Source organism: Octopus sinensis, linkage group LG13, assembly GCF_006345805.1.
Source record: "Octopus sinensis linkage group LG13, ASM634580v1, whole genome shotgun sequence".
Classification (NCBI taxonomy): Eukaryota; Metazoa; Mollusca; class Cephalopoda; order Octopoda; family Octopodidae; genus Octopus; species Octopus sinensis.
This window is the reverse complement of record NC_043009.1, coordinates 61,642,057-61,714,145: the sequence shown is the minus strand read 5'-3', so window position 1 is coordinate 61,714,145 and position 72,089 is coordinate 61,642,057. Positions and strand designations below refer to the sequence as shown.

The window sequence follows — 72,089 nt, the reverse complement described above, 5'->3', positions numbered from 1 at the left end:
TCTTTCAGGTAAACTCTTAGTCTAAGAGAGAAAAATATTTCTCCATGTTTTTTATTCATTAGGATTCTCTTCTTCCCACAGTATATATATATGCATGTATGTATGTATGTATCTATATATATATATATATATATATATTTATATTGGCGTTAGGAAGGGCATCCAGCTGTAGAAACTCTGCCAGATCAACATTGGAGCCTGGTGCAGCCATCTGGTTCTCCAGCCCTCAGTCAAAGTTGTCTAACCCACGCTAGCATGGAAAGTGGACGTTAAACGATGATGATGATTAAAACCAACATGGAAAATGATGATGATATATATTACTATATTGACAAGATGATCAGATGTTGTTATACACCACTGATCACAATACACTTCTCTGCATTGGCTCAGTGGTTCGAGCGTCGAACTTAAAATCATGAGGTTGTGAGCTCGAATCCTGGACTGGGCTGCATGTTGTGTTCTTGAGCAAGACACTTTATTTCATGTTGCTCCAGTTCACTCAGCTGTAGAAATGAGTTGCGACGTCACAGGTGCCAAGCTGTATCGACCCCTTTGCCTTTCCCTTGGATAACACTGATGGTGTGGAGAGGGGAGGTTGGTATGCATGGGCAACTGCTGGTCTTCCATAAACAACCTTGCCCGAACTTGTACCTGGGAGGGTAACTTTCTAGGTGCAATCCCATGGTCAGTCATGACCTAAGGGGGTCTCAGTGTGTGTGTGTGTGTATATATATATGTATATTATCCATTGTGTATGTATATATATGTGTTTATATATGTGTATATATATATATATGTGTGTGTGTGTGTGTGTGTGTGTGTATGTTTATGTATATATATATAGAGAGAGAGAGAGAGAGAGAGATTACTAGTGCTGGTGTCACATAAAAAGCACCCAGTCCACTCTGTAAAGTGGCTGGCATTAGGAAGGACATCCAACCATACAAAAACCAAGCCAAAACAGACAACTGGAGCCATTGGGTGGGGGGGCTAGTTTTACCAGCATGGAAAACAGACATTAAATGATGGTGGTGTGTGTGTGTGTGTGTTATATAAGTTTCTTATTGATGGTAGAGATTGAACTTGTAACCTTCATTTCAGTCTTAAATTACTTTTAGCAAAGCCATTTACTTTGTTATTGTCCATTGATCCTGTGACAAAAAGTAATAATGTTTAATTTTCATTGTAGAGTGTTACTTGTGAGTCAAACAAAAGTTCCTTTAGCCATTTTTTCCGTAATTCCCTACCACAGATCTACACAACACGGCTCCAAGTAAGTTGTTACATAAATAATTTTTACAAATATTCTTTGATTCCTTTTTTACAAATTGTTGTTGTTTTTTCCAGCCTATTTTCATGTATTTATTTAACTATGCTGAAGACTTGCCCCTGTAGATGTCTCTAGATAGGCCCTGTCTTCTTATCTGACTAGATAACTGCATTGTCTACTGTATAAACTTTGTGTCTACCTACATGATATCCAAGGCTGAATTAAGACGCATAGAGGCCCTAAGCACTTAAAAGATTTTGGTGCCCCCATATATATAATCCAAAATATAAGCAATAATAAACCATAAAATAGATATTTTACTTTTCAAAATGAAACTAAACTAACATTAAGATGAAAAATTGATGTTTATTTTTGTATACTTCCACTTTATATTTGAAAAATTTTCTCCTACTAATAATAATAATAATAATAATAATAATAAATTATTGTATACAGTGCTCAGGTGCACCACAACTTGTCAGACAGTGCATATAAAGCACATGCAGTAATGTACAAATGTCTGGAAAGCGAACAATGCATGAGTCAGATACATGCTTGTGTGTGTATGGAGGGGAGAAAATCAGGTGTAGTGTTGGCGAATCTCAGAAAGCATGGAAGTTTTGAAGGATGCAGTGCTCCGACAACTAACAACTGATGCCGGCAATTTGTTACATGCTTCAGCAACTCTCAGCATGAAAAAATGTTTCCTAAAGTCATGGGAGCTGTGCTGTTTTCTGACTTTGTAAATATGTCCACGGGTGTTGTTAGATGGGTGGAGTTTGAAAAGGTGCTCAGAGTTATTGTTTGTACGATGGTTGATAATTTTATGGGTGTCTGCCAAGTCAGCTGCCAGACGTCGGAGTTTCAATGTATCCATGCCCAGGGAAGTAAGGCATTCAGAATATGGCAAATGCCTGATGGAGGGTATTCTTTTGGTTGCACGTCGTTGAACGGCTTCCAGACGATTGATATCCTGGGCAAGATAGGGGTTCCAGACCGGTGATGCAAATTCCAGGTGAGGTCTTACCATAGCTATATAAAGCTGCAGATAGATAGTCAGAGAGCGGCTCACAAAGGATTTGGTGAGTGATGCCAAGACCCCCTCAGCCTTCTTGACAATTTTAGCGATGTGTTTTGTCCAACGCAAATCACTGTCGACAATAACACCCAGGTCACGTTCACATGAAGACTTTTTTTTATTACTCTTTTTAATTGTAAAGTCTTTGATCAAATCTTTCAAATTAATCTTATATAACACATCTGCTTCCATACTTAGTAGAGATAAGGCATCCTAAATATTATTTTAGCAAGTTTAAAGTGATTTCTTTTGTGCTGTGAACCATTTACCATTTCTGTGGTGCCCCCTCCTTCCCCTGATACCATAAGCATGTGCTTATTTTGCTCAATAATTAATACAGCATTGAGGATACCTATCTATAGATGGTGTTTACATGCTTTATATGTCTATTATCTCAACACTGAACATCAACCATGCCAACATCATCTTTGTCTTCCAGTGCAGGAGAAACTACACTTGGGAAAATAGAAAAAGGTATGGGTCCTAACCCCTACTTCTTACTGGTAAATAAAACATACACTTGGAAAATTGAACTCTTATCGTAACTAAATATAATGTATTCATCATCATCATCATCATCATCTATATGTAGGTATCATCAATGCTGTATTAACTATTGGACAAAAGAAGCATGTGATTCAGTCACTGTAGAAATGGTAAATGATTTGTGGCACAAAAGAAATCACTTCAAACTTGCTTTGAATAATATTCGAGATGCCTTATCTCTATTAAGTTTAGAAGCAGATGTGTGAGATAAGATTAATTTGGAAGATCAGATCAAAGACTTTGCAATTAAAAAAAGTATATTATTATTGACGTTGTAACTGCTTATGTACTGACAAATACACACACACATATACATACACGCACATACAATCTCAAACATCCATTCATGTCTTATATGCACACACACATTGAATTCAATGCAGTTACAATGTATCTATTCACATAAAGATATGTATACATATTTAATAAATTTGCCCCCTTTTTCTCATTACTTTTGTCATTGTTTTGCAGATTAGAGATCCATCAGGAAGAGACTCGTTTACGTCAACATTCTGGTCAAAGGACATCAACTTGTACCTATGATGGGCTGGCAAACCTTGCAATTGAAGCTATTGAAAAGGTTGAAGGCCAGGTAAGCATCAACATTATTCTTGAACCAGCTGAAAGAAATAATAGACTTATGCACACACACTCATACATATAATGGACACTGTTATAGCTGTGTACAGATGTAAGCATTGCTTTGTAGTTAAGAAGTTTCCTAATTATGTCTGTTCAAATTCAATCTCATTGCACGACACCTTCAGTAAGAACTTGTACTTTAGCCCCAAACCAACTAAACCTTTGTCGGTGAATTTGGTAGATGGAAATGTCTGTCTTCCATGCTCACATGAGTTGCACAATTTGACAAAATTCAACAAATTCCAGAACTGTATCAAGCACCAAAATCAGCTATAGCAATTTTTCTACACCTTGATACCCTTCTTAGCACCAGTTACTTTACAGAGTGTATCAAGTGTTTTATTTTTGTTGTACCAACACTAGTAAAGTCAGCATACAAGTCACAAAACTAAAAAGCCTCATATGGACATATGTGCATTTGTATGTTTCTTTACATTTTCCCTTCATGACAGTCACTTTGAGAAAAACTGTTGTTGTCATCTCTCCTGTCGACAACTTGTCTACTCGTTTTGCTTCTTTGTAGACATGTGGAATAAGAAATCTCTTAATTGAAGAACAGGAAGGGTTTCACGCTACAAGACGCTGCTTCAATAATATATTTGTCATACTCGTGCAAGCAAGGAAAATGGACATGAAATGAACAAATATATATATATAAATTAGAAAAAAACCCACCTTTTATCAATTCAATTACGAAAAATTAAATTATACCAGTTAGAAAAATTACATATTATAGAAAGATTAAATATAAGATAAAACATATAAGAAAGATTAAGTAATGTGCAAAATATACATTATATATATATTACATTTGTTAAATAAATGGAGCATGTAGCCCAGATCTTATCTACTCCATTCCTTAACTCTTGTATTCTTATTCGCATACCTGGGAACGCTGGTCACCTACTGAAATATAAAAGAACTTTTTTCAGTTTATCCTACTAAGAAAAAAATCCACAACCTCCCGTCTCAATAAACCACTATTGTCCCTGAAAGTTGTTTTTTATATTTACTATAGAATGCTTGAAGCTAACTTTCTCCCTACACCTCGATTCTTGGATCTTGTATTTATTCACACATGCGCGCACACACACACACACACTAAACAAGTGTAATTATCTGCTCCTTGTATTATAGACTATATAACTTAGTATATGTTACATATACACTTGCATACATAACATAATCACATAATCCTCAGTTAGAATACAAACTACTCTACCAAGACACAGTCCTCGTTCATGCCCAAGTTCTCCTCAGGAGTTTCAAATTTGAAGTCAATTCCAACCGAAACCATTCACTTGAACCATGATATTGAACTTCTATTAGAGCAATCCCAACAAAGTGCAGTCCATTGTACAAGCTTCCTCAAGGCTTCTGTCTACGCAAGGATTCAATCGACTTAAAACGATGGTAGGGAACAATTTGTCCAAGGTGTTGTGTGGTGGGATCTAATTGCAAGACCTCAAGATTGCATCGTGATCGTCTTAACAATGCGTTCATACACACTCACCTATAAGAAACATCTTCATACACACTCACCTAGTTTCAGACTGAGAGTAAGGGGAATAACTGAGACCTCGGTCGACCTACAGGCAGACAATCAAATTCTTTTATCTTCTTTTACTTGTTTCATAGGTGACCAAATTCTGTAGGTAATTCTAACATGGTTCAACAGTTCTAAGAAATAATTTTAAAAAAACACAAATAAAACTGCATTTTTCAACATAAATTATGGATGTTTAACCCCAGGTCAATCCTGAAAGAGTAGGTCTACAATCAAATCAAATACAATTCACCTGTAACCAGCCTGTCTTTATTTCATTGACAGCATATTTAGGACTACATTATTCAATGTGACCATCCTCTCCTAAGACAATAGGATGTGATTTTGAGGGTGATTTTGTTATTATCTTTAACAGGTTGTGTGAATAAGCTGATGGTCCCTTCTTGTTATGATAAATACAGAACATTTGACCTCTGATCTTCAAATACTTTTGAATTTTAAAAAAATTTGTTATATTTACTTACTTATTGTGATGATAAAATATTGTCAAATTTTAGTATTGCTTTCAGTTTTATCCTAGCTATTTCATCCATTTCAGGCTAACCCTGGAAAAATTAACGAGAAACACTAAATAAAATAAGAAAGATAACGATTTTAATCCTCCCTCTCTCCCATGCACAGCTAATCATAGTAATTCATAATCTCATCATATTTTCTTTCATGTGTTATTGCAGCAAGATGTTTCTTACAGTCGTTTTCTGGTGCCAACATCTCAACAGTCAATTTCCTGGAAACAGATTCAGGAAACACCACCTTTGGTTCCACCTGGTGGTGCAACATCAGACACAGTTTCCGGTTAGTCAGGTTTTTTTTTTTTGCATCTTCAAAGACTTTCCAATTTCTACACATTTCACTCTGCACCATTTTCTCTTCTCTTTTGAAATATATACATTTCTTATTTTTCTTCTTCTTCTTATTCTTATTCTTATTCTCCTTGTTACTGTTTTCTAATCTTTATCTGCATGCATTAGTAGAGCTGTGGTTTGGAATTGAACTTTTCACTTTGTATTTTTCTCCACTTGCTGTATTTTATATTTAAACTAGTTTGCATGACCAAGACACTAACAAATTACTTTGGTAACTGCAAAAGTACCACCACAAGGTACCAAGATACTGCCTAAGGGCTCAATACTCTAAGTTTGGTTATCTTAATCACAGTAATTGTTGGAGGTGATTCAGTGGGTGGGGTAGGTCTCTGGAGAAGAAGGACTGGTTAAAGTGTTTACAAGTTTTGAGGGGACACATGGTAGATATAATATAATGAAGAGATATATTTGTATTGAGTTGATGAGTATTGCATAGTCTTCATGTTCAGGGGAATTGAAACCATTACTGTTGTGGAAGTGGTAAATATGTACTCTGTAAACACAGTGTCTTTATTTCTATTGTATATATAGATATATATATATATTCAGATAACATTTATGTTGTATGGTTGTGTTGTCTACATGTTTATTGTATATACATAGTGTGTAGATGTCTGAAAAGAATAAAATATGGTGACTGCTATAACCAGAGGTAGTAAAATTTACAAGCAGGTGTAACTATTTCAACTAGAGGTAAGGACATTTATATCCCCAAAAAGTGACTGCTTATAGCTAGTGCAGACTTGTTATACCCTCTGCTGACTGTTATGACCCTCAGAAATATTCCAACTGCTGAATAAAGCTATATGTCTGCGAAAACCCTGAGAACGAGCCCTTAGTTCTGTTTCCGTGGCATTGAGCAGATGTAGTGTTTTCTTCCCTGCAGTATGGAGCTGAAACATGGACAATCTATAATGCTCAAATTATATGCACATGTAATAAGAGAGCTGTGACAAGATCAGGAAGGAAGAGGTTGTATGGTGTACTGGTATTCCTCCTGTGATGGAAATCTTCACTGATAGAAATTTATGCTGGTTGGGACACTTACAGAGGATGGACAACAGACTCCCCAGACAACTCCTTTACTCACAATTATACAAGGGGAAAGAAATCATGGAAAACCTAGACTGAGATTCAAAGATTCTGCAAAAAAAGAATATGAAGTGGAAAGAAATTGATCATGATAAATGGCCAACTCAAGTGAAAACCCGGTCATTGTGGAGAAAGCTTATCAAGTCATGGCAAAGCCATGGACAGGATGCCAGTCTATTACTGTTAACATTGACATAATATCAGGTGTTTAATCCTGATATTTTGATGAACAGAGATAAGATAAATTATGCTGTTCTGTTCATAAACAACAAAATGGTTACAACAGATTTGAACTCATTACTCAAGACTGGGTAGACTGGATATATAATACCTTATCCACCCAGCTGCAATTTGAAAAAATTCTAACTTGTTCTGAAAAAGCCCTTATCATTTTTAATGTACTGTCTTATCTATGATGATAAAGTTAATTTATCATACAATTTAGCACAACCACTTGGTCATCGGATGCCTTTCACAGGATCCACTCCATTGCAAACATTCAGACCAGGTGTGTAGTGTTGGTGTAATCCATTAATCATGGTTTTATCCTCCATTTTCCTTTACTAGGGTCCTACAAAAGAAGGTCGTGGGTATTGCTCTTCTTTCTCTGACTAAACCATTGAAAAACAAATACAATTGATTATGTATCTTCAATATGGCATTACAATTAGTAATATCTCTTCAATATTTCAGTAGAGCTAAGTATTATCTCTGCAATATAACTGTATGGTTGGTGAGTAATAGCTCTACAATATGGCACTGCATCCAGTGATATCTCTACAGCATACCAGTGAGATCTCATCAAGATGGTGAAATATTTCTGCAATATAGCAGTGCAGCTAGTGATAGTTATAAATGTGACCACACATCCAGTACACTTAGTAAATCTAGTGATATCTTTCCAATATGATAGTACATCTACTGATATCTCTACAGCATGGCTGCGTGGTAAGAAGCTTGCTTCCCAACCATATGGTTCCAGGTTCAGTCCCACTGCATGCCACCTTGGGCAAGTGTCTTTTACCATAGACTCAGCATTGTGAGTGGATTTGGTAGGCAGAAACTGAAAGAAGCCCATCGTGTGTGTGCGTGTGTGTGTCTGTGTTAGTACCCCCACCATCACTTGACAACCAATGTTATGTTTACATCCCTGTAACTTGGCATTTCGGCAAAAGAGACTGATAGAATAAGTACTAGGCTTACAAAGAATAAGTCCTTGGGTTGATTTGTTCAACTAAGGGCAGTGTTCCAGCATGGCTGCAGTCAAATGGCTGAAACAAGTAAAAGAATATGACAATAGAAATAGTGCAGCTAGTAATATATTTATATGATTGTACACTTAGTAATAACTCTATAGTATGGTACTACAGCTAATGTCATCTCTGCATTATAGCCATACATACAGTAATATCCACTACAATACTACAGAACAGAAAGTGATATTTCTACAATTCTATGATTACAGCAAAACAGTAATTTTCTGTTTTAGATCTTAAAAAAAAAGATTAACCCTTTTGTTACCAACCCGGCTGAAACCGGCTCTGGCTCTGAGTTCAAATGTCTTGTTTTCATAAGTTTTGAATTAAAATCTTCCACCAAACCTTAGTCACAATTTATGTTCCTAACACTAGCTTAATGATAACAAAGTTATTTTACTAAATTCTTTGTTATATTCAAAATAATTGAAAGAAACTCAGAGCATCTCAAAATATATACAGTAACAAAAGGGTTAAAAAGTGAATAATATACAAACATTATTTCTTATATTTTGGTAGATTCTTAGATCTTCACTAATTAGTCAAACTATTAAACTCATCTCTAAACTATGAAGTGTGAATAGTTATTAATTACAACTGTTGCAGAACATACCTACAGCTTTATGATTTGGGAGGCAGCTACACAGAAGCTCTTCTTCCAACTGATGTCCACTTTTTGAAACAGCTCATCAAATATATGTTTTTCTGGTTTAGTAGCTATGCATTCCTCTAACTCAACATTTCCATTTCTTATAGATAGATACTTTTACTTGCTGAGCATTGCTGATAAATTTGCTATTTCTGTAAAGAAAAAGAAAAGGAAATTTTACATGAGCTCACTCAGTTTTCTAATGCCATCACTCAGAGAGGTTTATACAAACAACTCTCTCTAGTGGTATGAAGCCAGTTGGACCCAACTAGCTGCAACTGTCTCAGTTTGCATTATGAGGGAATACTGAAAAGTTCCTGGCTTTAAGGGTCTCGCAAAAAGCCTGGTTGGAGGCCCGACCTTCCGAGTTTTTTTGCAGGACTTTGAAAAAAACCTGAAGGACCGCTGCAATAAGTGTGTGAATCTGAGAAGGGAATATGTTGAATAAAATCACAATTAACTGATCCTCCTGTATTTTCTTTTACCCAAAGCCAGGAAGTTTTCAGCACCCCCCTCATATAACACCCCCATCACACAACTCTCTCTACCTGTCTTGCTACACTCCAAACAAACTTGCTGTGTTGACATACATCACCCAACATGTCCTCACTACTATACTACAAACAACACAACATCCACACATTCATCCTGCTCTCTCTGCATATCTCACAACATATTCAAATTACCTCACAACACAAAATTATTCGGCTACCACACTACACATCACACAGTTCTCGGCGCCAAACTACACCACACGATATGACCTCACAACTATACTAGACCCCACACAACAACGTTACCTTACTACCATGCCATACCACATCCAACACGTGTCCTCACTACCAAACTGTGCCACCAGGGTTGTCTTAACACTATTATAGGCCCCCTGGGAAAATCAATGCACCAGGCACTATAGTATATATTGATTGACAGCAAGTCACAGCATACATAGATCAGAGCTGGGCCCCTGGACTCTTGAAGCTTCGGAGCAACTGCCAGTGTGTGCATGCCTTAAGATGGCACTGTGCGCCACTCAGTATCTTCACAACACTACACCACCATACCACACAACATGACCTCACTATCACACAATATGTCTTCAATACTGTACTACTCCTCACATGTCTACGCCACCACACGATCTTACAACACTCTGTGTCCCCCCATCATACTACACCACTTTGTTTCCCACAACATAATATCACTCAGTCTACTTTATCAAATCATACTATACCAGACATTGTCATCACTACCACATTATATCATACATATCTATGCTACACCACATACTATCATACTACACCAGACGCTGCCTTCACTGACAAACTATATTTGTACATGTTTACTCTCTCACACTATTGCAATTACACTATATCGCATACATGTCTACACCATCCCACTACAGTCACACTACTGTTAAGTGACAGTGTAGTGTAGGAGGTGTTCATTTACAAAACCCAAAACCTGACATATCTTTGGATCTCACTCAAGCATTCAACCAACTACATCCAAGCAATGGATCTTCTGGACCCTCTGGAGCAGAGTTGACTGAACTGCAGCATCAACAACAAAGAAAAGAGGAAAACAAAAAAAAAAAAGGGATTGCAAAAAAAAAAAAAAGAGGGAAACGGTGCATGATTACTATGACCCGTATTTTTTCTCGATCTTTCTCTTTCTTTCTACCATGTGTTTTTCTAACCCATTTAGGTCGCGAGATATTGCGTAGTATTTCCCATGATTCCCAAAGAGTCAGCTGTGCACCGTTGTCTTTAGACACAGGTAAGATGTGATTGCTCCCCGGCAGATCACAATCTTCCTCTCACCCAAACATCTTGCAATCAGGTGGTCGCTATTCATTGCCTTGCCATACTGTTGCTGTACAGTCGTAGTTATTGTGCAGCAAGGGCTGTTGTTATACAGTTGCAGCAACTGCTGTACAGTAAGAACTGCAGCTGTACAGTTGCATGTGTTGTCATACAGCAGCAGTTGTTGCTCCACAGCTGCTGCTGTTGCCTGCTTTTCTTTCTGGTGGCGGTGGCGGTGGTGATAGAGTTTCCATGCACTATTTTTTTTTTTTTTTACTTACTAATGCATCTAATTTCACTATTTCTTGCATCCTTACCATTTTAATAATCCTTAATATTGTTGTTGTTATCGTTGTTGTTGTTGTTATTATCTAAGCATGATGCAGTGGAAGAATCGGAAGAGTAAAAGACAAGTTGGATTCACTTAGTTTGAAGACAATAGTACTCTGATGGATAAGTGTTAATTATACCTGTTTAATTAATCACGAGTTAATATATGAATAAAAAGAGAATTTTTTTTTTATTTCTCTTTCAAATAATGTTAAGTTTACATGTGAGAAATTTAAATTTATCATTATGAAATTGTTGATGGTATTAAAGAAGTCACAAAAACGAATGTCACATAATTTAAGAACACTTTAAAAAAAGAATTTAAATTTTAATATTTAATAAACATAAGGCAGTGAGCTGGCAGAACCGTTAGCACGCCAGGCAAAACACATTGTGGCTTTTCATCCGTCTTTATGTTCCAAGTTCAAATTCCACTGAGGTCAACTTCACTTTCCATCCTTTTGGGCACCTAGCTGTAAAGACCTTGCCAAAACTGATCTCACCTGTGCTTGTGCCACGTAAAAAAAAGCACTAGGTCCACTCTGCAGAGTGGTTGGTGTTCAAAAGGTCATCCAGCTGTAAAAACCTTGCGAAAACTAACCTCACCTTTGCTTGTGCCATGTAAAAAAGCACTAAGTCCTCTCTGCTAAGTGGTTGGTGTTAGGAAGGGCATCCAGCTGTGAAAAACCTGCCAAAACAGTTGCAGAAGTCTGGTGCAGGCTTTGGCCTGGCCGGCTCTTGTGAAACCGTCCCACCCATGGAAAACAGACGTTAAATGATTATGATGATGATGATGATGATCAGTGGGGTTGATGTAATTGACTTACTCCCTCCCCAAAATTGCTGGCCTTGTGCCAAAATTTGCAATTAATATTTTATAAACATTGATATTACTATTTAATCTACTATAAATAATTATTTGATTATAGAATCTTGAGATTTGTTGTGAGGGGTTAAAAACAAACAAAACGCCTCATTAAAGAGGCAGTTGAGAACTATGGAACTGGGATGGGCTTTTAAAGCCATAACTTCCGAAGTTGGACACACAGTAACTTCAGCTGCTATGGCTATTGTAACCATCTTCAATTAAAGCATGTGAAAAACAAATACTAAGAGGATGGACTGATAAAATTGCTGTTTGTCAATGAAGAACAGGAAAATGAAAGCCATTGATATTTTGTGTAACTTTCAACGGAAATACCGCTTGTCACATTCCTATCACTACCATAAAAATTTGCTAAAATCGCTTGGACTTAAAGGATGTTATCATCATCATCATCATCATCATCATCATCATCATTATTATCTGTTGTCCATGCTAGCATGAGTTGAACAGTTTGACCAGGCCTGGCAAGCTGGAAGGCTACACCAGACTCTAGCCTGATGTGGCATGGTTTTTATGGCTGGGTGCCCTTCCTTACACCAACCATTCTGAGAGTGTAATGGGTACTTTTATGTGCCACCAGCACAGGTGCCATTTGCATGAGATCAGTATCTTCCACGATGTGTTGTAGAAAAATGAAAATTTGTACATTCCTCTGAAAAATCATCATACCTGTACTTAGTTTGCTCAGCAATGTAAAAACTGGACACCATCGGACTTGTAATAAATTTTGTGGTTGGATGCACCAAAATTTCATTTGTTCCGCTCTGATGGCCAAGTATATGTCCGATGTCATACAGCCGAATGTCATCTGGAGTGCATGAGGCTGCTGACAGTTAAGACTAGTGATGACAATGTCATGATTTAGAGCTGCATCTCTAGAAAAAGGGCTGGTCCCAAACATCATCAACAGTTCTGCCTATCTAGAAATCTTGGAAATGATTATACTCCCATAAGTTCCATACGCCAAGAGTCATTTGAGCTGGTTGTGGATTTTTCAGCATGACTATAACCCAGTGAGCTAATAAAAAAACTAGAAAATCTGGATGCTGCAGTGGCCAGCACAGTCTTCAAAGGGATCAACATGAGTATTGAACCGAGGAAATCCAAGAAATGCAATGAACCGTATGATTATCATCATCATCATCATCATCGTTTAACGTCCGTTTTCCGTGCTAGCATGGGTTGGACGGTTCGACTGGGGTCTGGGAAGCCAGGGGCTGCACCAGGCTCCAGTCTGATCTGGCAGTGTTTCTACAGCTGGATGCCCTTCCTAACGCCAACCACTCCGCGAGTGTAGTGGGTGCTTTTTATACAATCTAAAATATGAAAAAATTCCAGATAATGTAATCAACAAATTGATTAATTCGTTACCTCATGGCTGTGATCCTGTTTTCCTAAATTTCAGGAATCCAACCAATTATCCGTGTCTTATGGTTTCATTCTTCTGAATCATTAATACACACATTTCTGTTTTGTTGGAAAAAAAACTTGCATACTTATACAATTCTATTAAATTGTCTTCAAAAACGGTTAAAGATATAGAATAAGCCAATCCTGAAAGTAATATACTTGAAAAGAAGACAGGATAGTCATGGCTAGATTGATAGAAGAACAATAATTTTGCAACACAGAGCATACATGTTTGCAAACTGACATTTTTGTGACCTTGTTGATACTGTCAGTAATTACATTAAGTTAAATTAAAATTATAGATGTTTAAACCGTTATCATTTTTGAAGAATAAAAAGTCATCCTTCTGCTCGTATATATACAGTTGAGATCTTAAGAGGTTAAATAAATGGAAATAATTATCATGTAATCAACTTATACTGCTCTTGCCTTTAAATTAAGTGACACCACTCTATGTATCTTTATGTACTGAGGTTGACTATGTGTTTTGTCCTTCCAGGGTTGGTAAAACAACTACCAGTCATGTACTGTCATTGATATAATTCATTCAGTCCTTGTCTTTCCAAACTTGTTAGAAATTAGTATTATTATTATTGTTATTATTATTATTATTATTATTATTATTATGGCAAGCTGACAGAGTCATTAGCACATCAGACAAAATGCTTAGCAGTATTTTATCGATCCTTATGATCTCTGTCAACTTTACCTTTCATCCTTTTAGAGTCAATGAAATTAGTACCATTTGAGCACTGGGGTTGGATATAAGTGGCTAGCCCCCTTCCCTCGACTTTGAGGCCTTGTGCCTTTAGTGTAAAGGAAAAGCTGGTGAGCTGGCAGAATCATTAGCATGTCAGGTAAAATGCTTAGTGGTATTTCATCCATCTTGATTGAACTTAGTTCAAATTCTGCCAAGGTCGGCTTTGTCATTCGTCTTTCCAAGATTGATAAAATAAGTACCAGTTGAAGACTGGGGTCAATATAATCAACTATTCCTTTTCCCCTGAAATTGCTGGCCTTCTGCCAAAATTTGAAATCATTATTATTACTGAGGCAGTGAACCAGTACGGTGTTAGAGCATCAGCGAAAATGCCTAGTGGTATTTATTTCTTCTAACTCATTACACTCTGAGTTCAAATCCTGCCATGGTCAACTTTGCCTTTCATCCCTCTGGGGTTGATGATATAATGTACCAATTAAGTGCTGGGATCAATGTAACTGACTAATACTGTCTCTCCCTAACAAAAAAAGAAAAATGCCAACCTTGTCCCCTAAATCAGAAGCCTCTACTTAAAAAGGTGGCAGCACTGGGAGAAAATTTTTTTGGGTTCTTCACATTTTGGGGTTCAAATCCCACTGAACTCAACTTTTCCTTGCATCCTTTCAGGGTCAATAAAGTACCAACCAAGTACTGCAGTCAATGTAATCAACTTCCCTCAAGATTACTGGCCTTGTGACAAAATTGCAAAGAATTACTATTATTATTTATAATTATTGATTTGACTCAGGTTTGGCCTTATCCCTGGTAGGATTTACATGGGTAGCCGGTTACTACCTGTAACATTAGGTATCCACTAGCTTTCAATTGTATTCTAAGTGCTTAGTACCCTCCTGATAATCTTTCCTGTCCCTACGAGTATCGGGAGGTTTTCTAAGCACTTAAAAGACTTTTGAAAGCTAGTGGATACCTATTATTATTATTATAATTATTATTATTATTATTATTATTATTATTGAAGGTGGTTGTGAGCTGACAGAATTGTTAGCATGCTGGGTGAAATGCTTACTGGTATTTCATCCTGTCTTCATGTTCTGAGTTTAGATTCCATCAAGGTCGACTTTGCCTTTCATCCTTTCAGGGCTGATAAATTAAGTACCAGTGAAACACTGAGGTTGATCTAGTTGACTAGTCCCTTTTCCCAAAATTTCAGGCCTTGTGGCTTTAGTAGAAAAGATTATCATTATTATTATTATTATTATTATTATTATTATTATTATTATTAGGATTGTAGATTGTCTTGTGGTATTTGTGATGGTAGTAGATGGTTGTTAGTGTAGTAATAGATGATGGCAATATGGCCATTTGATGGTAATGAATGGTAGCTACAGGAGAGGTAGATTGTGACAGTGATGCATGATGACTACAACGGAGGTAAGTCATGATGGCAGATGCTTGCTGTGTAGAGGTTGTTTAACCTTAGGTCATGCCTGAGTGAGTAAACCTATGATGAAAGACATGACAGTCATGACCATCCCATCTTATTTTCAGATATCTAAGATTGCATTATTCAATGTCTCTTTTTTTGTCTCTTAACCTTTAGCACACTTAGGCACATCATGTCCCTGTACAAGTTTTCTTCCCTTTGGCTGTAGATGCATTGTGTTGCATTGAGAGGGGAGAAAACTCATACAGTAATATGATGCATTTATAGCATGCTAAAGGTTGATATCGTGGAGTATAATTTAGGAGAGATTGGGTTGCAGTCTCAAGCAGCTTGAATGGCCATGTAGAGGGCCCCCTTCAAAGACTCATAATAAAGATAGACGAAATAGTGTAGAAGTAGGTGGTTGTAGTGGATGATATAGACATGTGATGGTTGTGAATAATAGTGGATGGTGGCTACAGTTTTTTCCGATCATTGTGGTAGGGAATGGCAGCTAAAGAGAAATGGTGGTATGGAAATGTGATAGTGGGAGATGTAGCTATCATAAAGGGAAGTAGGAGATGCGAAAGCTAATATGTGTGATAAAATGATAAATAAATTGAACCACCTGGAATTCTTGAGTAAGGAGTGCATATTTCTTGAGATGTCACTCTGAAATATTCAGCTGTACATGGGGGTATATAGCATGTATTATTTCACAGTATTAACCCTTTTGTTGCCAACCCAGCTGAAACCGGCTCTGGCTCTGAGTACAAATGTCTTGTTTCCATAAGTTTTGAATTAAAATCTTCCACCAAACCTTAGTCACAATTTATGTTCCTAACACTAGCTTAATGGTAACTAAGTTATTTTACTAAATTCTTTGTTATATTTAAAGTAATTGAAAGAAACACAGAACACCTCAGAATAAATACGGTAATGAAAGGGTTAAATGTGAAGTAAAAAATTAATTATAATGAACTTACTGTATACAATGCTCAGGTGCACTAAAACTCATAAGAAAAAGTAGCAAAAAGCACATGAACAGTATATAGAATAATGCACAGAAAGTGAACAATGAATGAGTCGTTTAAAAAAAGCGAGTGGGGGTACATAAGGTGTACCGCTGGTGAATTACAAGAAACATGGAAGTTTTGAGGGGCGCAGTGTCCTGATAGCTAACAACTTATGTGAGTTGCTTATTCCATGCTTCAGCAATTTTGAGCATGAAAAAACGTTTCCGAAAGTCATGGGTGTTGTATTTGTAAGCATGTCCGTGAGGGTTTGACATGAAATTCAGAAAGTTGCCCATGGGTGTTGTTGGAAAGATGATGGATAATCTCGTGGGTGCCAGACATCAGAGCTTTGACGTGTCCATGCCCAGGGAAGAGCATAAACCAAATGGAAGGTTTTAATAATGTAAACGAGTCTAGCTATAATAAAGAGAGGGAAATGGGACAAATTATACATCTTCACATCTTGTCTGTAGCATTTTGAGTATTTTATAGATATTCCGTCAACTTCTCATAAATACTCCTTTCCTATGGGAACCATTCTCCTTCTATCAATAACGTAGTATACTCAGCTATAGTTGTACACTGTAAAGAGAGAGAAAAACCATCACATCTTAGTCCAAGCTATACCCATTATTGCTGTTGTCCCTTCTAGTCCTACCAGACTATAGTTCATTCTACACCCATTGTATTATTATTTATTCTATACTCATTCTGCTATAATCCTTTGTATATTCACTGTTCTTTAATCCATTCTATATCCACCATACTTTATCTGCTGTATTATAATCCATGCTGTACCTGCCATACTATAATTATTTCTATACCTAATATGCTATAATCCCTTCTATACCTGGCATGCTGTAATCCATTCTAAGCCTGCCATACTGTACTCCATTTAATTTCACCATACTATAATCCAGTCTATATTGACCGTACTATGGATTGTTCTATACTCATCATAGTCCATTCTATATCTAACATAATTTTCTGTGGTAAAATAAGAATTTTTGTTCTCTTGTAGGTAACAGACTACAATGAAAGAGCCATGTTTTTTCCATGATTAATATCACTACTATAGTATAATCACGTGACCACGTGACCGACCAGACCATCAGATGTTGCTACACATCGCTGGTCACAATGCGTTCGCATTGTTTTAGCCTTCGAATGACGCCACCCCGCTGGCCAACAGAAGAGTGAGAGAAAGAGTGGTGAAAGAGTACAGCAGGGATCACCACCCCCTGCTGGAGCCTCGTGGAGCTTTTAGGTGTTTTTGCTCAATAAACACACACAACGCCCGGTCTGGGAATCGAAACCGCAATCCTACGACCGCGAGTCCGCTGCCCTAACCACTGGGCCATTGCACCTCCACCTATAGTATAATATGTAACATAATGTGTGACAATAGTGTTATAATGCAGTGTGGAGCCACTGGTGTAACATGTGACACAGATGGCTTGATGTGGTAACACTATTTGTAAAACTGAGTTCGGTACAACTAATGTTACTAACTTCATGTAACAAAAACTAATGTGGCACACTAATGTGATAACACTAATATCAATGATATATGTATAAAGAGAGAGAGAGACAGAGAGTGTGTGAGTGAGCGACAGAGAGAGAGATTGATAGTCTTGTAATAGCATTTGCTGGTTTATCAATGCTGATGTGATCTAACTGTTATAACACAAATGCCATCTCACCATGCTGTAATATTAGTGAGTGTATGTCAGTACAAATGTAATGTGGTGTGTGTGTGTATGTGTGATATGTCGATGTGATACGTGTGATGTGTAATTAAACTGACTGTTTTGTTTAATATCTTCATCAGTTGTGGAGGAAGATGAACTGAAATACGAACCATACCTTTTAGATGACCCTGAACTCCAGGCTGGCAGTTATCGCACTCTACTGACTTTCCCATCATACAGAGTAAGTATTTCTTCAGGCTGGGACACATTTTTTTTTTCTGTCATATGACTTGCTACAGCATAGAAGTGACACTGCACGACTAACATGTCACATTGTCACTATGGAACAATCAATAAACAACACACCATCACACAGCATGCATCGCAGTCACACTGTATAGCAACACAACACAATTCAGCAAATATCACAGCAGCACACCATTTCAGAATTACAACATAACAATAACAGGGATTGTCACATCAAACTTCACACTACAACACCATATCATGTGGTACCACAATATCACAATGCAGAGTACATCATCACTACACAAAACTACCCTTGTCTTAGTGTAAAAACATTCCACCATATCATAACACAAGCCATATTGCAACACAATATCCCCACTTCACAACACAACAATCCAACTTCACAACATAAAAACACCATATAACAATGCAGTCACCATATCACAACATAACAGCATTTAGCAATATTACTCAACACATCACAACATGAACTGATAAGGGAGACTTCACATCATTGCTTTATCTGCCAAATATTCTTCCTCAAATTCTATTCAGTTATCTTTTAAAAATAGTTTATAGATATTGAATAAACAAATCCTGAAAGTAATATACAAGAAAAGAAGGTAGGATTGTCATGGCTGGATTAATGAAGGAACAATAATTTTGCAACACAGAAATATTTCATTTAGCACATACTTTAAGAATAATCATTTCATACACAGAAATAAACTTTGTAAGCATAAAATGAAAAAAAAGGAATCTAAAAAATTTTACCAAACAACAGTAACGGCATTAAAAACACCTTTATGGAAGTAAAAAAAAAAGCCCATTATTACACACAACATCCATCTCTAACAATAACTCAGGTGACATTCTTACTACATGTCAAGGAGGGAACAATACTACACTTACAATGATATATCACATTAATACAGGGTGTTCAAAAAGTCTTTCTGCAGTCAGTATTTTATTGCAAAATAAATATTCATAAGATGGTATAAAACTACAAAAGAATATATTAGACTTTACAAGACTTTAAAAAACTTTATAAGAGGTGTTGAAAGTGTTGTCCTTCATTTTCAATACATAAGTTGACTCTACTACACATCATCATCATTTAACGTCCGCTTTCCATGCTAGCATGGGTTGGATGATTTGACTGAGGACTGGCAAACCAGATGGCTGCACTAGGCTCCATCTGATCTGGCAGAGTTTCTACAGCTGGATGCCCTTCCTAACGCCAACCACTCCAAGAGTGTAGTGGGTGCTTTTACATGCCACCGGCACGAGGGCCAGTCAGGCGGTACTGGCAATGGCCATGCTCAAATGGTGTTTTTTACGTGCCACCTGCACAGGAGCCAGTTCAGTGGCACTGGCAACGACCTCGCTTGAATGTTTTTTCACATGCCACCGGCACATTTTGAAATATATCTTGGAGAGTCAGGATGAAAAAAATTGACTGTGGAGAGACTTTTTGAACACCCTTTATAATAAACATACACATTCAGCGGTGGTGCCCCAGCATGGCCGCAGCCTTCAGGCTAAAACATTTTAAAGGATTTTAAGGATTTATACTACTACCAGCCTCACCAGCCATCTCATCAGGTTAAATCTCTCTCCAGTTGCTGCACTTTAACATTCTGACGTGTTCTTGAACAGCAAGAAACTTTATTTGGGCCCCACTAGTATATTAACTATCTTTGCCCCATAGGATTACTCAATCAGGACTGAGCTGGGACTACAAATAAGAACTTGACACATCACAATACAGAATGCAGTAGTTTTTTTTTAATTTCATGTGGTTTTTAAGTTTAATGTTTGTTTTGTTTTGGTATGTAATGATCATTGAAAGTTTATGACTGGTGACTGATGATTGGAGATTGTTGGTTGGCGACGGATAGTTGAATGTTAATGGTTGATGACTGATGATTGAGAGTTAATGGTTGGTAAGTGTTGGTTGAATGTTTAGTGGTTGGTGACTGATGATTGGTTGGTTGCTTGCTTGGTTGATGGTTGATTGGTGATTAGTTAGCTGGGGTTGGTGACTGATTGGTAGATGGATGATTTGGGTTGACTGGTAATAGTGGATTTTAAAAACGACTGACGACTGATGATGGCTATTCAGTGGTTGATAGTGATTGGTTGGTGGAGATTGTTGTTGGTTAGTGGTCAACAGTGACTGGTTAATGGCTGGCTAGTGATTATTGTGATTGAGAGCTGGTTGATGGGGATTGATTGATTGATTGATTGACTATAATGGTTGATAGCAACATCATTATAATGATTGTTAAGGGTAATAATGATGATATCCTAACATCAAATGTATCACCAATGCCATCATCATCATCATCATCATGTCTGTCATCCACTAAGCCATCATCATCATCATCAGTGTTCTATATTCGCCTCCCCCTTGTCCTTTTGCACAGACCTCAATCATTGATTATGTGAAGCCATCAAGCTTGAAGAAAGAACTAAATGAGAAGTTCCGCAATCGTTTTCCTTTAATTCAGTTGACCCTCAGCAAGCTACGAAGGTGAGATGATGTTTCGTGTCTTTTATCTCTATTTCACTTCACTCTCTTTGTGTCCACAGCCCTGTCTCTCTCTCTCTCTCTCATCAATCCCTGCCCCTGTCGTATTTCCTGTCTCTTTCGTTATTCCATCCCCCACCACCACTGGCTCTATTTCACTTTTTCATCCCCTCTCACTATCTCTCTCACCTTTACCTTAACCCTTATCTCCTTTATCATCTGTCTGTGTGTCATGTCCTATTATGTAAAGTTCACTCTTTTTGTCTCCCCCTTCCTTTAATGATTTCTTTTAATTTATTATTATTATTATTATATTATTATTATTATTATTTGGTGGCAAGCTGGTAGAATTGTTAGCATGCTGAGCGAAATGCTAAGTGGTATTTCATCTATTTCCACATTCTGAGTTCAAATGCCACTGGGGTCAACTTTGCCTTTCATCCTTTCGGGGTCAATAAATTAAGTACCAGTTATGCACTGGGGTCAATGTAATCAACTAGTCCCCTCCCCCCAAAATTCTGGCCTTGTGCCTACAGTAAAAAAGGGCCATTCACTCTAACCATTTTTGCCAGTCACACATCTTTTGACAAAGTCGCTGGGAGGAAGCACTTCCCTCTCCACTCTCACTTTGCTTTCCAAGTGGAACTTATAAAAGTCAATGAGAGCTTGACCAAAAAGAAAGGTGTCACCTTAATTCTTCATTGACCAGATTCAAGTGGTTAGGATGGTGGCTTGGAAGAATCAGTGGAGCATGGAACAAAATGCTTTTCAGTATTTCTTCCTGCTTTTTACCTTCTGAAATCAAATCTCACCAAGGTCGAACTTTGCCTTTCATTCCTCCAGGGTCGATAAGATAAAGTTAAGTATACATTCAACTGATGTCTCTGATTGAAATGGATACGGTACCTAGGGTACCTTAGCCACCCAGGAGGTTTGCAATGCAGACAGCAGCACAGAATGTGACAGTAGAGAGGTATCCGGGAGCAGTAGCATAGCTAGTAGGGGCAAGTCGATGTCTGCTGTATAAGCTTGTATAGGTTTGTAAGCCCACAGGCAGGTGTCACTTGGGGAAACTCAAGAGCTCCCCTGGCAGCACACACTCTATAGCTACACCACTGGCTAGGCCCCCTTAAACTGTAAGAAGTTAAGGACCAAAACACTTGCATGGAGGCAGGGGACTTCTTTGATAACTTTCTGTCGTTCACCACTCCACAGATTTTCTTACTATTGTTGAATTTGTTTATTTTACAGTTTGAAGAAACAGATGAAAATAATAGCACACACCAAAGTAAGTAATATTTTAATAGTAATAATAATAATAATGAAATTATTGTATACAGTGCTCAGGTGCACCACAACTTGTCAAAAGTGCGTATAAAGCATATGCAGTAATGTACAAATGTCTGGAAAGTGAACAGTGTATGAGTCAGATACATGCTTGCGTGTGTATGGAGGGGAGAAAATCAGGTGTAGCATTGGCGAATCTCAGGAAGCATGGAAGTTTTGAAAGATGCAGTGCTCTGACTACTAACAACTGATGCTGGCAGTTTGTTCCATACTTCAGCAACTCTTAGCATGAAAAAATGTTTCCGAAAGTCATGGGAGCTGTGCTGTTTTCTGACTTTGTAAACATGTCCATGGGTGTTAGACAGGTGGAGTTTGAAAAGGTGCTCAGAGTTATTGTTTGTAAGATGGTTCACTGAATGCATCAACAAATCATCACTGTTTTAACTGAACGTTTGGACATAATACCACAATTTAAGCTTCAGATTTTGACAAGTTTCCCATTTTAACAGAAAATGTAAACAATTGCCCTTATTTTAATTGAATGCTTAGATAGATTACTATTATTTTAACTGAAGGTTTTAGTATATTATTTCTGTTCTAGCTGAAGATTTGGACAACATACTAGTTTTAACTAAAGACTTAGTTGAACATTTAGTCAAATTAACATTGAAGATTTAACCAAATTACAACGGTTTTAACTGAGGGTTTAATCCAGTGGTTTTCAACTGGAGTCCATTTGGCCCTTGGAGGTTCATATGGCCCTGGGCAGGGGGAGGTCCACATAAGATTTTGTTGTGAAATAAACTTGTTATACTTCTACAATACACAGAATATCTTAACAATTCTTTATACAGTTCCTAGTAATATTTAATTATAAAAATATGATAGGAGTCTTCAGACATCAAATGGCTCTGAGGGTCATCTGCCCCACTCCCCCAAGTAAAATAGGAATCAAAAATGGTTGAGAACCACTGATTTGACCAAATTACAACTGTTTCTAGTTATATTAATGCAGTTTTAGCTGGAAATGTAGATGATTAGCTGTTTCAGCTGAATATTTAATCTCCTTGCTGCTGTTTTAACTAAAGATTTAGACATTATCCAAGCGCTGCCCGGAGATTTCACTAGATTACCATTATAGTTGTCTTGTCTCCACCAGGTAGAAACATTGAATTGAAAATCTGATAAAACATGTTTATTTCTTCACTGAATTTTTTTTTCCATTTGTTGTTATTCCTTAGTGTAATGCTGACATGTGGATTGTGGCCCAAGCATATGTCTTCTTTGAAAAACTCATTCTAAAAGTAAGTTCAGATTCGTTCTTTCTTTTATTTTAATTTTATGTATGTGTATATATATATATATATATATATATATATAGGGGGAGAATTCACGAAAAAAACAAAAGACGAAGACAAGTGGTGTAGAAAACAAACAGATGTATAATGCTCAGGAATTGAAAAAGTCTTTTACGTTTCGAGCCTATGCTCTTCTACAGAAAGAAACAAGGAGAGAAATAAGGAGAGAAAAAAAAATGTGTGTAGTGGCTACCAATCTCTCTTTCTCTCTCTATATATATATATACTCGCACACACACACATATATATATTTCATTTTTCTGAACATGAGAAGTAGCAACATTTTTAATTTCTGTTGAATTACAATTCAAGCCTCCTCCTCTTCCTTCACATCATCATCATTATACTGAGTCCAAATCTGGTCAAGGCCAACTTTGCTTTCATCCTTTTCCAGGGTTGATAAAATAAAGTATCAGTTTAATATAATGGACTGACTCCCTCTCCCCTCTGAATTGCTGGCCTTGTCCTAAATTCAGAACAATTGTTATTATTATTATCATTATTGTTGTTGTTGTTGTTGGAAAATAACCAGCCTGAACAAATATCTCGAGGCATATTGCCTGATGCTCTGAGTTCAAATATTGCCAAGGCCAGGTTTGATGTAATATGATTCATGTTACTGACCGAATCCCCTCCTCTCAAAACTGATGGCTTTGTACTTAGATTAGAAAAAAAAATTATTGTTGTCATTGTTGAAGCATCAAGCAAAATGCCTTGCAGTATTTCTTCTGGCTTATCATGTTCTGGGTTCAAACCCTGTTGAGGCCAGCCTTGCCCTTCATCCTTCCAGGATTGGTGAAATAAGTAAGTACCAGTCAAGTACTGGGGTTGATTTAATTGACTAATTACCCCTCTTCACCTCCACCAAAATTTCATCTCATCTGCTTTTAAAAGCAGTTATTCAGGGAGCTCGATTAGCAGAATCGGTAGAGCATTGGAAAAAAGCTTTGCAGTATTTTTTCCAGCTCTTTACATTCTGAGTTCAAATCCCATGCGACCAACTTTGTCTTTCATTTCTCCAGAATTAATGAAATGAAACACCAGTCAAATACTATGGGGAGATGGGGGGGGGTCAGTGTAATCAACTAACTCTGCTCCCTCCTCCAATTTTGGCCCTTTGCCTATGTATGAAACAATTATGTAATTAATACAGACGGAGTCATTTGAGCATTGGATAGACTGCTTTGTGGTATTTGTTTCAGTTCTTTGCATTCTGAGTTCAAATCCTATCAAAGTCAGCTTTGCCTATCATCCTTTCAGGATCAATCTACCGTAGTATCAATTACTCTCTCTCCTTTCAAAACTGCTGGCCTTGTGCCTATCTTAGAAGCAGTTATTATTATTATTATTGGTAGAACGCTTAGTGGCATGTCGTCTGTTTTTACATTCTGAATTCAAATTTCACCACACAGGGTCGATAAATTAAGTGCCAGTTAAACACTGGGGTTGATGTAATCGACTAGTCCCCTCTCCCAAAATATCAGGCCTTGTGCCTTTAGTAGAAAGGATTACTATTATTATTAATTAGGTAGCAAGCTGGCAGAGTCATTAGCATGCTGGACGAAATGCTTAGTGGCATTTTGTCTGTCTTCATATTCTGAGTTCAAATTCCACCAAAGTTGACTTTGCTTTTCATCCTTTCAGGGTCAATAAAATAAATGACAGTTGAACTCTGGGGTCAATGTAATCAACTATCCCCCTACCCCCAAATTTTAGGGGTAGGGGGATAGAAATTTTGTGCCTATGATAGAAAGGATTATTATTATTATTATTATGAAGGTGGTAAAATCATTAGGCATTGACCAAAATGCTGAGTGGTATGTTCTGAGTTCAAATTCTACAAAGGTCAACTTTGCCTTTCAGTCTTTCGAGGTTGATGAAATAAGCACCAGTTGAGTACTGAGGTCAATGTAATTGACATACACTTCCCCCTAAAATTGCTGGCCTTGTGCCAATATTTGAAACCATTATTATCTCTGCCTTAGTGAAGGTGGAGGTATTGTTTCAGTTGCGTTTGTTTGTCTGTGGACAAGACATCTCAAGAACCGCTGGATAGATTCAGATGAAACTTTCAGGGATGTTTGGCCTCGTGACTGGCACAAACTGATCAGATTTTGAGATCAATCTGGTACCAGACAAGGATTCTGGATTATTTTTCCCATTTTTACTTAATTTGTGAGAGCAGTCGGGTTCATTTTTAGTATTCTTGTTTGTGAGAGCAGTGAAGTTTATTTCAGATATTCTCATTTTAACCCTTTCGTTACCATATTTATTTTGAGATGTTCTGTGTTTCTTTCAATTATTTTAGATGTAACAAAGAATTTAGTAAAATAACTTCATTATCATTAAGCTAATGTTAGGAACATAAATTGTGACTAAGGTTTGCTGGAAGATTTTAATTCAAAATTTATGAAAATAAGACATTTGTACTACAGAGCCAGAGCCGGTTTCAGCCGGGTTTGGTAACGAAAGGGTTAAAAATCATCTCTGGCTAATCATTGAGAGGACGTTGGTGTTGCCTTGGCAGAGATTTGCTCTGAGTGCTCTTCTTCTTATTATAAGCATCATCATCATTATTATTGTTATTATTATAACAACAACAACTGTATTTTTATCTTCTCCACAGCACTTCATCAACAAACAAAATCGAAAGCTGTGTGCTGGAGTCTGTCTTTTGCTTTCCGCCAAATTAAATGATGTCAAAGGAGCTGATGTGTCAAAGCTGATTCAAGTTAGTCTCAATTTCATAGCTTCTATCATGTATATAGATAATTTACCTTGTCTGATATATATAAATATCATTTTACTATATCTGAGGTTTATAAACACTGTACCATGTTTGATGTATATATAAGTGTGTCTTGTTTGATGTATATATATATATATATATATATAAATTAGAGAAAAAAAATACCTTTTATCAATTCAATAATGAAAAATTACATATTATAGAAAGATAATATATGTAATTTTTCTAAATGGTATAATTTAATTTTTCATTATTGAATTGATAAAAGGTGCTTTTTTTTCCTAATTTATATATATATATTATATTTTGTGAAATTTGATTTAGTATTTCTAAATTGAATTTTTCCCTGTAAGTTTGGAATAATATTCCCTCATATTATTATTATATGTACATATATATACGCACACACATACAACAGTATCTTGTCGTATATATATATATATATATATATATATAGATAGATAGATAGATACATAGACATAGTATTCAAATTCACATACTTTATGTGCTTTACTTGTTTGCCAATAGGCTGTGATTTAGCACAGTGGAAATGGCTCCCTAAAAGTGCTGGGTATTAAAACACCCAAAAGTCATAGATAGGCAAGACAGCTCGCACCAAATCCCATTCAGGAGTGATGGCCATCAATGTTTTGCCATTTTTTGTAGCTTGTCGACATCACGTACCTGAACTGAACTAGATCGCTAGTCCACGACTATCTACAAATAGTGTAAAAACCTTTTGTTGGTATGCTCTGATGATGCATATGCAAGAATAAGTTCAAATATGAATTTGAAGTAGTTCTAGTGCTGTAAACATTATCAAACACACATACTGAATGCAAGTGCTCTGCTTGTTCACTGGTAGGCTGCAGTTTAGTGCAGTGGAGATGACTCGCTCAGAGTGCTGGGTGTTAAAACATCTGAACACCCATATGAGTATGTGTGTTTACTCTTTTACTTGTTTCAGTCATTTGACTGTAGCCATGCTGGAGCACCACCTTTAGTTGAGCAAATCGACCCCCAGGACTTATTCAAGCCTAGTACTTATTCTATTGGTCTCTTTTGCCGAACTGCTAAGTTATGGGGACATAAACACACCAGCATCGGTTGTCAAGCGATGTTGGGGGGGGGGGGAACAAACACAGACACACATACGACGGGCTTCTTTCAGCTTCCGTCTACAGTAGAAGACACTTGCCCAAGGTGCCATGCAGTGGGACTGAACCCAGAACTATGTAGTTCATAACTAAGCTACTTACCACAGCCATTCCTACGTGCTTGATAATGTTCACAATACTAGTGCTGCTTCTAATTCATATTTAAATTAATTCTTATGTATGTATCATACGAGGCATTGAGTTAAGGGAGTGAGGCTGGCTGGAGCATTTGCACGCCAGACAAAATGTTTAGTGGCATTTGATCCATCTATAGATGGATCTTCTGTATTCAAATGTTGCTAAGGTCAGCTTTACTTTTTATTCTTTGGAGGTCAATAAAATAAGTACCAGTGAAACACTGGGGGTCGATGTAATCAACTAGTCCCACCTTTCAAATTTCAGGCCTTTAGTAGAAAGGTTGCGAGCTGGCACAATCCTTAGCGGCATTTCGTCTGTCTTTACGTTCTGAGTTCAAATTCTGCTGAGGTCGACTTTGCCTTTCATCCTTTTGGGGTCAATAAAATAAGTACTGGTTGAACACTGCGGTCAACGTAATGGACTTACCCCATCCACCAAAATTGCTGGCCTTGTGCCAAATTTTGAAACCATTATCATTATTATTATTATAAATATCAAGGTAGTGAGCTCACAGAATCGTTAGTATGTTGAACAATATGCTTAGCGGCATTTTGTCCCATCTTTACGTTGAGTTCAAATTCCAGTGAGGTCAACTTTGCCTTTCATCCTTTCAGGGTCAATTAAATAAGTACCAGTTACGCACTGGGAGGTGGATATAATCGACTTAATCTGTTTGTCTGTCCAATTGAACACTAGGGTTGATGAAATCGTCTAGTCCCTTCCCCAAAATTTCAGGCCTTGTGCCTTTAGTAGAAAGGATTATAATTGTAATTATTAGTTATTAGCAATAATTATTGAATTAATTTGCTTTTTCTCGTTTCAGCAACTGGAAGATGACTTTCGAATACACAGAAAGGAACTGTTAGCATTTGAGTTTGTGTGTTTAGTTATGCTTCAGTTTTCTCTCCATTCTCCAGACATGGAAATCTACCCACACTACCAACGTCTGCTCTATAATTCTTGACCCCGGCTCTCCCCAAGCAAATTCCTACTTTCCAATGTTCCCAACACTGGAATGCCTGCATTTGCTTTGGTACTTCTGTTATTCATTGCTATTATTTATATTCAGAGCATTTGTCTTCCTCAACCTGTGGACCAAATGACTGATGTTTTTTTCCCATTCTTTCTCTTAGCTTTTCCACACCAACATTGCTTTCTTTTACCAAAATACCTCAACTTAGGAATAATTAGTGTTGCTAACAGCTGTTAATTTGGTATTTTTAATTCCCTCAACATCAGTCCATTAACTTTCTCTAAAGTATGTTTTTTCTTGTTTTATTACAATTTGTTTACTTTTTAACAAAAAATTTATTGTTGATTTTTGAGGGATTTTTTTTTGTTTTCTTTTCTTATTTTGTTTTGATTTTTTTCACTTTTCAAAAAAGAATTGGTTGATTCTTAGTTTTGTTTAGGTTCTATAAGATTGCTTTAGATTTTGAGATTCATTTTTTGTAAGTTGAGGAACATATTCCATTGTCAAGTTGTGGAATATCTGCTGGAATTATTTCCCCATTTTAATTAATTAACAGAAAGAAGGAAGTAATGAACAAAAGTAAAAGAGGTGGAAAGAAACAAAAAACATTTTACCAAATACAACATTTCTAGAACTTTCTTACTGATAATTTTTGATTTAGTGACTGTATGTTCTGGAGGAGTGTATGTCCTGGAAGGGTTGTATATCTTGAGGTGTGTAAGCTCGGGAGGTTTATCGCTGGAGGAGTGATTACCTTCGTGGAGGTATGTTTTATGCATGTATATTCTGAAGGTGTATGCATTGGTGGTGTGCATTTTGCAGGTGTATATGTTGGAAGGTGTATGCTTTGGAGAAAAGCTTTGTCTCGTAGATATCGTGTGTATATGTCTATACACACAACAGTGTGTATATATTCAGCAAGTGTGTTTTCCCTTGTTTGTTATATTTTAATCAACACAACAACTAACTATCATTAACAAAACAGTTAATTACTTCAATCATCAATCTATTTATTTATATAGCTCTGTCTCTTCCCTCTACAAACATCCACATTCACTGTAACCCCATGTCTCTGTGTAACAGGTTGGTTTTTCATGTGGCCCACAAACCTTCCTCTCTATGTTGTCATGTGTCTGGGAAGGGTTAAGGGTGGATAATCCAATTTTGAGTCACTCAAATTCATTATGCCTGCTCTCCCTCTATATATATATATATATATATATGCTGTTTTTTTTTGTGTGTGTGTAATTGGAGTGAATCGAGTGAAAGGGTTCAGTTCTCATTCATTGCTTCTGTTTCCATTTGCATGACATCATCTTTAATCTCACAACTAACATGTTCCAAGGGAGAACTCAGCAAAATGGTCAGCGTTGTTTCGTTTTTTTCTGTTTTTTTGTTTGTTTTTGTTTGGTCTCTTTTCTCTGAATAACTCAGTTATTTTGCAAGGAAATAACTGAGTTACTCACAAACTTTCTCCTCCTTATTGAAATTTTATGACTTTAATGACCCAACGAATGAAGCTTCAATAAGGTAGAGGTGAGGGTCGGGTAGGATGTTGAAGTATTTTGGTGAAGGTCCAGACTGTTACTGCTTTTATTATTGCAAATGGTAATGTAAATAATTGTTTTGACAAAAAAAAAACAAAACAACCCTCTGCTTTAATTAATATTGTGATTGCCATTATTGTTTATCTTCAATTAACATTAGAGAAAAATGTTCATTGGGAAAAAAAAAAAAAACAATCCAATATTCAAAACAAGAATATAAGAAAACACAAAAAATGAAATGAGATAGAAATTCAACATGGCTGCTGTTGCTACTTCTCTGAATCTGTCTTGTCAACATGTTTGTGTTGTCAGCTATAACATGTCCACATTATAAAAAGTGTTGTTGTGTTGTTTTTTTAGCCAACTATTTACTGTGATATTTTCTCTCTTCCTCTGTCCAAACTGACTTCCCTTCACGTCTTCACGCGCCACATTTCTTCTGTCCGTCATTTCAATATTGTGTCTCTCGGTAGATTTTAAAATCATTTTGTGAAAGTTTTGTTTATGCTTTTTCTTTTTCTTTTTTTGTCTTTAATTGTGATTCCACATTATTTTCCTATTCTGATATTCAACAGGGAGGAATACAAATTACACTAAACTCCTTTTTTTTTTTAATGATTTTTAAATCCCAGTTTTTCTTTGTAACTTCAGTAGTAAATGAAACATTTCATCTGTTAACATTATATATATATATATATACATATATATATATATGTGTGTGTGTATATATACATGCACTATTTAACCACCCCTATACATATATTTATACAGACTATATTATATTCCCATACACATATACACTAAAGTTTATGTTTACAGCAATTAGGTTTCTCAAGTTGTCGTCCACCTAAGAATAAAAGTATGAACTCATATTGCTCTAACTTTGGTGATCAGATGCAAACTGGTGCTTTCAGTATGATATGATCATTTTTAGTTTTGGGTTTATATGTAAGGGTTCAAAAATTTCTTACCAATCAACCACACAGATGATTTGTTTTTAGTGATCAAATGTTTGTGTAGACATAAGCTCACTCCCTCCATCAGATCAACATTACCTGTACAGGTGCAACGGGTGCCACATGTCAGGTGTCGAAATGATCGCAGAGCAACATGAAATGAAGTGCTTTGCTCAAGAACACAACACAATGCCTGGTCTGGGAATCGAACCCACAATCTTGCAATCCTGAATGCAACACTTTCACCACTAAGCCATGCGCCTTCACATGTGTGCATATATATATATCTCTATCAGATGTCGTTATACATCACTGGTCACAATGCGCTTTGCATTGCTTTTAGCTTTCAAATGATGCCACCCTGCTGGTTAGGCGAGCAGGCCAACATTCTTCCCGATAGGAAAACTGCTCCATTACAGAAGTTGACCAGACTGGACCAATGGAAATGAAGTGTTTTGCTCAAGAACACAATGTGTTGCCCGATCCAGGAATTGAAACCACAATCTAGTAATCATGTGTACAACACCCTAACCACTAGGCCATACACCTTCATATATATATATATATATATACATATATATATATATGTGTGTGTGTATATATACATGCACTATTTAACCACCCCTATACATATATTTATACAGACTATATTATATTCCCATACACATATACACTAAAGTTTATGTTTACAGCAATTAGGTTTCTCAAGTTGTTGTCCACCTAAGAATAAAAGTATGAACTCATATTGCTCTAACTTTGGTGATCAGATGCAAACTGGTGCTTTCAGTATGATATGATCATTTTTAGTTTTGGGTTTATATGTAAGGGTTCAAAAATTTCTTACCAATCAACCACACAGATGATTTGTTTTTAGTGATCAAATGTTTGTGTAGACATAAGCTCACTCCCTCCATCAGATCAACATTACCTGTACAGGTGCAACGGGTGCCACATGTCAGGTGTCGAAATGATCGCAGAGCAACATGAAATGAAGTGCTTTGCTCAAGAACACAACACAATGCCTGGTCTGGGAATCGAACCCACAATCTTGCAATCCTGAATGCAACACTTTCACCACTAAGCCATGCGCCTTCACATGTGTGCATATATATATATCTCTATCAGATGTCGTTATACATCACTGGTCACAATGCGCTTTGCATTGCTTTTAGCTTTCAAATGATGCCACCCTGCTGGTTAGGCGAGCAGGCCAACATTCTTCCCGATAGGAAAACTGCTCCATTACAGAAGTTGACCAGACTGGACCAATGGAAATGAAGTGTTTTGCTCAAGAACACAATGTGTTGCCCGGTCCAGGAATTGAAACCACAATCTAGTAATCATGTGTACAACACCCTAACCACTAGGCCATACACCTTCATATATATATATATATATATGCAGATACAAAAATAAACATACACATATATTTGCATACATACATGTAAGTATACATATGTATGTGTGTCTGCATGCTCACTTATGTGCGAGTGTGCACCCATGTGCATTCACTTGCATTTGTGTGTGTGTGTATGCATGTACACATACTTCATTTTATACATATGTATACTATTCACTCATTTATGAAAACAACACATCTAAACAGCATCCAATCTGAACTGATGTCTAAACAAGACACAAGTCCACAGAGTCAGTATTTCATTTCTTAATGTTTTTTTTTGTTTTGTTTAATGGAAACTAAAAATATCAGCCATTATGAATTTTTTACCAAAGACTCAAAGATCATTCTAGATGCAATCTCAACCAAAGATGGAATCACATTTACCGTTTTGTTTGTCTTCATCTCTCCACTCTGCTCATGTGAATGTAAAGTATTTGACTGGTCGAGGTGTGTGTGTGTGTGGGGGGGGGGGTAATGTGTGTATCAGTGTAAGAGAGAGAGAGAGAGAGAGAGAGAGAAATAGTAAGAATGTGTGTGTGTGTGTGTGTGTGTGCTAAAATATATCATTCTGAGAGTGAATTGAGGTAGTTTTTTTTTTTTTTTGTACTGTGTAATTGTTGCTTTGTTGTTTTATTTTGAATCATGTCTTCTGAATTCTAAATCCTTTTCATCTTCAACCATTGATTTTTGACCTTATTATTATTAAGAAACCATTATACTATTATTTAACCATTTTCTACTACAGATCATCTACACATCTAATTTTTTTTTTTTTAACTTGCCATTAAAATTTCATGTAATGATTTTACAATGTACAATTATATACATCCAGTTGCAACAGATCTTGCTACATACACATAACACATACAATTGAAAAATTTTAATACAAACAGTCTTTCAAATTTATTCTATGAAACTTTCAAATTTAATTCAGCAGTAAATCACAGAGTTACCACTTTAGAATTAATTGAACTGTGGTCTTAATTAAATTCTGTTTATCATTAACTATAAATAAATGGCTTTTATTTAAAAAGTCTTGCATTCTTAATTTCAAATTCTTCAGAATTAGTAAAGCAGTTTAAGGGAAGATTAATCGTGTGTAGAGTTTAAATATTCCATTGTTTCTTCTGTTTAGTGCCATTTTAAAAAAAAATAATTTCTATTGACCAAAACTAACTCAAAATTGTTCAGAAGTTGTTTCCCAATCAATCAAGGTATTTTGGCATCTGGAATAGTAACAGAGTATTTACTAATTAAGACTACATTTTTTAAAGATATTAAACCAACTAATTAAATGTAATTTCAACAGTTATTTATATATATATACATTGTCTTTGGAAAACAATTCATTCTTGATATGTTTGATTTCTAGAAATGAATTATTTGCTCCATTTATCCTCACCCAATGTTTTTTCTAATTAATTTGATAGTTAAAGGAACAAACTTGCTAGTTATTGAGATTCCAATACCTTTCTTTAAGTCTTTAAATGTGGGCTGAAGCCACAGTAAAGATTATAGGCGGAATTACTTATTTCTATCTCTCTCTCTCTCTCTTGCACACACACACACAAGTACATATATATATATATATATATGGAGAAAAAAGTCAAGGTAGAAAATGCTAAAATAATTTTATAAAAAACATTTCAGTACCAGTTTCAGTCATTGAGACTTTTTCAACTATAAGTATGGAAAACATTTAAATTTTGGAAAAAAAAGTTTTTTAAAAGAATATTTGCATAGTGTTCAAATACAAGTGGCATTTTCCTTGTTTCTGCCTGTTTCTCTCTCTCTTGTTTACACGAGAGAAACAAGGAAAATGCCACTTGTATTCGAACACTATGCAAATATTCTTTTAAAAAACTTTTCTTTTAATTTTTCCAAAATTTAATTGTTTTCCATACTTTCAGTTGAAAAAGTCTCAATGACTGAAACCGGTACTGAAATGTTTTTTATAAAATTATTTTAGCATTTTCTATCTTTACTTTTTTTCCATATATATCAACTCGTGTGTTCCTTTTCAACCTTCTACATACATACACACACACACACACACACACATATATATATATATATATATATATATATATATATCAAATGAATGACAAAAGAATAGAAGTGACATAATCACATCCATTGGCTTAGTGATTTCTACTATAAGAATCTCTGATGAAGCCATGTCACATTGTTACCCAGTTCTCCTTTGGATGCACAGTTCCTTATAGCAAAAACAGCTGTAAGCCAATGAATGTGATTATATAATTCCTGTTCTACTGTGAATCATTTATTAAATTTTGTATTATGGTAAGTCTGTACTTACCTTCTAGTTCTTATATGAGTTCAGAGGTGAGGATATCAGTGAATCCATCCCACCTCATCACTGGATCTTAGTTCTAACAACCGGTTATTGATCCTGCTGTTCAACTGAACTAGCTTTCATGTTTTTCCTGGTGAAGTAATGCTACGCTACTTCAGTGTAGCATTTCTGTAGATGATCCATCAGTGGGGTCACACTGAATTAGTTTCAACTTGGCTGTCTTTAGATATTGTAGAATACCAGGTAGTGGTATGGACGATAAAAATATAGCTTTTCAAGTAGATTCACTGTGTTTTCAAACTATCAGATTTCTTCTTTGCTTCTTCCTGTAAGGAAAAAAAATCATAAAACGATCCCTACCCCTTCTCGTAAAACCCTCGTAATCTCTGATTTTATTCCAGGTTTACATAGAAACATTTTTATTCCTTTTCTTTTTCTTAAAAAAAAACAGTCATATATTTATATTTTAAATTTGTTCCTCCTCTTCTTTTTCTTGAAAATTAAACATATCTTGTTCGTTATTTTTTATGATTCCTATTTAATAATTACCGTAGTGGATGTGTACCAATTAGCCCCTCCTCTTGTGTTATACAAAACAGGAACTCTGTTGGGTTGTCAGAATAATTATCTTAACACACACACACACCACACACACACACTGTTTGCTGTTACCTGGACTTATTAACAAACCTGATCTCACTATATCCAATGCAAATATGAACACTTCCTACTGACATTTGTAATCTGAGTGAAAATGTTCAACAAATAAAAATTGACAAAGATTTTAAGTCATCAGGATATTCTTCACCATTTAGTTGTCCGTCTGTCTATGGATGAAAGTCCTTCAGAATATTACTGACAATTTGTTTCCCATGGAAACACATGTACACTCGTAAATTATATAATTAAAATAGACTTACATGTCTACATAGAATTACAGACATGTGCAAATTATACATACATATATATGTCCACACACAAACACATACAAATATATATATATACTTAATAATTAAAAAACCAACACTAGTGAACACTATGATGAATATTTTAAGACATTATTGATGTATCAGAATTAATTTAGGATTAAGAACTTAAACACCATCACAGCTTTTTTTTCTTTCTTCTTCTTCTATTCAAATAAACTTCAATCCATAAAAATACTCCAATATGATCAAATGTTTTGTTATTGTGGGGACTTTTTTTTCTCCCCCTAAATGAACTTTGATATATTCATATATTGTAAATGTTTCTATCAATTTAATATGCCTTTGGCAGATTTAGACACAATCTAAATAGATTTTGCTTTTCGCCTTTGTAAATGGCAGTACTAGACAACAAGCTAAAAGATTTGTTTACTGCCCTAGTTAAATCCTAGAATATTCTATCATTGTATCCAAATTAGAGTATAGTCTACGTTTCTGAAGACTCACTACCTCCTTTACTTGTGACTAAAATACTAAACATTTGTCAGTGACTGAAGGGACTGGTTTCAAACCAGTTCATAATTCATAATACACCAGTGACTATGGGCCTTAGATTGCTGGTAAATTTTTTTTTTTTTTGGGGTTTTATGATGCCAGCATTGATGTCTGTAATGTTAATAGTTTTACATATTACATATTAAAATACATTTCAATTAATCCAAGTCTTAAATATTCTCTTTTTAACAAAAAAAAAACAAAACAATTTCTTTAACTTTTTCACATTTTATACATACATGTCTGTCCCCCCCCCACTTTACTAAGACACCACCTATCACCCACCCCTCAGTAAAATGTCTTCAGTTGTATATTTTAAGTTCTCCTTTTGTATGTTTCAGTGATTCAATGTAAATCATTATTCTCTCCCCACCCCCATCTAACCTCTACACAAAAACCAACTAAACAAAAACATTTTAAGAACAAATAAAAAACAGTTTACTCTTTTCTCTGGTAGTTCTGTTGTCTGTTATGTACATCATCATCATCATCGTTTAACATCTGCTTTCCGTGCTAGCATGGGTTGGACAATTTTGATTGTGGGCTGGCAAACAAGATAGCTGCACCAGGCTCCAGTCTTGATCTGGCACAGTTTCTACAGCTGGATGCCCTTCCTAACACCAACCACTCCGAGAGTGTAGTGGGTGCTTTTACATGCCCAGTCAGGCGGTACTGGCAACGACCTCGCTCGAATCTTTTACACATGCCACCGGCACAGGTGCCAGTAAGGCGATGCTGGTAACGATCATGCTTGAATGGTGTCTTTTATGTACCACTGGCACGGAGGCCAGTTAGCCTCTCTGGCAACGATCATGCTCAGATGGTGCTCTTAATACCCTACTAGCATGGGACTCGAGTGCCAGTAAGACGATGCTGGTAACGATCGCGCTCAAATGGTGCCTTTTATGTGCCACTGGCATGGAAGTCGGTTAGCCGCTCTGTCAACGATCACACTTGTATGGTGCTCTTTGCACCCTGCTAGCACGGACGCCAGTCATCGAATTTGATTTGATTTTGATTTCATATATACATTATATATAAAGGTGAGTATATGTAATATTCTTTTCTTTCAGTCATCAAACTATGGCCATGCTGGGGCACCACCTTGAAGAATTTTAGTCAAATGGATCAACCCCAGCACTTATTTTTTTGTTAAGCCTAACTCTTATTCTATCAGTTTTTTTTGCCACACCACTAAGTTACGGGAACATAAACACACCAACACTGGTGATCGAGTGGTGGTGGAGTGGGAACAAACACAGGCACATAGATATATATATGATGGACTTCTTTCAGTTTCCATCTACCACATCTACTCGCAAGCCTTTGGTCAGCTTGAGGCTATAGAAGACATGTATCCAAAGTGCCACACTGTGGGATTGAACCTGGAGCCATGTAGTTGGGAAGCAAACTTCGAACCACACAGCCATAACTGTATCATCGATTGACATTCATTTTTCCATGCTAGCATAACTTGGACAGTTTGACTGGAGCTGGCAAGCCAGAGAATATCTCTAATATCATCTTTGTCGTAAGACAGCAAGCTGGCAGAATCGTTAGCATGCTGGACGAAATGCTTAACGGTATTTCGTCTACCATTACGTTCTGAGTTCAAATTCCGCCGAGGTCAACTTTGCCTTTCATCCTTTCGGGGTCGATTAAATAAGAACCAGTTACGCACTAGGGTCGATGTAATCGACTTAATCCGTTTGTCTGTCCTTGTTTGTCCCCTCTGTGTGTAGCCCCTTGTGGGCAGTAAAGAAATAGGTATTTCATCTGCCGTTACGTTCTGAGTTCAAATTCCGCCGAGGTCGACTTTGCCTTTCATCCTTTCAGGGTCGATAAATTAAGTACCAGTTACAGACTGGAGTCGATATAATCGACTTAATCCGTTTGTCTGTCCTCTCTGTGTTTAGCCCCTTGTGGGTAGCAAATAAATAGGTATCTCATCTGTCTTTACATTCTGCTTTTCGTCCTTTTGGGGTCGATAAGTACCAGTTGCGTACTGGAGTCAATCTAATTAACTGGCCCTTTCCCCAAAAAATCCGGGCCTTGTGCCTAGAGTAGAAAAGAATATTTTGGTCACGATTTCTAAAACTGGTGTTGATGATTAAAAAATAACTAAATATTATGAGAAAAATACCCAGACTACATACAAATATATACACATATCCTATCTCTAACTGGTTTTCAGTCATTATTCTCTGGCCATGCTGGGGCACTGCCTCGAAAGGGTTTAGTTAAACAAATCAACCCTGACACTTTTCCAAATCTGTTGGTCTTTATGCTGAACCACTTAGTAAAAGGGACAGGAACAAATCAACACCAGATGTTAAGCAGTGGAAGGACACACACACACACACATATATATATTCATACATATACGAAAGGCTTCCACATGGTTTCTGACAGCTAAATTCACTGACAAGGTGTATATCAGCTCAGAGCTATAATAGAAGGCGGCAAGCTGGCAGAATTGTTAGCAGGCCGGGCGAAATGCTTAGCAGTATTTCATCTGTCTTTGGGTTTTGAGTTCAAATTCTGCTGAGGTCGACTTTGCCTTTCATCCTTTCGGGGTCATTAAATTAAGTACCAGTTGCATACTGGGGTTGATCTAATTGACTGCCCCCTCGCTCCCCAAACATTTCCGGCCTTGTGCCTAGAGTAGAAAAGAGCTATAATAGAAGACACCTGCTCAAGGGGTCACACAGTTGGACTGAACCCCAAACCACATGGTCACAAAGAAGGTTTTAACACTGGAAAACTTCAGTGTACACAACATTGGTGATTTTTTTTTTCCATCCTGCAACTTGTGTACAGTTCTTAATATAACAACATAAAAATTGTGCATAAACAAAATGAAAGAAGCCGGAAGAACAGACCTATTATTATATTCAGTAATTGAAATTTCTTAAATCATCTTCATTCATGATTAGAGGTCTTCCGGTTGGTCCCTTCTGTTTATACTGTTACCACTCAACAACTGCACAAGTCCACCAATTGTCAGTGAACCTTGCGACATGACCTGCAACATCGTAGCTTTGCATGGCAGCATTCTGCAATGACGTCCTCCACTCCACTTCTATCCCTCATCTCCTCATTCCGAGTGTGATCTTTCAGTGAGATTCCCAACATTGACCTTTCCATGGCTCTCTGTGCTGTAAGCAGATGTTCTCTTTTCATCAAAATTTAAGAAAAATGTTTGGAACAACATGGAGGAGAATGGCAAAAGCACAAGGGGAATGGACCAAATGCTGTGGCCAGCAGAGCCGACTTGACACCAGACAGCCTGGCCAATCCAAGTGAATTGGAATTTATTGACATTCTTTGTGAAAACCACTCAAAGCAGAATCTATAATTTTGTTAAGACGTATGAGATGGCTTGGGCATGTTAGCCGTATAAAAGATGGCAGAATCCCCAAGGACATACTCTACGGAGAGCTTGCTAGGGGTACTAGGTCTGTGGGTAGACCGATCTTACGTTACAAGGATGTTTGCAAAAGGGACATGAAGGCCTGCAACATCAATATTAGCGGTTGGGAGGCAGTTGCCGGCAACCATGGAGAATGGCGACGTACCGTAAAAGAGGGAATACAAAGGAGTGACAGAGAGAGAGAGGAGAAATGGAAAGAAAAGAAGAGACGTCAACAAGAGACTATGGCATTACAACCAGCCAGGAACAGTCTTCGCTACATTTGCGGTACCTGCCAGAGGGAGTGTTTGTCCAGGATGACTACACAGCCACAGCAGGAAATGTATCAGGACATGAAATATAAAAGCCGGACTAGACTACTTTATGCGCAACTCCATTGTCTCCCGAGACAGAAAGGATGCCAACAACAACAACAGTGTTTTCCATAATGTTCACCATCTTTGCAATTATACCTTGAACTATGTGATTTGAGTTCTTTATTCTTTGTTACATGAAAACTTTCCTGTCTCTATGAATGAGTTTCTTGTGGGTATCAAAATACCAACATGTATAATAACATTCATAATGATTTCTATATCACATTTTTCAGCTTAGCTTAGAACATGTGGGGACTGGAGTAGGATTTACCATGGAGGAGACTGAATGAAATAGAAACACAGTGTCTGACAATCAATGGACATTCTGAGCCTTGGATTTTTTTTTAAGCACCCAAGCCTCTCTGAGAAATTCTTTTTTTCTGAGACAAAATATTACAGCCAAGAAGAGAGGCATTGTCTTTAGCAGATGCTTAAGATATACATCATCATCATCATTCTCTTTGTTTAACCCTTTAGCATCTGAACTGGCCAAAATATTCTACCTACTTTACTGGCTGAATCTGACCCATCACACCAAACCTTCATTATTATTCTAAAAATAAACATGTCATCAGAATCTTGAAGCTGCAAGACAATTCATAATTAATTCAAAACAATCATCAACATAATTGTTGTCCGCTTTCCATGCTGGCATGGGTTGGACGATTTGACTGAGGACTGGCAAGCCTGAAGGCTGCACCAAGCTCCAATCATATGAATAAATAAGCATTACATTTCACAGAGTAATCTGAATGCTAAAGGGTTAAATCAGCTAAATATTCTACCTGTTTTATGTTCAAACCAATCAGTTCAGCCTCTCACACCTGTCCTACAATGTCACTCTAAAAATAAAGAAATCACATCACTAAAATCTCGAATCAACAAGATAATGCATGATTAATTCAAAAGAAGATGAATAAATAATCCTTACATTTGAAACAGTAACCTGAATGCAAAAGGGTCACTCTTTTACTTGTTTCAGTCATTTGACTGTGGCCATGCTGGAGCACCGCCTTTAGTCAAGCAAATCGATCCCAGGACTTATTCTTTGTAGTACTTATTCTATCGGTCTCTTTTGCTGAACCGTTAAGTTAAGGGGACGTAAACACACCAGCATCAGCTGTCAAGCGATGTTGGGGGGATAGACACACAAACATATATATGACGAGCTTCTTTCAGTTTCCATCTACCAAATATACTCGCAAGGCTTTGGTTGGCCCGAGACTATAGTAGAAGACACTTGCCCAAGGTGTCAGGCAGTGGGACTGAACCCGGAACCATGTTGTTCGTAAGCAAGCTACTTACCACACAGCCACTCCTAACCAACTATTTTTTTCTAGTTTCATCAAAACAACCAGTATCAGTGTGCCTATACATACCAAACTGTTTCATTGGTCTTCAACTGATATCAGGCTACACTACCAACAAATATATTGAACTTCTACAAATCCTCCTCATACAACAGGGAATTAGCAGAGTCACTTGAATATCAGATAGAGGACCTTGCTGTGATTGTTCTGAATCTCTATAACCTGAAAGTCAACTAAATCTTTCATCCGTCAGGATAAATAAAAGAAACACCAATCCTGTTTGAGAGTCAAGTCTTCTCTCTCTTTAGAAATCTACTGTGAAAAGAATCTGGAGAAGGCTGGGTTCTGCCAATTTTAAAAATGCTCAAAACACCATTACATGCCATGAAGGCAATCTTTGCCATATAAATAAGCTACCACTCATAGACTTTGGCATGTATTTGGTTTTATATTTAACTAGTCGTCATCATCATCATCATCGTTTAACGTCCGCTTTCCATGCTAGCATGGGTTGGACGATTTTGAGTGAGGGCTGGCGAACCAAATGGCTGCACCAGGGACCAATCTTGATCTGGCAGAGTTTCTACAGCTGGATGCCCTTCCTAACACCAACCACTCCAAGAGTGTAGTGGGTGCTTTTTACGTGCCACTGGCACAGGGGCCAGTCCAACGGTACTGGCAATGACCTCGCTCGAATCTTTTTACACATGCCACCGGCACAGGTGCCAGTAAGGCGACATTGGTAATGATCACGCTCGAATGGTGCCCTTTTACGTGCCACCGGCACGGAAGCCAGTTGGCTGCTCTGGCAACGATCATGCTTGAATGGTGCTCTTGGCACTCTACTAGCATGGGCACAAGTTGCAGTAAGGCGACGCTGGTAATGATCACACTCAAATGGTGCCTTTTATGTGCCACTGGCACGGAAGCCAAATAACTCTACATTTGTTGTGAATATTTACTGATCATGCCAAACACTCCTCTGACAATTGCTGATGCCATCTAAAAATTTTCCTTTCATCTGTTCAACACTAATGTGGTGTGGAAGCACTCCGTCGGTTACGACGATGAGGGTTCCGGTTGATCCGAATCAACGGAACAGCCTGCTCATGAAATTAACGTGTAAGTGGCTGAGCACTCCACAGACACGTGCACCCTTAACGTAGTTCTCGGGGATATTCAGCGTGACACAGAGAGTGACAAGGCCGGCCCCTTGAAATACAGGTACAACAGAAACAGGAAGTAAGAGTGAGAGAAAGTTGTAGTGAAAGAGTACAGCAGGGATCACCACCATCCCCTGCCGGAGCCTCATGGAGCTTTTAGGTGTTTTCGCTCAATAAACACTCACAACGCCCGGTCTGGGAATCGAAACCGCGAGTCCGCTGCCCTAACCACTGGGCCATTGTGCCTCCACTCAACACTAATAGACTACAGCTAAGTATTAAACCTTAAAAGTTCTTCAAATCTCAGGAAATACTACTGACCAATTTTGTTGCTGTTAACTAAACACTACAATTTTACACGTCCTCTCTTTGAAAGACTTGATCCAAATTTGTCTGCAAATAGAGGGGTTTTTTTTCATTTTTGGAATGAAAATATTTTGATAAAAATTTGACAGACTTCCTCTGATAAACAAAAACCAACACAAAGAAAAGGAATTGTTTCCAAATGAAGACTAAACATTGTTTTATTATGTTATTATTTAGAATTATTTCAGAATGTTTCCAATTGAAAACTTTTTACATTGATACTGGCCTAACTTTTACTTTGAAAATATATTCGTTTTTTTTTTTTTTAACCTAAAATTAAAAAAATTGTTTGTAAATACAAAATTCTTTTTTAAGATATTCAGAGAAAATTTTATTTAAGATGATCAGAGAATATTTAATCAAAAAGAATAATAAAAAAGAAGGAAAACCTCTTTAACTTAAGTGAATTTGTAAGAAATAGTAGTTCCCAGAGCTAGTTTGTAGTTTTGTTATACAACTCTGTGTGAATTGTACAGAATGAAATTAGTATAAGGACTTAAGCCCTACATTTTCTCTCCATAAGCTAACAACACAGAGGAAATCAAGAAATATACTCAAATTTTAAAAAGTATAGAATTAAAAAAAATCTTGAAAGTGAAATTTTGAGTAAAAATCTTTGGATTTATGAAAATGGCAGCTTCACTCTTATGGCAGAAGATAGAAAAGAAAATATTAAAAAACTTGACACCCAGAGTGAGTTTTGCAGGACTGGCCACATGGTGAATTGTTGTCGTAGGAGTAGCCATCATCATGAATGTACAGTAAATAATCGTATAAAGATAGGTTAGGTTCGAAGAGAGTTGAGAGTCAAGTTGAAGGCATCAGTTCTGGTTTTTGTAACTGTTGGTGGGTGAGAGAGATATGAGCTGAACATCAAAGATCAATGTTGAATTTGGTGGAATAGTAAGACAGTCAAGGAAAGCAGATATAATAATGTGTTACAGAGGTACAAATGCACAACAAAAATATATAGAAACACACACACTCACATCATCATCATTGTTGTTTAACGTCTGCTTTCCATGCTAGCATGGATTGGACGATTTTGACTGAGGGCTGGCGAACCAGATGGCTGCACCAGGGACCAATCTTGATCTGGCAGTGTTTCTACAGCTGGATGCCCTTCCTAACACCAACCACTCCGAGAGTGTAGTGGGTGCTTTTTATGTGCCACCGGCACGGGGGCCAGTCAGGCGGTACTGGCAATGACCTCGCTTGAATCTTTTTACACATGCCACCGGCACAGGTGCCAGTAAGGCAATGCTGGTAATGATCACACTTGAATGGTGCCTTTTATGCGCCACCAGCACAGAAGCCAGTTAGTCACTCTGGCAACAATCACGCTCAGATGGTGCTCTTGGCACCCTACTAGCACAGGCAGAAGTTCCAGTAAGGCAACGCTTGTAACAATCACACTCAAATGGTGCCTTTTATGTGCCACCGGCACGGAAGCCAGTTAGCCGCTCTGGCAACGATCACACTCGTATGGTGCTCTTTGCACTCCGCTAGCACGGATGCCAGTCATCGAATTTGATTTTGATTTCACTTGCAGAGTTTACTTACCAGGATAGTAAATGGTAGACAAGGAAAACATATAATGTAACTAATTTAGGAAGATACCCCACTCACATACATTCATGCATACAAGTACAGGATGGGATTATAAGTAAAATTAAGTAAATTTTGCAATCTAAACAAATAAGCTTAACCATAACTGGTTCTCTGTCAGTTATGGCAATAAGTGTTCCAGGTGATCCGATCGATGGAACGGCCTACTCTTGAAATTTCCATATAAATGCAGCAGGATTTGGAAAGACTGCGATGGTGTACGAATCATCATCATCGTTTAACGTCCGTTTTCCACACTAGCATGGGTTGGATGGTTCAACCGGGGCCTGGGAAGCCAGGAGGCTGCATCAGGCTCCAGTCTGATCTGGCAGAGTTTCTACAGCTGGATGCCCTTCCTAACGCCAACCACTCCGTGAGAGTAGTGGGTGCTTTTTACGTGCCACTGGCACGGAAGCCAGTCAAGGTGGCGCTGGCATCGGACACGTTCAGATGGCGCTTTTTACATGCCACTGGTAAAGGTATCACAACTACAATTTCCATTTGATTTTTATTTGATGTTGATGTACTTGACTCAATAGGTCTCCTCAAGCACAGCAGGTCTCCCTACGATCCAAGGTAAGCACAGCAGGCCGTCCTGCGATCCAAGGTACTTTGGATGGGCTGGGGCTGCTATGTGAAGCTGGTGCAGGAAACAGCCATGAACTCACGTTATTTGTTGGGTCTTCACAGTCACAGCATGTCTCCAGAGGTCTCAGTCTTTCGTCATTGCTTCTGTGAGGCCCAACGTTCAAAGGTCATGCTTGTTTATATTATATTATACAAATGTTTATATTATATACTACATCCACTTCTAGGCCAGGGCATATGGTAATTCCCGATCTAATCAATCACTATTACTTACTATAATGTACTTTATAACTCAAATCATTCCCTCATACAAGAACTTGATACCTGGCCAAGCAAGTTTGCTATATTCAACCTGTTCAAATGTATGAAATATTCACCTGTGACATGCCAAAAGGATATACTCCTGGATAACCCTTTGGACCGTATCCATAGTCAGGTGTGCAGATCAATTTTGACCTTTCACCAAGACTCATCTAAAATAACAGGAAATAAAAATGGAAAAAGAAAACATTAATGATTTGCAATGATCAGTAAAGGAATTGTCTACGGAACATGAATGAATTTAGCTAATAGAATAATTGCGAAATATCTGATGTATGTGGATAATTAGGAGCTTATTTAAAGAAGATATTCTCCTAGTATTCTATCTCTGCCTATGCTATTACATATTATCATCATCATAGGTATGCTGGCATGGGTTGGACAGTTTGACTGAGGGCTGATGAGTCAAAAGGCTGTACCAGGCTCCAATCCAATCTGGCAATGTTTCTACAGCTGGATGCCCTTCCTAACGTCATATATAAAACATAAAATATATGCAACAAATACTTTGGATCACAACTAAGGAAACTTCTATGGAATACACACTGAATGAATTTCAAACAAATATTTCATGAAAAATGTACACTTTCAGTTGAATGGACTAGATTTTCTTCCAAGATTCTTAGGTATTCCTCAGAAATATTTCTTATCCAAGCACTGTTACCACTGTTCTGAGTCTTACATGTTGATAATATCACTATGATTACCTGTCAGTACATTCAAGTACTTATACAGTGTCTCTCCAATTCCTGCCCTTGATTTTCTTTCCTTTCTCTTTCAACTGGAAAGTTGTAAATCTAGTCGAGTTAACAGTTCCTCATGAAGATAATATGGACGCCGCTCGGGCTCGAAAGATTGACTGTTATGTAAACCTCCTCGAGGAATGTGAAGACACAAGTTGGAAAGCAGAACATTTTCCAATCGAAGTCAGATGTAGAGGGTTCGTTGGACACAGTGTGAGACGACTGTTGTTATCACTAGGCCTAACTCATCGTAAAGTCAATACCACCATGACCGATATCCAATCTACAATGGAGAAGGCCAGCCACTGGATTTGGTTAAAAAGAGACGATGAGCTATACTAGAAGAATATTGAGCTTTATTTGATAACCAGCTGATCTAGCAAGCGGGGCCTTATATCAGTGAGGGGGGCCGGTGCGCATTGATGCCGTCGAGAGGTAGGCCCCAAAACAGCGCGCATTCTCTCCTGATGACCCCATACACTTGCTGGCTTCTGGTATGCAGAGTTTTTGACTGGTAGCACTTGCATGTGAAAATCGTTTGCAAGACATCCATCCACTCTACAAAAAGATGTCTATCCTCGTCATTCTCTACCTTTAATTTCTAAACTGGCACAAAGCTACCCCACTCAATACTACCTCCTCTCTCAGCCGAGGAGTTTTGTGTTGCAATTTGCCTGATGACCCTGTGTGGGTGCCACATGGAAAGCACCAACTACACTCTGTAGAAACCATGCCAAAACAGATCACTGCAACATGGTGCAGCTCCCATCCTTACCAGCTCCAGTCAAACCGTCCAACCCATGCCAGCATGGAAAAACGGACAATAAATAATGATGATGAGAATCTGTAGTCATTTCAAGCTAATAAAGAATCTTTACTTCCAAGATCTGCTAAAAATAGTACCCAAATTTCTTTTACATCATCATGTTAAAAAAAAAGGATACTCTAATCCTAATATGGCTGAATATTATAGTTACGGCCAGAATACCTCTGTTCTTCATACCTGTCCGGTCAAGACTGACCCGAGTTTAAACAACAACATCATCATCATCGTTTAACGTCCGTTCTCCATGCTAGCATGGGTTGGACGGTTCGACCAGGGATCTGGGAAGCCAGAAGGCTGCACCAGGCTCCGGTCTTATCTGGCAATGTTTCTACAGCTGGATGCCCTTCCTAACGCCAACCACTCCGTGAGTGTAGTGGGTGCTTTTTACGTGCCACCTGCACTGGTGCCAGGCGAGGCTGCACTAAATTTAATCAATCTTAACACTTACTTAACAATTAAGGAGTTTCTATCACACTTCTTATAAAGAATACTTAAAACATGAATAAATAAAGAAATATTGGGAAGTGAAAAAAAGAAAACAGTTACCTGGGTAATACCTTCATCCCAGCCTGAAGAGGAAAGAAAAAAAATTACATAGCCTCATGAAACATTTCGACAATATAACAGTCATTTTATGTGTGTGTGTGTGTGTATATATATATAAACGTGTGTATGTATACTTATTTTCTTTTACTTGTTTCTGTTATTTGACTGCAGCCATACTGGAGCACCACCTTTAGTAGAGTTAATTGACCCCAGGACCTATTCTTTGTAAGCCTAGTACTTATTCTGTCAGTCTCTTTTGCCAAACTGTTAAGTTACAGGGACGTAAACACATCAGCATCGGTTGTCAAACAATGCTAGGGGGGACAAACACAGACACACAAATATACACACACGCGTGTGGGTGTGGCAGGCTTCTTTCAGTTTCCATCAACCAAATACACTCACAAGGCTTTGGTCAGCCCAAGAATATAATAGAAGACACTTGCCCAAGGTGCCATGCAATGGGACTGAACTCAGGACCATGTAGTTGGTAAGCAAGCTATTTACCACACAGCCACTCCTGTGCCTATATATATATATTTCGTTTTTGGATTTGGTTTGCAAGATTCTTTATATGAGTTCGTGTGTTGAAGCATATTCTGTTGTGTCTGGGGAGAGTCATTTTCTTTTTGTGCCTTATTATGTAACACACTCACCGGTAAAATTTCAACTTTTGAAAAGGTTGCAAGACGCAACGAAAATTTTAGGAAAATAAAAATAAGAAAAAAAGTGGAAATTTTAACAGTGAGTGTGTTAAATAATAAGGCACAAAAAGAAAATGACTCTCCCCAGACACAACAGTTTATATATATAGGAGAAATATAAAACACAAGTTTACATCATTAGTTCCTACATACATTTCCTGATTGTGGTTGTGTGGAACTCTGCATTGGATGTTCCAAGTGTAATTAAATGTTTAACCACATCAAATGATCAAGGAACACTACTTAATTGCATTATGATACAGAGAACTAACGTCCAGAGTTGGATAGATGGTGATGCTTTCTTTAAGTATTTTGTTGATAATCTACAAGAAGCTGTAAGCTTAAAAGCAGTAGTTGTACATCTATTTGTACACACAAGATATACTATACTCGTATATATATATATATATATATATATATAACTACTTACTCACAAGGTGGTGAGCTGGCAGAAACGTTAGCGCGCCGGGCAAAATGCTTAGCGGTAATTCATCTGTCATTACATTCTGAGTTCAAATTCCGCCGAGGTGAACTTTGCCTTTCAGGGTTGATAAATAAAGTACCAGTTTCGCACTGGGGTCGATGTAATCGACTTAATCCCTTTGTCTGTCCTTGTTTGTCCCCTCTATGTTTAGCCCCTTGTAGGTAATAAAGAAATATATATAACTACTCACTCACACACACATACACATTCTTGCTTCCCACCCTGTAAAGAGGCTGGTGAGCAAGCAGAGATGAAAAGGTCCTGAGGTCCCTGTAGTCATGTCTGTCAGGGATGTGATCAGCTCACCCATAGTTTAAAGTGGATGGTGTTAGAAAGAGCATCCAGCCATACAAAATGAAAAAAAAATTAATTAATAAATAAATAAATTGAAACATGATCAAGATGTGGTCCTTCAATTTGTTGAAGTGAACAGTAATTCTGGATATGTGTTGGCCCTGATTGTGGCATCCTGTCCAATTCATTCATGGCAGCATGGGAAGTAGATAATGGTGTGTGTGTGTGTGTGCGTGCATATAAAACAAAACGGAATAAAAAATCCTAGCAGATATCAATAAAGCACTCAGTATTAAAAGAATTTGATTAACGATATTCAACAATCAGAATGTGAAGACAAATGCAAGGAAGGACAAGAGAAATGTCATTGAGGAGCTGACGGAGGAGGCAGAGACTGCGGCAATCCAAAGAAACATAAAGAGACTGCATGAGATCACCAGAACAGACTCTCTGGAAAAGCCAGCCATCCAGTCAAAGACAAGAATGGAAACATTATCCCAGGCGAAGAAGAACGGAGAGCATCACTTTAAGGAAACACTAAACAGACCTGTACCATCAGCCCCCCCCCCCCGCCAGACATCCCACAACCGACCGAGCTCCTAGGACATCAACACCAATCCACCAACCAAAACTGAGATCACCAAAGCCATCAAGTCCCTTAAGTGAGGAAAGGCAGCAGGCCCCGATGCGATACCACCTGAAGCATTGAAAGCAGACGTTCAGACTTCAACTGAGATGTTGTACCCTCACCTGAAGAAGGTCTGGGAACAGGAGAGAGAGTGCCAGAAGACTGGAAGAAAGGACACCTGGTAAAGCTGCCCATGAAAGGGGACCTATCATTCTGCAATAACTGGAGGGGAGTCATGCTGCTAACCATCCCAGGGAAAGTATTGACGAAAATTATCCTTGAGAGGTTGAAGACTGCCTTGAATAAGACACTTCAGCCTTGGCGCAGGAGGGTTGACGCAGAGGTGAGGGCCGAATGATGTGGGCCGAACTGAAGAGGATCCCCCAGAACTGTGTCCATTAGAAATATGTCGTTGCAGCCCTGTGTTCCCCAAAGAATCAAGAGGCCTAAGAAGAAGAAGATGGTGAGCAAAGAAATACAATATGTTGAAGAAGTGGAACAGTCAACCAAGGATTGGAAAATTCAATGTTCCTAGGCAGCAAGGGAGACAACTGTAACAAAAGAAACTATCATTGAACACCTTATAAAAAGTGGGATCAGCCAGGTTGACTCCTGAAAGCATTTGGGTTTACAGTGATATGGATATCGTCTGCCATTGGTGCAGACGATATGTGCCCTTGGAACATATCCTGGACAGATCTGAGTCATCATCCCTTGTAGAGTATTCTTGGGAGCATGAACAAGTTCTTGATCCACAAAAACAACGTTGCAGCAACATTAATGCAATTAGAATCAATACAAAGTTGCTTTCCATAAAAAGAAGGAACAAAGCAGGAAAGTTAACAAAAGAAATCCAACATCCAGACTTCTGTAAGATGCTAATGACTGGAAGATAAAGGGAGATTTGAAAAAAATCACTCGTATTCCCAAACCATATTACAATAGAACACAGTGCCCTGATCCCATGGCTTGGTCTGATTTGCCATAAAAACGTTATTGTCAAACAGACTGTGCATTAAAATGGTAATAGGGAATGAGATCGTGAAAGAAAGGCCCTTAAATAAGAAAGACAAGGACTTAGAGAATCATGTGGTGTACAAAAATGGCAGTGTATGGTATGGTTCCCCAAGTAGAGATAGGATATCATGGGTTTGTGGCTACATGCACTATATCCTATCCAGCTGGAATCACAGTAATGAGGTAAGCAGAAAATGCTCCATCATGGCTATGGCAGGTGTTTGTGAGAGGAAGGCAAAAGCTGAGAGCAAAGATAATGTCACCAGGGAGAATTAAAACCAAAAAGACACTGGGTGGTTGGCGTGTTAGAATCTAACCTGAGACAAAGATAGAGCACACAGAGTTCCAATACTTAAGGACCACTAAGAGAAACGGATTTTGTCACTACAGCTTGTTTTGAAATTTTACAGTAAATTACACTTCGTTAATAACAACAAAAATAATAATGAGTTCAGATTTTGGCAAAAGGACAGCAATTTCAGAAGATGGGTAAGTCAATTACTTACATCAACCCCAATACTCAACTGGTACTTATTTTATCGACACCAAAAGAATGAAAGGTAAAGGTGACCTCAGCAGAATTTGAACTCAAAACACAAAGATGGTTGAAACACCACTAAGCATTTTACCTGTGGTACTAACAATTCTTATTTCTTTATTGCCCACAAGGGGCTAAATATAGAGGGGACAAACAAGGACAGACAAAGGGATTAAGTCGATTACATCGAACCCAGTGCGTAACTGGTACTTATTTAATCGACCCCGAAAGTATAAAAGGCAAAGTCAACCTCGGCAGAATTTGAACTCAGAACGTAACGGCAGATGAAATACCGCTAAGTACTTCGCCCAACATGCTAACATTTCTGCCAGTTCGCCGCCTTAACTGGTGTACTAACAATTCTGTCGGCTTGCCACCTTCATCATCATCATCACTTAATGAACATTGCCCAAGCTGGCATGGATTGGATGGTTTGACTGGACTGGCATGCTGGAAGGTTGCGCCAGGCTCCAGTCTGATTTGGCATCGTTTTCTATGGCTGGATGCTCTTCCTAATGCCAACCACTCTGAGAGGATAATGGGTGCTTTTACGTGCCACCGACATGGGTGCCTATTTACATGACACCAGTATCTGCCATGACTATGATTTCACTTTGCTTGAGGGGTCTTCTTCTCAAGCACGACATAATGCCAAAGCCCTTGGTCATTCCCTCCATGAGGCCTGGTTTCAAATTTTGGTACAAGGCCAGCAATTTTAGTGGAGTGGATAAGTCAATTACATCTACCCCAGAGTTCAACTGGTACATATTTTATCAACTCCAAAAAGGTGAAGGGCAAAGTCAATCTTAGCAGAATCTGAACTCAGAATGTAAAAATAGACAAAATGCTGCCAAGCATTGAGCCACCTTAATAATAATAATAATAATAATAATAATAATAATAATAATAATAATAATAATACAAACATTATAAAAGAGTTTCAGTAATTTCACTGATGTCTTTTAAAAAAAAATCATTTGACTTTTCACTAACTAACATGTGTGATGCTCTAATGACATGGTTAAGTATTACTTACCTTTGATTACAAAACCACCTCCAACTTTAAATGTAAATGGTTTGTCGCGGTCTCGGGAAGAATCAAATTTAGTTCCATCTGTAAGAGTTGCTGAGAGGAAAAGAATAGTTCAATAGTTAAAATTGTTGTAGTTGCAATAACATCCTACCATCATTTTAAACATTCAGTTAATCAGTTTTTCACTCCTAATTTAAACCAGTTCACTTACCTGATACTCTTAAGAAGAAGTATCAAATTACACAATCCCACGTACACTTCCTGTCTATGTAAGAAATCTGGAAAAAAGTATTTGACTGACCAATGCTTTGAGAGTGGAACCATCTATTTTCTATGCTACCATGGGGTGATGAATACATATTATGAGGCCCTGTTTTAACAGAGGAATGCTCTTCCTGTTGCTAATCCTTCCTTGTTTTTCAAGCAAGAGAACTCTTATTCCTTTATTTCAGACACATCTTTGAAATCCATGGGAAATGAACATCCACCAACTATTCTGCCTGTATGCCTGTGCAATGCATGCCAAAGGTTTGCAAAATCTAACTGAGGCCTCAAAAGACATTTTAAGATCCACAAAGACCAGAACCTGTCTGCTGCTCTTGCTGGTCCAAATCAGATATGCAAACTATGTAGGTGTCGTTTCAGAACATTGTCTGGTTTAAAAAGACACATCAGATGCCATGATGGTGCTATGGTGTTGGTACAGGAGGTGATCACACCTCCGCATAAGGAGTAGACAACCACCATATGTGTATATGTATATATATATATATGTATGCACATGCATACACACAATCCTGAGTATGTGTGCATGGGTGTCTCTCTCTCTCTCTGTTTATGCTCACCAGCATAAACTGCTGTCAAGTTGCATTCCTTTATGTCAAAAATAAAAAATTTAGTTATACAATAAAATGAACACTAAACTAAAACGTATCCCGAGAATGAAGTGATTATACCAAAACCAGTGACAGCAGAGTCTCAGCACAGATGTCACCCAATGAATGAAACCAATAAAGGAATAGGTGTTCTTGTTAAATAACCATTTTCACACATACCAACATAACATAGGGTAGTTTATGTTACCTGTCACTTCTGGTTTATGCCTTCCAAGTTTTGCAGGGGTGGGATGGTTTTTATTTTGCAGGTAGATGGCTAATCTTTTCCTACTTCTAACTACAGAGTGGTGGAAACTGTTTCATGTCTGTCAGGCAGACTGGAAGAACGGTACTTTGCTCTGGAATGCATCATCATTGTGGTTCTAGCAGTAAAATTAGGACTAAAGATCAAATGATGATGATGATGTGGGTAGTAAAATTCAAACTCGTGACCATATATAGTCAATAGTACAGTTTCTTAACTACAGAAATATGAGTACTGATTCCCACATGGTCAATTTGTACATTGCAATAAAATTAGAACCAATGATCAAGTGATCAAGAACCTAACTACAAGATTTGAACCAATGCTCATGTTTTCAATGACCAACCTATGATAAGATTTGAACTGATGGCTATGTGATCAGAAGCCCAGTATCACAGAATTGACACCCATGTGGTCAGTATCCTAACTACAGTAAAGTTTGGAGTGATGACCATATGGACAATAGTTCAGTACCTTAGAATTGATGTCCATGAGGCAAGCAATTCAGTACCCCAGAATTGATACACATGTGATCAGTAACCTAACAACAATAAGGTTCGAACTAATGCCCATGTTGTCAGCAGTCCAGGACCTTAACTGCAGTAAGGTCAGAACTGACAAGACAACCATATGGTAATCAGTAAACTAACCCCAATAAATTTTGATTTGACAATCCTTTGGTTGTACATGAACTACAAATGGAGTGGTGATGATTCCCATCCATCAGAGCCCCAGTTTGTGGATAGGAGAGAGTAAAAAGAGTAAGAAGCCCTTTGGTCATGAATGACCATGGAATTGCAACTAGAAAGTCCCCCTCTGAGACACAAGTCCAGGCAAAGTTGTTTGTGGAAGACCAACAGTTGCCCATGCATACCAGCCGCTTCTCTCCCCGCCAACATTGTTATCCAAGGGAAAGGCAAAGGGGTCGATACAGTTTGGCACCTGTGACGTTGCAACTCATTTCTACAGCTGAGTGAACTGGAGAAACGTGAAATAAAGTGTCTTGATCAAAAAAACACAACACACAGCCCGGTCCAGGAATTGAATTCACTACCTCATGATTATGAGCCTGGTGCTCTAATCACTGAGCCATGTGCCTTCACAGATAGGAAAATGGCTGGTAGATATACAGGTTAGCTCCAAATACTCAATAAGCAGTCCCAGACAAAATCACTAGTTGACCTTTGGCAAAGCATAACATCCATTAGCCACCCAGCCAGGGTCACAATGAAATCCTGAAGCCCTGGAAAGAGTAGAAATTCCACTGCCATCGGAAAGGAGGATCATAGTAGGGAATGAAATACAAAGTATACAAAAAAAAAAGATAATTTATCTTTGAATTTCTTCCCACTTTGCAGAAGAAATTATGCTTTCATGAACCTTGGTCTGGGAAACCCATCAGTTTGACTGGCACTGTGATCGTCTTTAGGACCTGCAACCACAAACTAGAAATTAGCAATCGAAAGACATCCAGAAAAGGGTATGTCTGAGCAAGCTCAACCAGACAATGAGATGATGACCATTAAACTTCACAGCATATTTTCTTAGTGGTGAGTGGCTTTTCAGAACCAGTGCTTATTTGTAATTTTATGTTGTGAAGGGAATGAGATCCTGCTCAGGATTTGAACTGATGATCTATGAGACAGCAGTCAAATACATTATCCATTCAACTGTCTTATCTCTTCATTAATACATCACCAATTATATGAAGGCAAAATAAAAGTGGATCATTGATTCATTATATGAACCAGCTGAGCACATCATCATCATCATCATCATAATAAGCTTACTTTCCATGCTTGCATGGGTCAGACGAATTAACTAAGGCAGATTTTCTACTGTTTTACGCCCTTTCTGTTGCCAGCCCTCAACCTGATTCCAAACAAGGTAACATGGCCCATGGCAAGACATTTTCTTTGAAAGACTGGAAACAAACAATACTGTTAATATGACAATGATGTTCATTTACAACCATCACATGATATCAGGAATACATACATACACATATACATATATATACTGTATGTATATGTGTGTATATACACACACATATACATATATATATGGCCAGTGCCCCCTGACTGGGTCCCGTGCTAGTGGCATGTAAAAAGCACCATCTGAACGTGATAAATGCCATGCCCACCTGACTGGCTCCTGTGCTAGCGGCCCCTAAAAAGCACCCACTACTCTCTCGGAGTGGTTAGCATTAGGAAGGGCATCCAGCTGTAGAAACCTTGCCAGATCAGATTGGAGCCTGGTGCAGCCTACTGGCTTGTCAGTCAAACCGTCCAACCCATGCCAGCACAGAAAACGGACGTTAAATGATAATGATGGTGATATATATCTTTTTATCATTTATTTGTTTCAGTCATTAGACTGCGGCCATGCTGGAGCACCACCCTGAAGAATTTATAACTGAATGTATCAACCCCAGTACTTTTTTTTTAAAGCCTGGTACTTATCCTATCAATCTTTTTTGCTGAACTGCTAAGTTACAGGGACATAAACACACCAACCCCGGTTGTCAAGCAATGGAGTGGGGGTCAAACACAGATGCACATACATAGATATATGTGACAGGGTTCCTTCAGTTTCCATCTACCAAATCCACTCACAAGGCTTTGGTTGGCCTGAAGTTATAGTAGAAAACACTTGCCCAAGATGTCTCACAGTAGGACTGAACCCAGAACCATGTGGTTGGGAAGCAAGCTTCTTACCACACCCACTCCTATGCACATGCACACACATATATATATATATATATATATATACACACACACACACACACGCATATATATATATTTACATATACACACACATGCATATATATATATATACACACATACATATATATACAGACAATGGATTTTTTTCAATTTCCAAATCACTCACAAGGTTTTGGTCAGCCCAGGACTGTGGTAGAAGACACTTGCTCAAAGTGCTGTGCAGTAGGGCTGAACCTGAGATCATATGGTTTAGAAACCAGCTTCTTAACAACAACCATGTCTGCACCCAGTTATAAACTGTGAAGACTGCCTAATGAGTAGCTATGTCTATTATTCAGAGTAATTTGACAAAGAAAAACAATGTTCTCATAAAAAACAGGTTATTGAAACAGAAGACAAACAAAAAAGCAACTTAGCATCATTTAACATTCATTTTGTTAACAGAATTGTCTGATTGGATGAAAAGAAGAAAAAAAACAGTTTGCTGGATCCTGCAAAATAGATTTGGAACTAATTTCAAATGAGGACATGAAATGAATGTCATCTTCAAAATATATTCTGATGGGACACCAAATAACCAGCATCCCACCTGGAGGTTCTTAAACGATGAACTAAGATTCAGAGTCAATATAAAATGATAAACTCACCTACATAATGGACGGTAGCTTTTTGTCCTTTTTTGGGGAAAGTTTGGCCTAAAAACAGATAGACAAGGCATTAAACGGCAATAGGTCACATGAGTAAAAATATGGCTGTATTAGGATTATAAAATATAGTAAAACATAGACAACGGATTGCAGTGGTGTGTAGAGTAGGGTATAGTAACATGTACACAAGGCTCTAGTGGAGAACAGTGTGTTTATAGTGGTGTTGTACAATGACACATACAGTGGGATACAGAGGTGAATACAGTGAGATATAAGTGGTGTGTTAAGTGGGGTATGGTGTGTGTATAAAAGAGTATATCAGTGGGTAGAGTGGTGTACAATGGAGTAAAATGTATAGTGCTGTGTTCACTCTCTCTCTTTTACTATGGTCATGCTGGAGCACCACCTTTATTCAGTGGAATAATTTTTAAAAAAAACATGATTTCAAGTATTCACATACAGTAATATGTTGACTTCTAGCATTCAAAATGGCCGTATGTGACCCAAATATTTTCCCAGTTTTATGTTCAAACTGTCCAGATCTGGCCTCTTACACCTATCCTACAATGCTTTTCTAAAAATATACAAACACCTAATCAAAACCTCAAAGATAGAAGATAATGCATAATTAATTCAAAACAATGTAAATAAATAAGCATGACATTTGGCAGGGTAATCATCATCATCCTCATTTAACATCCGCTTTCCATGCTAGCATGGGTTGGACGATTTTGACTGAGGGCTGGTGAACCAGATGGCTGCACCAGGCTCCAATCTTGATCTGGCAGAGTTTCTGCAGCTGACAGTTTAGCTCACAGCTGAAAGGAATCAATGACCATCTCATTACACTTGGAATTGGCAAATAACCAGCATGCTACCATCATAAATACCTATACATCAACCATAACCCACACAGAGGAATCCAAAGAAGCCTTCTATGATGACTCCAGGAATTACAAGAGTGCTGTACAAAGACAAGTTAATTGTCACAAGTGACTTTAATACTAGAGTTGGTAAGGATGACTCTACATGGAAAGGAATACTAGGGAAGCATGGCATTTGAAAGGAGAATTCTAATGGTTACCTCTTCCTGACGAAATTCAGAAAGTTCAAACTAAGAATTATGTACAGTCTTCCAACATGCCAACAAACACAGAATAACTTGGATGCACCCTAAATCAAAAGGTTGGTATCTGATTAGATTATGTGATTGTACAGCATGGAGACCAAAAGTATGTTTACATTACCAGATCACTCAGTGGTGCAGATTGCCAGATGACAGGCTAGTCAGGTGCATCGTGTCCATAATATATACAGCTAAACAACTTGGACACAGAACCAAACCTATAAAGAGGCCCCGTGTATTAGCACACAAGATAGAGGAAAAGAGCACTGAACTAGGGCAGAACCTGGGTAAAGTTCTGGACAGCATATCAGATGAAACTGAGTATTGAACAATACAGAAAGAGCTTAAAGCAACTTACATGTGAGACAGTGTCTGAAGTTCTTGGCTTTGCCAAGCACAAACATCAGGATTTGTTCAACGAGAACTATCAGGCCATTGCAAAATTCATTGACAAAATGTACTCTGCCCATAAGGAGTACAATTCAGCCAAGTCATCAGCTACAAAGAACCCATGGTGGGAGAACAAAGCATCTGAACTACAAGCAACTGCTGGCAAACATAACAAGAAGACCATATTGTATCTGTTTCTGTTAAGGATTATCTCTAGTCCATCATCTCTGTACAAACCTATGTCAGCCTCCCCTACTTTTAGCTTGCTTAGGATGCACAGCTCCACTATTTCTGTTCTGTCGCAGTTGCCCGTAAATACATTGAAGAGGCTTTTGCTTATTTTAATCCTGTAGGAATCATTGTAAAACAACAAGAATTTCCATGCATTCATTATCATATCTATATTTAATTTAGTGAGATATCTCATCAAACCTGTTTGTAAAAAGCTTGTTTGGTTCTTTTTGTTATAAGTTGATAAACATTTTCAATCTATGTCAAACTGCATAAATCTACAATTAGATGTCATTTAAATGTTTCAATGGTGACACTGTTACATATCCATGGTACGGGGCCATCTTAGCAGCATTGTAGGCCTCCAGGCAAATCAATACAGTGTGCCCTAAAGTATTTATTTACTGATAGCAAGGCACACTACGCATAGATCAGAACTGGGTCCCTAAACTCAAGAGGTCCCCAGATAGCTGTATACAGCGCCCATGCCTTTAAGACAACACTGGCACAGTGTTAACCTAGACACAGTCTCACATGATAGTGTCTAGTATTCTTTCGCTTACAATGTGTAACTCAATTTCCTCAGGATTAATTACTCAACAGTTAGAGACGTGGGTGAAGTTTTTTTTGTAATACTTTGTGAAAATAATACAATCAGAAAAAAGGCCCCTGATAAGCCATGTGTTTTTATTAGTGTGATAATACATTGGTAACTTAGACATACCTTTAGTCCTTTAGCATTCAGGTAACTTTGTCAAATTTAATGCTTATTTATCCACATTGTTTTGAATTAACCATGCATTATCTCATAGCTTGGAGACTTCAATGACGTGATTATTTATTTTAGAACTAGCACTATGACCCGGAAATGCCAGGTCATAGTGCTAGTGCATGCATATACAGCTGCGTGCGTGCGCACATACACGCGAGTACTGTCCAAATCTCTGACCAATCACATACAGCTAGCTGGCATTCAATTGGCGTATCAAGTTTCGGGCATTTTGATTGGGTTTTGGAAAGAAAATTCACAAAAAAGTCACTTCTATTGATTTTTAATGGCTTTGCGGGGTGACTGGGGAAATGTAAAGACACAGCTAAGCATTCCTCAGTCTTCTTCTTTTACCATAATTTCCTAGATCACAGCAGAGCAGTTGAAGACAGGCTGCCTGGTGGCACCCTTGAATATCAATGACCTTGTAAATAAATCAGTTAAAGAATCAGAGGAAAAGTTCCTGATCTAAAAGTAAACCTTCCTTATTCTTATCCAGGGCTTCACCCCCTCCCAAAGGAGGAATCCCTCCCTGGACTCCTTCCACCGCTGTCTGACTCTGGCTAGTAGTGGCCATGTAGGTCCCGGGTGGCAGGTGAGATCATACTCTCTCTCATCATCATTTAACGTCCATTTTCCATGCTGGCATGGGTTAGACAGATTGACTGGAGATGGTAAGTGATGCCATCGGACACGAAGGATGTGCCGCATCCTTCGTGTCTGATGACATCACTTTGTCTCCAACAATTCAGTGTGATACCAGTGCAAAATCACCTCCCTCCGACAAGTCATCCTAATGAGACGTCTGCGTTGGCTGGGTCATGCTCTCCGTCGTCAACCAGGAGAATTCATCTACGAAGCAATTGCCCCAGCTCCCCTTCAGGGTTGGCAAAAGTGATGTGGTGGACAACGAAAAACCTGGCTGATGACAGTCAAGGCTGATCTGGAACCCAACCTAGGCTCCCATGTGTACGGCATTCGCCACTGGAATAAGGAGTGGTTGGAGATCACGCGGTCGTTAGCCTCAAATCGCCAGGTTTGGTCGGCGTTTGTGAGAGATGCAGCATTGAGGATGAATGAAGTCAGTTCAACCCACCCGGGGTGAATGAAGCCAGCTCAAGACAAGAAAGAAGACTGGAGATGGTAAGGTGGAGAGCTAGACTGGCCACACCCTCTTTTTCACTTAGCTTGACATGTCTTCTCAAGCAGAGCAATTCTATATTTTCTGCAAGACATTTTCAGTCATGCAAAGAAATTTGGCATTTACTTTGCTAGGATTTTAAGGTACCCTGTACCTAAGCTTCAGTTCTGCAACACTGAATTTACCATCTTGTAAACCTAGCAAAGCAAAAAAAATAAAAGTCTTGATTAGCAGAAAAGAATACACAACTCTACTGCCATCAAGAAATAGAGATGCAATTCAAGGTGCAGAAATTCTATATTCCATACTGTGCATCCAACGTAAACTAAAAGTCACCAAGAGATGCTGTGGTTGGCTGAGAGGAAAAGAACAAGTTCATGTGCAGCAGATGCACAGAAGTAGTTAGTAGTAAGAACATTCATTAAATGCTTTTCAAAAGCCTAGAAGACAACCACCGAGAGGTAGTTGACAGCTTCTGTTTAGGGAGTGACTGAAACAACAGTGAAAGTGGTTATGAATATATAAAAGCCAGACTAAAAACAACACAGAGAAGTTCAGAACGCAATTACCTCTGCCAACAACAAGCAGAATGAATGAATGTGTGCCTGCCTGAACATGGCTGACCTTGATATTGTTGTTTCCATACATACTATACGCGTATTTGTATGGAAGTCATAAATTGCTTTCGTGGTCGAGGCTGTTTTGCTTTTGGTAAAAACAAATAGATGCAGGAGTGGCTGTGTGGTAAGTAGCTCGCTTACCAACCACATGGTTCTGGGTTCAGTCCCACTGCGTGGCACCTAGGGCAAGTATCTTCTACTATAGCCTCGGGCCGACCAAAGCCTTGAGAGTGGATTTGGTAGGCAGAAACTGAAAGAAGCCCATCGTGTGTGTGTGTATGGATGTATTTGTCTCCCTAACATCGCTTGACAACTGATGCTGGTGTGTTTGCATCCCCATAACTTAGCAGTTCGGCAAAAGTAAGTCTACTACAGTATGTATGTATATAATTGACATAGCTAAGCAAACTTAGCAGATCAGTAAAAGACACTGATAGAATAAGTATTAGGCTTACAAAGAACAAGCCCTGAGATCGAAATCTTCCACTAAAAGACCCTGTAAGGTGGTGCTCCAGTATGGCCACAATCAAATGACTGAACCAAGTGAAAGAATAAAAGAGAAGCTATTGACTCTACAGCATGCATGTTGTTGATATAACTTTAGCGACTTTACTTTTCTACTTCTAGCTGCAATGCTCGAAATTTTGGCGGAGGGGGCCAGTCAATCAGATGGACCCCAGTACACAACTGGTACTTAATTTATCAACCCCGAAAGAATGAAAGGCAAAGTCAACCTCAGCAGAATTTGAACTCAGAATGTAAAGACAGACGAAATACAACTAAGCATTTCGCCCAGCTTGCTAATGTTTCTGCCAGCTCGCTGCCTTATACTTCAGTGACATTATTACAATACTAGCAGTATCGCCCGGCGTTGCTCGGGTTTGTTTCAACCCTTTAGAATTGGAATTTTTGGAAAGTAAAAATTTTGCATTATGTAGCTTGTTATACTCTTTAAGTGAACATTTTTCTGGTTGAAATACACCGAAAAATGGCAACACAGCAGTCAAAAAATCGTAACGAATAGGGATTTTCATAGAAAAAAAGCACCTTTTTGTTGTATATAATTTTTGGTGTTAACATGGTCAGATTTGAATTTTTTCTTCTATGGAAGGAAGAGCAAGCCTTCTTCTATCATACTCTCAATTTTGGTCAACTTGCGCTGCAGGGTCTCGGAGGAGATACTGTTAGTTGAAGGCTACCAAACCTACCATACACAGACAACTTCAGCTTTATATATAGAGATTCATGTATAGTGTTAATATTGCTTGTGATTTGATGTACAATGCAGATATATCTCAAGATTCTAGTATAGTATGTGTATGTTGTCGATAGAGTTACTCTTGTACAGCATGTACCCATGTTGATGACACAACTCATCTAAAGCACTGAGATCTTTGATTCTATGGTAGATCAACATCAAAAAATAATCATTTCATTAATTTATATGTCTAACACTACAATATCCATCATCATCATCATCATTTAACGTCCGCTTTCCATGCTGGCATGGGTTGGACAGTTCAACTGGGGTCTGGGAAGCCAGAAGGCCGCACCAGGCCCAGTCTGATCTGGCAGTGTTTCTACAGCTGGATGCCCTTCCTAACGCCAACCACTGCATGAGTGTAGTGGGTGCTTTTTACGTGCCACCGGCACAGGTGCCAGACGAGGCTGGCAGACGGCCACGATCGGACGGTGCTTTTTACATGCCACCGGCACGGGGACCAGACGAAGCTGGCAACGGCCACGGTCAGATGGTGCTTTTTACGTGCCACCGGCACGGAGGCCGGTTGGGCGGCGCTGGCTACAGCCACGTTCGGATGGTTCTCTTACGTGCCACCGGCACTGGTATCACGGCTACAAATTCCATTGATGTTGATAGATTTCAATATGTCCTTTTTTAAAGATATCTATTACATCTATTGAGATCTATTATTATTAAGACTGCAAGCTGGCAGAATCGTTAGCATGCCAGGCAAAATGCTTGGTAGCATTTTGTCTGTCCTTATGTTCTGAGTTAAAACTCTGCTGAGGTCGACTTTGCCTTTCGTCCTTTCGGAGTCAGTGAAATAAGTACCAGTTATGCACTTGGGTTGATGTAATCAACTTGCTCCCTCCCCCAAAATTTCCAGCCTTTTAGTAGAAAGTATTATTATCATCATCATTATTAGTTCGTCTATCATTGTCGATGATGACCAAGGGTATCACATGGAGAAGACAGGTCACATGTGTTTGGCTGTGGCCAATCAATCCAATGTGTGCTCAGAAGGTTCTGCTATAGGGTCAGGCACTGGTGGTCTGCTAGGACCGAAGGCAAGGAATTGGCTCTGGACTTGGCCCAGTTTGTGTTTTCTTTGTGCCTTTGCAATCCTGTCCTGTTCACTGGAGATGGCACCTCTGTTGGTGCAACCTCAGCAGGTAGGACAGTCTTGTGCTTGTATTTGCCAAGTGTCAGGTTTCCTCACAAAGCTTACCAGTGAGGCTTTGAGTGTGTCCTTGAAGCACTTTTTCTGTCCACTTTGCATGCGCTTGCTTTCCATCAGTTTGCTGTCAAGTAGTCTCTTGGAGAGTCGCGTGTCCAGCACTCAAGAAGACAGCTATTCGTAGCAAGCAGAGAGAGACTCCCTTGTTTGCTCAGTGCCAAGGGAATCCCTGACTGAGCCGGCCAACAATCCAAAGCATTCGAGCTGTGGTTATCACTTTATTTCAAGAATATCTGAGACTATACTGGACAATGTGACCTTCCCTTTTTTAAGACAACAGGACGTGATTTGAAGATTTTACTGTTATTTCTAGCTAATCAAAAGACTGAAGTACTCTGGATAAATATGTAGGATAGATAACTGTTATCTTAACTAAAACTGATAATGTGAGAAAAAACCACCCTGATTCCAGTTTATTTCACTGAACAAAATGAAATAATTTCTTTAAACTGGATGAACATATTATACGTAAACAAAGCAAAAGTTAATGAGAAAAGCCCTACATGAGTCGTCGGCAACCAGCGACCCGTAGGACTCTTTCTGAACGACATGCCCAACGAAAACTTTTAGTAGCACAGCCTGCCTGATGATGAGTCATATCTCCTGCAGCTTGCTTCTAGAAAAAGGTTGCCCATGTCTGCTCTACTTGGTCATTCAATATGTTAGAAATAGAGGCCAATCCCTCTCAAATCACACCCTACATTCTTAGAAAAAAACTCGTTGAATAAAGTGGTCCTGGACTCCTAGAACATTGGTAAAAGGATGGTCGCAGTTGGAATGCCAGTGATCATAAGCATGCGTAAACAGGGTTGACCTAGTATTAAACAACAAACAAAATCTAAAGATTATCATTGAGAGCACAGTGTGTGGTGTTGTTGTAAGATTCTACTAATAGGAGGAATATTACTAATTTCGGCAGAAGGTCAGAAATTTTGAGGGGAGGGGGTTAGTCAACCCTTGACTGGTGCTTCATTTCATCAACCATGAAAGGCAAAGCTGACTTCGCCGGGATTTGAACTCAGTACAAATATTAAAAGGAATCTTTCCCGATGCCCTACAAGGCCAGAAAATTTGGATGGCAGAATACAGTCGATTAGAAGGACCCCCATCCCCAAAGTTTGGTATTTATTTACTTTTTCAACCGAGGAGGGATGAAGATAAAGTGCCGTAACAAGATACTGCACAAAAACGCACACTTTGTTTCAACTGCAGCACGTTTGAAAATTTTCTTTTATCTATTAATTAATTCAGATACTTTTTATAGGAAGAAAAGAAAGAAAGAAAAACACTAACAGTATAAACGATCAAAATTACAGAGAAAAAACCCAGAGCTCACCAAGGAAGAAATAACAGGAAAAGGGAGGCGGGGTTAAGCAACAATACATGGAAGGGAGGGAGTAACAGGTTGCGCAACTCAGACCAGAATGGTGTGTTCAGTCACACCTCGCCAGATGCCAGAGCGTTGTCGCGGAGAAAGGCCAGCGACATCGCTGCAACAGCCACCCTACCTCGCGAGGATCATTTCTCAGACGGACTGCAGTTTATACCGATTTTGCTGGGTTAACCAGCAGTGCGGATTCGGAGAGCACTTGAGATGTCGATGGCAACTGGCAAAAGCAGATAGTGGCCGACCAGAGACTCCTGTATTTGTTTATTTTCCTCTCCTCCGAGTTACGACACCTGGATTTGAGGCCGATGCATCAAGGTTGGAGCCGTAGGACGTACCAGCGCGTCACGCCCCAGACTAGAGATTTGCCTCTATCCTATAAAGAAGAAGGTTATTCCGTCAGGGACGCTTGCCATCCCGGCGGTCAAGATCTTCTGACTCCAGTTGATTAGGACATTATTTTATCAACCCCAGAAAGGAAAAGGACGAAGGGTATCCAAACATGATTGTCCATAGACTGTTACTATCAATCTAATGTTGTTGTCAGTCTACTATTACTGTCACCATGTTGTTGGGTCAAAATATATAGACTAAAATAGTGTAACTAATCGGGCGCTCCATCTACCAAAAAGTTGTTTCATTAAGAACAATGCCCGTTTCTTAATGCATAGGAAAGGGCAATTTTAGTCAAGGAAATTGAAGATCCTTCGCATTTAATCTTCCCTGTTACCCGAATGATAAAAACAGCAACAAAGGTTGGTTCCCTACATGATTTCAACTCGGAATAATGCCGCAATGAAGTAGTTACTACACAAATTACAACTCTCTCTCTTCCCGATGTTTTATCTATCTTCTTGGAGATAATGATAAATAACGATGGTGATGCAGCTGGTGGTGATAAATGATGGCGATGATGAAGGGGGAAAGAATTGATGATGACGGTAATGATAATGATAGTGATGATGATGATTATAGTGATTTATGGTTTTAGAGGTAGTGATAATTATGGTAAATATTTCGTTTTGACTATGCATACAAGAGGACGAATAATTAACAACCGATCAAGTTGGCTCCAGTACATTTTGTTGACGATCATCGGATGGAGTTGAAGGCTAAAGTCATTCTCAGTGAGTTTTGAACTTAGGAACGAAATTAGATGCAGCAACAATGTAGTCCAGTAACAACCATACTGTCTAGGCCAGTTCACAACAATAATAATAATTCCTAACATTGGCTCACGGCCACGAATTTGGTGGGAGGAAATAGTAGTCTAAAGCTACCCTAGTACTTGACTTAGTACTTGTTTTATATACCCCAGTAAAAAAAAAGAAAGGCAACGTGGACCTCGGCGATATTTGAAATAATAATTTCTGATGAAAATTGGGGCTACTGCATTAGCCCCCGAATTCTTTGTGAGGGCAAGTAATGTAGGTGAAAAATAGTTTTCTTCCCACGAAGGATCGAACCTGTATCTTTGATTCGGGAGTCAATTCAATGATCACTGTTACGATTTCTATATGCGTTGTATATAGAGATAGATAGAGATCTATAACCTATATATATATATAGCCTATATAAATCTCTTTCTCACACACACACACATATATATATGTATACATACATACATATGTGCTTTATATATAACCTATATACATATATAACAACAGTAAAAAGAACAATAACAAGCCAGATTCGGTTTTTCTTACCGTCGCCTTCAACAATTTTCTCAATTGTAACGCCCATATTGTTGAAACAGATATATTGGTCTGGCTACGATTTAGCAGATGGCTTTTTCCTTCCGTAACAGTCCTGTTTCGATTCGGTCTTAAAAGCAGAGCAAAAGATAACAAACTGGTCCCCCGGAAGATTGGTGTTCCACTCCTCGACACAAACCAACATTAATTGAAAGAGAGAGAGAGAGAGGGAGAGAGAGAGAGAGAGAGAGAGAGAGAGAGACAGGTGCGAGAACGAGAAGGAATGTGGAAGGGAGGGGGGAAGGAGGGAGACGATCGGTTACGGCAACTGCGCAGGTGCGACAATTTCGATTGACCCTACCCATCATCTTTTGGCGGATGGTGGTCACATGCTTCATAAAACGTCCAATCATCGTCCCAGATAACGACACCCCTCCCCCCGCCCTCTCGATATCTCCTTTGATTTCTCTGCATTCTCTTCTCTCTCTTCTCGAAGGCTTTTTTAGTATTTTTACGTAGTTTTCTAGTTTGGGGTTCTTGGTTGGGTTTAACTGTTGGACCTCAATCTCGATGCGGTACAAAGTAGCACAGGCAATGTTCATCTTCCTTCAGCGTACTCGCTTCTCTTATATATATATATATAGTCGAGGGATTACTGTATATATATAAGCAACAAGGATAGACAGATAGATATACATGCATATATATATATATACATGTATGTAGATATATACATATATATATGCATATATATATATATATCTTTATATAGATATGTATATTTATATATATATAAATATACATATATATATAAATATACATATATATATAAATATACATACATATATATATATACATACATATATATATAATATACATATATATATAAATATACATATATATATAAATATACATATATATATATACATACATATATATATATATATATATATTATATATATATATACATACATATACACACACACACATATATATATATATAAAAGAAAAAAGATGTACAGAATGCTGGATGGTTGTAAAAATATATATATATTTACATATCTTCATATTAGTTGAAAGCGCTAATATGAAGATATGTAAATAAATATATATTTTTACAACCATCCAGCATTCTGAACATCTTTTTTCTTTCATATATATTAAATCTGTACATCATCCCCAATACTTCTAAAACACACACACATATATATATATGTGAAGGCGCGTGGCTCAGTGGTTAGAGCGTCGAGCTTACGATCGTGAGGTTGTGAGCTCGAATCCCGGACCGGGCTGCGTGTTGTGTTCTTGAGCAAGACACTTTATTTCACGTTGCTCCAGTTCACTCAGCTGTAGAAACGAGTTGCGACGTCACAGGTGCCAAGTTGTATCGGCCCTTGCCTTTCCCTTGGACAACATCGGTGACGTGGAGAGGGGAGGCCGGTATGCATGGGCGACTGCTGGTCTTCCATAAACAACCTTGCCCAGACTTGTGCCTCAGAGGGTAACTCTCTAGGTGCAAACCCATGGTCAGTGTCTGACCGAAGGGGGTCACCATGTATACATAACGTTCCAAAAGCTCCCGCAATAGTTGAAAATCCGCAAAGTAGAGACTACTGTACTATGTTTTTTTTTAATAATTTGCATATATGTATTTTATTATAAATGCAAAACAGTACCACAAGGGAATCGATGTAAGCTTAAATCATAAACCGCAATATAACGAGGGATTACTGTATAACTTTCGTTGCTAAACTCTGAATTGTATGATGACCATCGGATTATTGAAATCCCTTACAAAGTCTGTAACTTAGATGTTAATAAACGTTTTATCATATATTGTCCATCTTTTCTCATCTATACTAGTTGCATAAATGCTCGAAACTTCCTGACTTGCGATACTTGGATCTCTGGAACGTACGTACCAATTGCGATATATATATATACGAGCAAAGCGCCCGCCCCCCGTCCACTGGACGGTGCTGAGTTGTCAAACATTTAAACCAAATTTTCTCAAAACAACTTGTCCGACCGTCCCATAGAAACACTGATTTAACCTAAACTTGAGACACCAGCAAAAGAAGAAATAAAGATGGACTTTTTTTTTCTATTCCAAAGAATGCTTTATTGATCGCATTCTCACCTGGAATCGATTTCTGTAATTTATTCAAGACTTATACACGCCCTGATACCGTCGGTATCTACATATCAAATTTGAGCGCAATCGGATGGAGGATGCCCGAGATCCTAGAAGACACACACACACACAGACAACGGATTTTATATGAGAGATGTGTGTGTATATCCACATATATAACAATGTAAAATTTCCACTTTTTTTTCTTATTTTTTATTTTCCTAAAATTTTCGTTGCATCTTGCAACCTTTTCAGTAGTCTTGACTCTGTCCATTGCAGTGTAAATAACGGACAGAGTCAAGACTTTTGAAAAGGTTGCAAGATGCAACGAAAATCTTAGGAAAATAAAAATAAGAAAAAGGTGGAAATTTTACCAATGAGTGTGTTATATTATAAGGTACAAAAAGAAAATGACTCTCCCCAGACACAACAGAATATGCTTCAACACACGAACTCATATAAAGAATCTTGCAAACCAAATCCCAAAACGAAATCTGACTCTATATTTTGAACAAGGGGACATTACTCTTCCCTGCCGCTCTTGCATGTAGTTCATCCTTTTGTTACTATATTCTATTGAAATGCATTGCCTTTGTTTCAATTTGTTTTGAAAATAATGAGGAATTTAGTGAAATAACTTGTTGTTATCGAGCTTGTGTTTTGAACAAGAATTCACAAAAAATTTCGATGGAAGATTTTAATTTGGATCGCTTTAAAACAGGGAAGTTTGAGCCAGAGATTCTGGGGTGGCAGGGTATAATGTGGAGCAGATATGGAACTGTTGCTACTCCTACTCCAGCATTAATGTAGGGTAGGAATACTGCTAAGGCGGCGAGCTGGCAGATATGTTAGCACGCCGGGCGAAATGCTGAGTGGTATTTTGTCTGCCGCTACGTTCTAAGTTCAAATTCTGCCGAGGTCAACTTTGCTTTTCATCCTTTCGGGGTCGATTAAATAAGTACCAGTTACGCACTGGGGTCGATATAATCGACTTAATCCGTGTGTCTGTCCTTGTTTGTCCCCTCAGTGTTCAGCCCCTTGTGGGCAGTAAGGAAATAGGTCTACTGCTATAGATACTCCCACATCAACATCATGATGGCAGGACAGAAATGTAATTGCTCTTCAGTAGTCAAGAGAGACAGCAGACATGTGAGTGTGGCTACTCCCATATTGGAAACCGGTTAACCCTTTCGTTACTGTATTTATTTTGAGAAGCTCTGTTTCTTTTGATTACTTTAAATATAATAGAGAATTTCGTAAAACGACTTAGTTATCATTAAGCTAATGTTAGAAACAAATCGTGATTAAGGTTTGGTGGAAGATTTTAATTCAAAACTTTTGTATTACAGAGCCAGAAGCCCTTTCAGCTGGGTTGGTATCAAAAGGATTAAGAATGGTTTCTCTTATATATTTTAACCCTTTTGTTACCATATTTCTGTTGAGATGCTCTGTGTTTCTTTCAATTACTTTAAATATAACAAAGAATTTAGTAAAATAACTTAGTTATCATTCAGCTAGTGTTAGGAACATAAATTGTGGCTAAGGTTTGGTGGAAGATTTTAATTCAAAATTTACGAAAACAAAACATTTGTACTACAGAGCCAGTTTCAGCCAGGTTGGTAATGAAAGTGTTAATGTAAAAGAGTGAACATTGTGGCTAGACTTAATCTATCAGGATTGGCAGTGGTTGAATGTTCATCATTTTAGTCAGTTCTGGATTAAAATCTTACCTAAATCTTGTAACATAGAAGACAGATTAAGCAGGTCTGTTCAACAAAGAAGCACAACTATAGGTGCTGGCACAAACTTTGAGCAATCATGAGGATTCAATGGAAAGACTACATTACCAATGAAGAGGTTCTGCTCTGGGCTGCCCCCACTGGTTGGGGCACATCATACGTATACCTCAAACAAGCCTCTCATGGCAATTCCTCTTTGTGGAATTGGCCCCAGGTCACATGGAACCCCCCAAATTCCACTTCTGAGACTAGCTCCCCTCTGCTGCCCCATTGACCCAAATGCCTGGAGGACAATCGCCAATAACAATCCAAAGTGACATGTCATCTTCACAAGAACAGACCGGGTGGAGAGTAACAGCTTTCAAGAGGCTGAGATCAAATGTCAAAGATGCAAAGTGTCACTTGCACTTCCTTGTCTCCCACCAACTGACCCCTGCAATAAATGCTCTTCTATACTACCCTTGGTCTGAACAGCCACCTCAGGCACTGGCTCCCTTTGCACCAATCAAGCTGAAGAGGGGCCGTCACTTGCTACAGATCTACTACTTGGATACAAGTTAACACTGACAAAAGACCCTCTTTGGTCATGAATAACCATGGGATTGCATCTAAAAAGTTACCCTCCCAGGTACAAGTCCGGGCAAGGTTGTTTATGGAAGACCAGCAGTCGCCCATGCTTACCAGCCTCTCTTCTCCATGCCACTGATGTTATCCAAGGGAAAGGCAATGGCCGCTACAGCTTGGCACCAGTGATGTTGCAACTCATTTCTACAGCTGAGTGAACTGGAGCAACATAAAATAAAGTGTCTTGCTCAAGAACACAATACACAGCGTGGTCCAGGAATCAAACTCATTACCTCCTAATTGTGGGCCTGATGCTGTAAACATTGAGCCATGCACCTTCACAAACTGATGAAGTTCAATTTCTGTAGTTGTCTTAAACTTTATCCTTTCCAGGACTTGGAAACATTTTATTGTTTTTATGGTTGAGGTCAGAATAGAAAGCCAATGTTGCTTTAAAGACACAGACACTGCTGCGTGGTGAAGTTCATTCTACAGTCACATGGTTTTGTGTTTGGTTCTACTATGGGACACATTAAACAAGTCTCTTCTCCAAGACTAACCAATATTTAGTTAAATGGAATTCGGTAAACAGAAACTGTAGAGAAGCCTGCCACATGTATATGTATGTCTGTGTGTATATCTTTTAGCTTTTACTCATTTCAGTCATGCTGGGGCTCTGTCTTGAAGGGTTCTCAGTTGAACAAAATCAACTCCAGTATTTATTCTATCGGTTTGTTTTGCTGAATAGCTATTTTATGAGGGACACAAACCAACCAACATGTTTCAAGCAGGGGGTGGCAATCATAACATAAATACACACATACATATATGATGAGCTTTGGTCAGCCTGAGGCTACAGTAGAAAATATTTGCCCAAGGAGCCACACAGCAGGATTGAACCTAGAACCAAACTCCTTACCATATATGAGTAGGCATTGAAAAGTT

At 38.2% G+C, this 72,089-nt stretch overlaps 2 protein-coding genes and 1 long non-coding RNA gene across 11 annotated transcripts in view; 1 reads left to right on the top strand and 2 right to left on the bottom strand.

The window, feature by feature from the left end:
* LOC115218474 (CDK5 and ABL1 enzyme substrate 1-like) overlaps window positions 1-30,488 on the top strand; it is a 98,613-nt gene extending 68,125 nt beyond the window's left edge. For 7 of the 8 annotated variants that reach the window (XM_036508434.1, XM_036508438.1, XM_036508436.1 and 4 more), the window contains 10 exons: window positions 1,193-1,276; window positions 3,369-3,489; window positions 5,781-5,901; window positions 10,677-10,748; window positions 18,392-18,492; window positions 20,930-21,036; window positions 22,285-22,321; window positions 23,562-23,624; window positions 26,305-26,409; window positions 28,546-30,488. In XM_036508434.1, coding sequence (XP_036364327.1) covers window positions 1,193-1,276; window positions 3,369-3,489; window positions 5,781-5,901; window positions 10,677-10,748; window positions 18,392-18,492; window positions 20,930-21,036; window positions 22,285-22,321; window positions 23,562-23,624; window positions 26,305-26,409; window positions 28,546-28,686 — 952 coding nt within the window. In that variant the 3' untranslated portion in view covers window positions 28,687-30,488. The remainder of the gene's footprint in view (window positions 1-1,192; window positions 1,277-3,368; window positions 3,490-5,780; window positions 5,902-10,676; window positions 10,749-18,391; window positions 18,493-20,929; window positions 21,037-22,284; window positions 22,322-23,561; window positions 23,625-26,304; window positions 26,410-28,545) is intronic. The other variant, XM_036508437.1, reaches the window with a different exon arrangement.
* A 2,352-nt stretch (window positions 30,489-32,840) lies between these two features.
* LOC118765836 lies at window positions 32,841-36,996 on the bottom strand. The gene is made up of 2 exons (XR_005001731.1): window positions 34,921-36,996; window positions 32,841-33,826 (listed from the first exon to the last, which is right to left on the bottom strand). It is a non-coding gene; the product is annotated as an uncharacterized LOC118765836 (long non-coding RNA).
* A 6,339-nt stretch (window positions 36,997-43,335) lies between these two features.
* LOC115218612 (12 kDa FK506-binding protein-like) lies at window positions 43,336-66,972 on the bottom strand. 2 transcript variants are annotated; one of them, XM_036508439.1, is made up of 7 exons: window positions 66,720-66,972; window positions 56,870-56,917; window positions 52,360-52,449; window positions 47,659-47,681; window positions 45,622-45,695; window positions 43,886-43,929; window positions 43,336-43,833 (listed from the first exon to the last, which is right to left on the bottom strand). In XM_036508439.1, the coding sequence occupies exons 1-7, from the start codon at window positions 66,754-66,756 to the stop codon at window positions 43,811-43,813; spliced, it is 339 nt and encodes a 112-aa protein (XP_036364332.1). In that variant the 5' UTR covers window positions 66,757-66,972; the 3' UTR covers window positions 43,336-43,810. The 2 variants fall into 2 exon arrangements, with proteins under 2 accessions (XP_036364332.1, XP_029644373.1); XM_029788513.2 differs by having other exon boundaries at window positions 43,336-43,929; window positions 66,720-66,967.
* Between the last annotated feature and the right edge of the window lie 5,117 nt (window positions 66,973-72,089).

Excerpts from the sequence above, each read along its gene's own strand:
- LOC115218612 (XM_029788513.2), bottom strand. The coding sequence starts at position 66,756 with ATGGGCGTTACAATTGAGAAAATTGTTGAAGGCGACG. Across the intron at positions 52,450-56,869 it reads AGCTACCGTCCATTATGTAG|CAACTCTTACAGATGGAACT; the intron begins GTGAGTTTATCA and ends TTTTCCTCTCAG. Across the intron at positions 45,696-47,658 it reads GGGATGAAGGTATTACCCAG|ATGAGTCTTGGTGAAAGGTC; the intron begins GTAACTGTTTTC and ends CTGTTATTTTAG.